Raw genomic sequence first — 72,089 nt, 5'->3', positions numbered from 1 at the left:
ACATAATATTATATTAGTATTTATTTTTTGGCTCTGACGTGTGTGTGTGTGTGTGTGTGTGTGTGTGTGTGTGTGTGTGTGTGTGTGTGTGTGTGTGTGTGTTTGTCTGTGTGTGTGTGTGTGTGTGTGTGTGTGTGTGTGTGTGTGTGTGTGTTTGTCTGTGTGTGTGTGTGTGTGTGTCCGCGTGCATGTGTGTGTGTGTGTGTGTGTGTGTGACATGTTTAATGAAGATTTTGTCTTGTTCTGTGTTATCTTACTTCTACTTTTTTTGGTGACCTGCCAAGAGACTGCAGATGGTACATAGCATCAAATGGAAAATTTTATGTTCAGTATTGTACATGGTCCCTTTCAAATAAATAAAATAACATTTAATTCAAAGGGAAATGTAATCATGTCAATGATGATGCAGTGACAATCAAGCGTAGCGTCAGTTCTGTCACGTTAGTCAAGCTCGCATCAGTGACTCTCAGCTGATCCATGTCTACCTATAGACCCCGTGTAGCTCCGCCCCTTTTCAGCGCTGCACTCGTTGTCTTTTGTCTTCAATCTCTTCAATTTTGTCTTTCGATCTTGCGTATTTATGAATGAACGGCTTGTTTAAAATCTTCCTGGTCAACTGACATTTTTTAAGACATCTGCTTTAAACATTACAATCCTCATGATAACTTTCGTTAACTTTACTTTAAGTAAATCCACTTCAAAAGCGAATTACTCCTGGACAGCAATGCCATAGAGATATACGGATCGACCGCTAAAACGGAAGTTCAAAGACAATATTCTAAAGATGATTGTGTGCTTGTTTCTCTGGCGCATAAGGTCTATAGGAATACGAAGCCTATCACTATAAGCTCCTTCAGTATTTTCAGCAGCTATCGCGTTTCTCAGGAGTGAATAACCCTCCTCCCTCTTCTCGTTTCTCAGGAGCGAATTATCCTCCTCCATCCCCAGCTCCTCTCGTTTCTCAGGAGCGAATTACCCTCCTCCATCCCCAGCTCCTCTCGTTTCTCAGGAGTGTATTACCCTCCTCCCTCCCCAGCTCCTCTCGTTTCTCAGGAGTGTATTACCCTCCTCCTTCCTCCCCAGCTCCTCTTGTTTCTCAGGAGCGAATTACCCTCCTCCCTACCCAGCTCCTCTCGTTTCTCAGGAGCGAATTACCCTCCTCCCTCCCCAGCTCCTCTCGTTTCTCAGGAGTGAATTACCCTCCTCCCTCCCCAACTCCTCTCGTTTCTCAGGAGCGAATTACCCTCCTCCTTCCTCCCCAGCTCCTCTCTTTTCTCAGGAGCGAATTACCCTCCTCCCTCCCCAGCTCCTCTCGTTTCTCAGGAGCGAATTACCCTCCTCCCTCCCCAGCTCCTCTCGTTTCTCAGGAGCGAATTACCCTCCTCCCTCCCCAACTCTTCTCTTTTCTCAGGATCGAATTACCCTCCTCCTCCTGCCCCAGCTCCTCTCTTTTCTCAGGAGCGAATTACCCTCCTCCCTCCTCCCCAGCTCCTCTCGTTTCTCAGGAGCGAATTACCCTCCTCCCTCCCCAACTCTTCTCCTTTCTCAGGAGCGAATTACCCTCCTTCCTCCCCAGCTCCTCTCTTTTCTCAGGAGCGAATTACCCTCCTCCCTACCCAGCTCCTCTCGTTTCTCAGGAGTGAATTACCCTCCTCCATCCCCAGCTCCTCTCGTTTCTCAGGAGTGAATTACCCTCCTCCTTCCTCCCCAGCTCCTCTCTTTTCTCAGGAGCGAATTACCCTCCTCCATCCCCAGCTCCTCTCGTTTCTCAGGAGCGAATTACCCTCCTCCTTCCTCCCCAGCTCCTCTCGTTTCTCAGGAGTGAATTACCCTCCTCCATCCCCAGCTCCTCTCGTTTCTCAGGAGCGAATTACCCTCCTCCTTCCTCCCCAGCTCCTCTCGTTTCTCAGGAGTGAATTACCCTCCTCCTGCCCCAGCTCCTCTCGTTTCTCGGAAGCGAATTACCCTCCTCCATCCCCAGCTCCTCTCGTTTCTCGGGAGCGAATTACCCTCCTCCCTCCCCAGCTCCTCTCGTTTCTCAGGAGCGAATTACCCTCCTCCCTCCCCAGCTCCTCTCGTTTCTCAGGAGCGAATTACCCTCCTCCCTCCCCAGCTCCTCTCGTTTCTCAGGAGCGAATTACCCTCCTCCCTCCCCAACTCTTCTCTTTTCTCAGGATCGAATTACCCTCCTCCTCCTGCCCCAGCTCCTCTCTTTTCTCAGGAGCGAATTACCCTCCTCCCTCCTCCCCAGCTCCTCTCGTTTCTCAGGAGCGAATTACCCTCCTCCCTCCCCAACTCTTCTCCTTTCTCAGGAGCGAATTACCCTCCTTCCTCCCCAGCTCCTCTCTTTTCTCAGGAGCGAATTACCCTCCTCCCTACCCAGCTCCTCTCGTTTCTCGGGAGTGAATTACCCTCCTCCATCCCCAGCTCCTCTCGTTTCTCAGGAGTGAATTACCCTCCTCCTTCCTCCCCAGCTCCTCTCTTTTCTCAGGAGCGAATTACCCTCCTCCATCCCCAGCTCCTCTCGTTTCTCAGGAGCGAATTACCCTCCTCCTTCCTCCCCAGCTCCTCTCGTTTCTCAGGAGTGAATTACCCTCCTCCATCCCCAGCTCCTCTCGTTTCTCAGGAGCGAATTACCCTCCTCCTTCCTCCCCAGCTCCTCTCGTTTCTCAGGAGTGAATTACCCTCCTCCTGCCCCAGCTCCTCTCGTTTCTCGGAAGCGAATTACCCTCCTCCATCCCCAGCTCCTCTCATTTCTCGGGAGCGAATTACCCTCCTCCCTCCCCAGCTCCTCTCGTTTCTCAGGAGCGAATTACCCTCCTCCCTCCCCAGCTCCTCTCGTTTCTCAGGAGCGAATTACCCTCCTCCCTGCCCAGCTCCTCTCGTTTCTCTGGAGTGAATTACCCTCCTCCATCCCCAGCTCCTCTCGTTTCTCAGGAGTGAATTACCCTCTTCCCTCCCCAGCTCCTCTCGTTTCTCAGGAGTGAATTACCCTCCTCCATCCCCAGCTCCTCTCGTTTCTCGGGAGCGAATTACCCTCCTCCATCCCCAGCTCCTCTCGTTTCTCAGGAGCGAATTACCCTCCTCCATCCCCAGCTCCTCTCGTTTCTCAGGAGTGAATTACCCTCCTCCATCCCCAGCTCCTCTCGTTTCTCAGGAGCGAATTACCCTCCTCCTTCCTCTCCAGCTCCTCTCGTTTCTCAGGAGCGAATTACCCTCCTCCATCCCCAGCTCCTCTCTTTTCTCAGGAGTGAATTACCCTCTTCCCTCCCCAGCTCCTCTCGTTTCTCAGGAGTGAATTACCCTCTTCCCTCCCCAGCTCCTCTCGTTTCTCAGAAGCGAATTACCTCCCTCCCTCCCCCCTCCCCAGCTCCTCTCATTTCTCAGGAGCGAATTACCCTCCTCCCTCCCCAGCTCCTCTCGTTTCTCAGGAGTGAATTACCCTCCTCCATCCCCAACTCCTCTCGTTTCTCAGGAGTGAATTACCCTCCTCCCTCCCCAGCTCCTCTCGTTTCTCAGGAGTGTATTACCCTCCTCCTTCCTCCCCAGCTCCTCTCGTTTCTCAGGAGTGAATTACCCTCCTCCATCCCCAGCTTCTCTCTTTTCTCAGGAGTGAATTACCCTCTTCCCTCCCCAGCTCCTCTCTTTTCTCAGGAGTGAATTACCCTCTTCCCTCCCCAGCTCCTCTCGTTTCTCAGGAGTGAATTACCCCCCTCCCTCCCCCCTCCCCAGCTCCTCTCATTTCTCAGGAGCGAATTACCCTCCTCCCTCCCCAGCTCCTCTCGTTTCTCAAGAGCGAATTACCCTCCTCCCTCCCCAGCTCCTCTCGTTTCTCAGGAGTGAATTACCCTCCTCCATCCCCAACTCCTCTTGTTTCTCAGGAGTGAATTACCCTCCTCCCTCCCCAGCTCCTCTCGTTTCTCAGGAGTGTATTACCCTCCTCCTTCCTCCCCAGCTCCTCTCTTTTCTCAGGAGCGAATTACCCTCCTCCCTCCCCAACTCCTCTCGTTTCTCAGGAGTGAATTACCCTCCTCCCTCCCCAGCTCCTCTCGTTTCTCAAGAGCGAATTACCCTCCTCCCTGCCCAGCTCCACCTCTCGTCAGTGGGAATTTGGCGTTCTGATTCCCCTTGAATCAGAATAAATTCTTGAATCATGTAGTACTTTAAAATCTTGAATTAATGATATCTGCATACATTCATGTTGGTTCTGTTCTGTTTGCCTTAAGGGGGTTATTGTTATCAATTATAAAGTCAGAATTGTGGGACATAAACTCGCAATTTTGACTTTTTTTTTTCTTGCAATTGCGAATGTATATTTCATTATTCTGATAATTAGCTGATACCACTTTTTTTTTTAACTAGTCTGATACGATACTTTCAATTTTTGGTACTTGCCGATACGATACCTGTTAATTCATTGCATTTGTAATTTTTAAAAATATTGGGTAGAGAAACCAAAAGAATATAAATCAAATTAGTTGGTTTAATTTGTTAAGCAAATAGATATTTCCTTCAGTTATTTCCATGCCTAATTTTACCTGTTAAAATGTATTATGTGAGCTTCTGTTACTTTCACTGTTCATATTATTGCTCTATCATATTTTATCTTTCATTTAATAGCACAGCACATATTAAGACGGCTCCAGCAGGGCTCAAAGCCAAGGATTAATTTTAATATTTTTATTATATTCTCCCGGTTGGGCCAATAGTAATACATCACAATGTTCAGGTACAGAAATTGAATAAAGTAATCAAATGTAAAATAACTCTGCATAGTCTTCACTGTATAAATTAAACCCTTATCAAAGTTACAGAAGTTTTCAGTCAAGAGCAGGGAGTGATTTTCTTTTCATCTTGTGTTGTTAGATTAACATTGAGGACACAGACAGGAGCAGGTTTATTAGGCTGCTGTCACTTTAAGAGCTGCATGTGTCCAATATACTGTTACACATGTGTTTTCTTTCTCAACTGTTTACATTCACTTAAGACATAACCGACTATGTTTCACAAGGATAATAATTTTGTCCGTTCAAGCGCAAGAAGACATGAAAGAGAACTCAATTGAATAGGCTATTTGCGCACTGTCTGGGCGCGCGCTTCAGATGTTTGCGCAAAGAAAACTTCTTTAAAAGTCATGATGATGTAGGAAACCATTCGTTATACATAAAGGTTACACTTTATTTTACAGTGTCATTGTTACAGAGTAATTATATATTTAAGTACTGAGTAATATTAATTAAGTGCATGCACTTAATCTAGGGTTAGGGTAGGATTAAGGTTTGGTTGAGGGTTAGTTGCATGTAATTATGCATAATTATCTGTTAATACTATTGTAAGTACATGTAACATATGTAACAAGGACACTGTAAAATAAAGTTTATCTACATAAATTATGTGTTTTTAAACGATGTAGTTTTAGCGATCACCAACCAAGAGCATGCAACAGAAATGTCTTTACCGTCAGTTAACATTAGTAATATGTTGCTCGTTTTACTTTCTTTCCTATTGACATATCCGCCCAAACTACAAACTTCCCAAAATCCAGCGATGTCTGTAAAAAAAAAAAAAGGATGCACTCAATCCACTGATCAACTCACACTTTATATACATCTTTTCTGATATCTCCATTTTACTCTCTCTTCGCTCTGTTTTCTGTGTTTCTATGTCTGGACACAAACACTGTCGTACACACTCAGCGTGGTCTCGGTTTTTGATATCGGATCATTTTAATGAGTACTAGCGCATTATTGGGCCCCATCCAGTATCAGTATTGGTGCATCTCTACTCACAGCTGCGAGTTTAAATCACTCAATTCTGACTTTATAACTCGCAATTGCGAGTTTATATCATACAATCTGAGAAAAATTTCAGAATTGTGAAAATAAAAGGACGCAATACCTTTTTTATTTGTATTCAGTGGCTCTTGACACTTTGCATCAGTTGTCTTCTGAAGTTCAGTACCTCTGAAGGAGGAAGAGGAGGAGAAGAAGGACGAGTAACAGGCAGGCGTTTACGCGAGGAAGATCGCTCTGATTAGTCGAGGTCTGTGGGGTTATTTGGCAGAAACCTCATTATCTGTCAGTGTTTGTGTGCGCAGCCTCGGTCTCATCTGAAGCATCGGGCCAAACAAGTCTCAGCGCCCGGTCCCTGTCTCTGAGCGTCTCAGCACTGGGAGAAAAACATGTTGTTAGCTTTCTTTTCTCTCTGATTTATTCTCTTCTGGTCTCGCAGTGCACCAGCTCTGTGCAGTCCAACGCCTGCCAGCATGTCAACACTACACACATCTGTGAAGGTGGGCTGCTGGAAAACACTATCCCAGTATTTCACTCCTTAAAATTTATGCTTTTTATTTTGAAATGAACAGATAAGACGGCCCTCCAGAATTCCCACAGAAGTCCTCAGGTAGAATGTAGTTTGTTTTTTGTTTTTTTTATACATATTGTAATTCATGTTTTTGTACATTTCAGACATTTTCACTTTTAGGATAATTTACTTCAATAATTCAAACTGAATTCACAGTGTAGCTATTATGACATATCTTCACTTAACATATGTGAGTTATGTGTTATGCAGTTAAATGTTTAAATATTCATATTCCCTGTATATAAGTCATTGAATAAATTTAACTTTCAGATTATTATTATTTTATTTTTTTTACTGGGATTCTCCTTTGTCTGTCATCGATTATAAATTTTTTTCAACTAAATTGTCAAAACATAATGTTAAAAAAAAGGTGATTTAATTTACATTAATGGCAGTTTGCAAACATATGTAAATGTTAATGTAAATGGTCATTTACATATTCTGTAAAAGTTTACCTGATGGGGCTTCTTGACAAATACATTAGCACATGCTTCTATTTACTTCCCTTAATAACACAATGGCTTATGCAAAATCATCATGCACGTGCTAAATTGTAAATAGGTTTTTTTTTTTTTTTTTTTTTTGAAGAAGTAAAATCTTCACTCATCTTATATACAGTAGCTTCTACTTTGTTTTCTTAGTTCTTCAAGAAATACTGTGTAGATCTTCGGTATTGTAGCTCCATCCATAAATGGCACATAACAACAGTTCGGTTTGTCACTTTACAAATTTACAAGAAAAACAGTAGATATTCAGTTTATGTGCTGCTGTTGCGCTTAGTGTCAGTTTCAGTTTATGTTCCATAGACTTTTATAGTCTGTATGTTCTCATTTCCTTCCAGTTTGTTGCTGTTTGTAGTTGTGTTGCTCATTATCTCCTGTGTATTTAAGCCCTGTTCTATGCATTCAGTGTGAAGCTGTTGTGTTTCCCCCCTCATATTGGATTGCCTTCTTTGCTTTAGTGGTTTAATGAACGTTTTAATTGCATTGGATCTTCATCTCCTCTTTCTTGCCTGATCTGCCTATTTTCGTGCATGAAAAAAAAAAAAAATTCTGAATCTCTTTCAAAGATTTGTCATCACTAACCAGGCAAAGACAGTCATTAGTTCCTTTTGAACATGTTTTTTGTACTTGTTTAAGCATAAATCTAATGGACTTTATCGAGGTTTGTCCTTAAGACAAGAAAACACAATTGCAACAATGTGACTGGTTTTCATTTTCAGTGAGTAATCATCTAATGTGCATTCTAGATTTCTGCATGATCCGCCAGGATTACATGCAACTCATAGTTTTTGTCAGCGAGTTTTTTTTTTTTTTTGTTTTTTTTTTTATCATTCGGCCCAAGCATCTTCTGAACTCAGTATTGATTGGAAACCATGACCGCAAAGGGTCATGCATGTCATTTGACTAGTCCATAGCCATATAATAATGTTCTTTCTACTGTCCTTATCATATATTCCCTCTAGCCCTTTACGCTGCAAATAAAGAACTTTTATGCCCGCCATTAACACGCTTTTATGTGGACGTTAAGAGATAATTGCTACCTTCGAAATTCCATTCAAAACGTTTGCGTTGATCGAGAGGGTAGAGCAAACGGGCGAGAGAAAAGCCAACAGTGTTGACTTCCCCATTCATCAAAAGCTCTCATTAACAGAGACTAAATCGATCTGCCGTGCCAGAGCTCTACCGCCACTGGGAATCTGCATCAGTGACGTCTCTGCTGGGCAAACAAGTCACACACTCCCACCTCCACTCGCCAACCAGCACACGGCTCTAATGAGAGACCGTGAAACATGCCACATCTAACAAGAGAGAATAGAACGATCCAATGAACCCTGAGAGGAAGAGCAGGAGTCAAAAGACTATTGGCCACATGTGCTTGAGTCCTTGTCTAAAGGTCACATGTCATGTCCCAAAGCTCAGAGCTACTAAAGGGCATTTGTCTGTTAAGAGTGCTGAAGAAACCGGTAACAATTATCTGGCTTCAACATTTTGGCACTATAATGCAAAATGCAAAATGCAAAAAAAAAAGAAAAAAAAAAGAAACTAGGAACTAGAGATTTGTTGACCTTTTAGGTCAGACCCACACTTAGACATGATGCCATGAATGTCACACTCTGCAAAAATGCTTTACTCAGTATTTTTGTCTTGTTTCCAGTCCAAAATATCTAAACATTCTTAAATCAAGATGCATTTAGTAGATGAGTAAAATGCCATAAGATAGAATGTTTTGTTTTCTGGGGAAATTAATCAAAATGAAGTGAGTTTTTGCTTAAAACAAGCAAAATTATCTGCCAATTGGGTTACAAAAAAAAAATCTTAATTCATCTTAATTCAAACGGAAAGATTATTTGTCTTACCCAATTGATATATAATTTTGCTTGTTTTAAAATGGGGATTTATTTCCCCAAAAAACAAGACATAATATAGTTTGAAATTTTACTACTTTAGTTAATGCATCTTAATTTAAGAATCTTTTGATATTTGGACTGGAAATAAGACAAAAATACTAAGTAAGAAAAGCATTTTTTTTTTTTTTTTTTTTTTGCAGTGCATAATGTTGCGATCTGCATGTGCTATTTGTGTCTTTAATGCACTTCACAAGTTCACACTTACATCAGACAGAGTAGATCATGGCATTTGGCGTGCTGTCCGAGGGGGGAGGGATCCGAGCTGGGAATTGTTTGCCCGATCTATAGTTATATAGTTATCTATAGTTTTGAAAACACTAACACTTGAAACAACTAATTGATGTTTTCACTAGTGCACAGTCTGTAAAGATTACAGCATGAAATATGCCAAACATGGTCACGATGAAGGGTAGGTTGTTTTATTTGGTTTAATCACTTTTATTTTGCACCAAATCTTTTTGAGGGTTTCATTTGTGCAAACCTGCCCACCAGATCTGACCCCATGAATGAGTGTCAGTCGTTTGCTCTCATTTTGTTCCTAAACAACAACCTTTACCATGTTAAAAATTTGACTCACACACATCAAACAAGAGTTTTGTTTTGACAGCACGCACTTTTCTGAGCCAAACAAGCAGCGGTCGCGCGCTCAACACGCTGACCCAACAACACATGACCTTGAGGTTATTTTTCCATCGAGTCAGTCTCCCTCCAGCCACGCATCTGGGGAATTTCAGGAGGGAAAACAAGATGGCTGTAGATTTTTAGAATCTTTAAAAGGTCACACATCCAAACAAATGCCAGCAGTGCCAAGTCTTTTCCCCCTAGAGATAGCGACATGGCAAACAAAGAGTCAGACTCCATTTTTATAATGGAAAAGGTTTTAAAATGAGTTTGGCCTTTAATTAAATGCTTTGGATTGATTATTTTGTGAAAGCTGAACAGGAAGAAAGCAGAGAACCGTAGCAAGACAGGACTTACAATTATGAGGAAACCTTTTTGAATGTCTCTCCCAACAATCGCAGGTCTGTAATCTTCCTGTTTGATTTAAAATGTAAATTATCTGGCAATTTAGTAGCAGTACTAGGCAAGTCAGGGCAAGTTTATTTATATAGCACATTTCTTACACTATGGTAGTTCAAAGTGCTTTTTTATAATATTATACTAATTATAATAGTATAATTATACTAAATACTTATAGTAACTGATTTATAGCAGACATGGAGAGAACTGAAATGTCTGTCCTAATTTAAAAAAAAAAAAATCTTTAGATTTATATAGTAACTATTGCAAAAGGGCATCTTTTTGTTTGCCATGGCACATTTGAAGCACTCAACCCTTGACTTCTGGTTGACAGAAAATACTTTAAAAGTTCTCAAGGCGTGACATTTAATACTGAGGTTAGCACAATGTAAAGGTGGCCCTGGCTACTTCAAAGAAAGGTTGACTTCAGCCAAGCATCAAAACCTGCAAACCACTCCATTGCCTTCAGGGTTTCATTTCTTACACCGTGCAAGCATGGCCTTCTGGATTTTAACTCACTCAGCTGTTTTTTGTGTTCATTGATTTATGTCTGATGCATTTTCCTATTGTTTCTGATGTAGTCTCACTAACACATCACATCTGAGATGTGTACTGGGATCTTTGGAGACTGTGTCACAACTGATAATTGATTGACAGTGCATTGGTGATGTTGAAATCAACCTAGGCTCATTAGAAAAACATGACTTTACCTGCATTTTTGAAAAACACCAAAAACACACCTATACATAAAAGTCACTGCAATTTCCAGCTGAAAATAACACTAGAAGCAACAAAACACCAACAACTTTTGTTCCTTTTCACGCAAGTTACGATACTTTGTGGTTTCCTGCACAATATTATTGTCACGATCACAGTGAACAAGGTCCACAGAAGAAGATCAGATGAAGATGAATTCAAAAATAAAAGTATTTAATTTAACAAACTCAGATAATCCACAAGTAACATAACAGCATGTGGAAAAAATAACTGACAATCAAGGCAGAGAAACGAGGAACTTAAATACACACTGATGACAAACTAAAAGACTAACACGTGTGATGATCATTCATAGTAACTAATGATAGCGAGAAACATTAACAAAGACAACATGAAATGATGAGAAACAAAACTAAAAGTTCATGATAATGAAACTAATTGAGCAAATGACTGAATATCCCTGACAATTATAACCTCAAAACACGTTTATCATAGTGCATGATTTGTAAATTAATACATTTTGATATTTGCTCATTGCACATTTTCCAATGAGCCTGGGTTGTATAAGTTTATCAGACTAAATATGACTGTCTGTTTGTCTAGCAACACATTAGCAACCATATAAAACTAGAAAATAGAAACGTCCAAACAACTATTTATGCATATCTGCCCTGGAAAAGTAATAGCAATCTTCTGTACTGAAAGAAAAAATATTAATGTCCATTGCACAAATGGGTTTCAAGCCAAAGGCTGTGCAAATAACATGAGCTGGAGCTGATAGAGTGTCAAAAGAGCTCACAGCAACAGTGGACAGCATAGCCACGGCTGATAACAAACACCAGCAGCCACAAAAGAAGAGCATCGAGTGTGTGAAAGCAGAAGACAACGGAAAACAAGGACAGATCTCCTGCTGAAAGTGGAGCGAAGTACATTATCTACAAGAGGGCCTCATTTATAACCGTTGCGTCGCACAAAACAGGCCCTGACAGAGCCGTACGTCACTTCCGACGCATACGTTGTGATTTATAAAAACAAACTTGACGGTAAACTTTGCGCACCTGCACGCAAACTCTGACCCATGCGTACGAATGTTTTGGAGCAGTTTGGCGACACCGATGGTGAGCTGGAGTTAAATGTCTTTTTGGTCACTTTAGACAGAACATTTTAAGAAAATTATATATATACAGACAGATAATACAAATATAATTGCACTCACCAAGCCTATCACTTGAAGCAAATATCCATCCCTTCTTTAAAGGTCCGTGCCAGCGAGCGAGTTGAGCCGTTTAGTGAAACTGACGCATATACCTAGTTCTCTTACGAGAGTACTCTCGTGTTGCGTACGTTTAGCTTACGCTACGGGAAAACTTATTTTCTCGAGAATACTGAAGCAAAAATTATCCTTAATTTTTAGAATGTAAAACGCATTTGCTGCAGCAGGCAGACATAGGCGAGACAGCTCGCGCACCTATTGGCAGCTCTCCGGCAACTGCTGCAACCTATCAGTGCGTCTTGGCATGACTCCAGCGCCAATGGGAAGCCTTCCCGCGCTGTCGTCATGGCCCGCCAAAAGAGGGTGTGGCTCTAGCCTATAGAACCCCCTTGCACAGGTTGCACAAGTGATTTCGTCTCCTTTCAGCGAAGGACTTCGCTGGATCTTTGGGAAGAAGCTTGAGTCGAGGACACCGGCTGGATTTTCGCCGCCTTCACTCGCCGTACCTGCTGCGCTATCCGGCGCTCATATCCTTTTTCACTGCTCTGTGTGTGTTCGCCGCTGCGACACGCACGTTTTCTTCTAAAAGAGCAAAGGCATTTTTCAATGCCCATCATGTCCTGCGGCTCGTGCCGAGCCGTTCTCAGCGACGGGGACCGCCATGAGTCGCCTCACGAATCAAAGTAGTCTCGACAGATGCTTCCAACGCGGGTTGGGGCACCCTATACGAAGGGAGACCTTCAATGGGCCTGTGGTCAGACGCGGAGAAGCATCTACACATAAACTGTCTAGAGATGAAAGCGGTAGAAAATGCCCTTCAGTTCTTCCTCCCTGCGCTAAGGAACCACCATGTTCTAGTCAGAACGGACAACATGTCGGTGAGCATTTTCAGCAGAGCAGAGGTAGACCTGTTCGCGTCGCAAACCAACGCTCACTGCCCAATGTTCTTTTCGAAAAGAAAGGGATGCGCTGGCCCTAAACTGGCCCAGGCACCCTCTCTATGTGTTTCCCCCGGTCGCCTTGCTACCGCAGGTAATCAAGCGAGTCAGGGAGAGCAAATGCTCGATACTCCTGATAGCTCCGCTATGGGAGAATCAAGTCTGGTTCCCAGAACTGATGGAACTCTGGAACACGGCTCCATGGCCGATCCAGCTGAGGAAGGACCTGTTGTCCCAGGCCCAGGGCGCAGTTTGGCACCCATACCCCGAGCTGTGGGCCCTACATGTGTGGGCGATCAACTAACACCATTGCACCTCCCGGAGGGAGTGCTGAACACGATCACAGAGGCCAGAGCTCCGTCTACTAGACGGCTCTACACGTCCAAATGGTCAGTGTTCGCTGATTGGTGCTCAGCTCATGATTTAAACCCGCTAAGAGGTGAGCTAATGGTGGTTCTTTCTTTCCTACAAGAGCTGTTGGACAGCGGGAGAACCCCTTCCACGCTCAAAGTGTACGTGGCAGCCATAGCAGCGTTCACAAAACCTGTAAATGGCCAGTCACTGGGAAAGAACGACCTCATAATCCGTTTTCTCAGGGGTGCTAGGAGGCTGAATCCTCCTCGGCCACCCTCGGTTCCGGTTTGGGACCTTTCCACGGTCCTTGAGGCCATGAAAGGCGAACCATTTGAACCATTACACGCGGTGGAGCTAAAATACCTGTCATTCAAAACCGCTTTTCTGTTGGCACTATCTTCAGTAAAACGGGTGGGCGACCTGCACGCGCTCTTAGTGAGCGCTACATGCTTGGAATTTGGGCCTAATGACTCTAAGGTCATCCTCAAACCAAGGCACGGTTACGTCCCTAAAGTGCTTGCGACTCCCTTTAGAGCGCAAGTTATCTCCTTTTCGGCCCTCCCTGCGTCTGACAGTGAGGCCGGGGTCGCCTTTAGGCAAACGGAGCAGCTTTTCGTTTCATTCAGTGGCCGCATCAAGGGGCTAGCCATCTCGAAACAGACCCTGTCCAGATGGATAGTGGATGCTATCGCGTCAGCTTACGCATCCAAAGGCCTGAACTGCCCTTTGGGGGTTAGGGCCCACTCGACTAGAGGTATGGCCTCGTCGTGGGCATGGACAAGTGGGGACTCAATCCATGACATTTGTATGGCAGCAGGCTGGGCCTCACTGTCTACATTTGTAAGGTTTTATAACCTGGAAGTACCCGCATTACAGGCCAGACTGCTCTCAGTCTGATTATGCTATTAACATTGTCTACCCAACTCAGTTTGATTAGACTGTTGATATGCTGCAACGTCCTGTGGCTTATGCAGTTTTTAAGGTGGTCATACTGGCTTAACTGTATAGATATATGTGTATGCACCTATCTCATAACACCGAGTCGTCCCGCCCTGTTCTGCCGTTGCGATCACTTCTCTTTACATGAGCCCCGGGCTACTGCCCTTGGGACATAAGTGTTTGAAACTCAGCACGCACGGCACTTTACATAGGGTTCCCGTAGCGTAAGCTAAACTTACGCAACATGAGAGTACTCTCGTAAAAGAACGACACTCGGTTACCAACGTAACCTCGGTTCTCTCTAGAGAGGGAACGAGTGTTGCGTAGCCTGCCGTGCTTGTGCTGCACTTTGGTGTAGCTTCTAGTCGACTGAAATCACTTGTGCAACCTGTGCGAGGGGGTTTTATAGGCTAGAGCCACACCCCCTTTTGGCAGGCCATGACGACAGTGCGGGAAGGCTTCCCATTGGCGCTGGAGTCATGCCAAGACACACTGATAGGTTGCAGCAGTTGCCGCAGAGCAGCCAATAGGCGTGCGAGCTGTCTCGCCTATGTCTGCCTGTTGCAGCAAATGCGTTTTACATTCTAAAAAATAAAGGATAATTTTTGCTTCAGTATTCTCGAGAAAAGGAGTTTTCCCGTAGCGTAAGCTAAACTTACGCAACACTCGTTCCCTCTCTAGAGAAAACCGAGGTTACGTTAGTAACCGAGTGCCGTTATCTAACAGCAGATGAAGGAAAACTGTAAATCTTCATTAATAAGTCCTAATCATAAATACAGTGCATGTTCACAATAACAGTTTAATTAAATTAAATAATAATTTAAACTGTTTTAATTATGATATAAACATTTAAATTATATATGACACTCTCATTAATGGAGTTAAACATTTAAATTACATGAAATCATTACAGAGAAGTTACAACATTTTTATTTTTTTTTTATGTTCAATAAATATAAATATTTGTTGTGGATGCAATGCTTTTGAACACTTTTCCTCTGGCATGCTGTGTTATAATAGGCAGCCTGGATTCCATGGACCAGATTTTCGCCTCAGCGAGGGGACCAATCACAGAACAGGGATGGAGCAGCAAGATGATGACGACATCTATGCGACACACCGAAGCAGTTTGTTTATATCTAAACATACCTTCTACCCTCATGTTTGTCTTGCACAAACGGCAATAGTCGCTGAACGCCATCGTGTACACATAAATCTCTGACACATCGTCTTCTTCCTCGTCGAATTTCTGTCGCTCTACATACGTCATCTAGTATAATTGAAACGATTGGCTATGAGCTATGTACAGGCGCATTTGATAGACAAATACAAATACGCCTCAAATACGAGAAAATGAGCATGTGATTCCCAGACCACTGACGTGTGTCTGACGTGTGCCTGGCTAGTGTTTTAATGTTTTAACTACAGAGATAATTGCTTATCATGGTAATAGCAGATTGTCTGAGAAAATATTTTCGTGCAAATAATGCACAAGTTCTGTCTGTTTTCATTAAAAATATAAATCAATTAAAAATATCATTTGGCCAGTGGAAAAGATTGAGTAAAACTGTATCTGTAATGTATTTTACGCTATTTGATTGATTTATTCAAAAACAAGGCAAGATATAGGCTACTAAATGATTTTTATCAATGTAATGTGACGGCACATCCGTATTTCATATTTTCCTAATGTCTTGTAGGCTACCGTTAAACATGTTATCACATGGATGAATAATCATATGCCAATGATATGCAGATGAGGATATGCATAGTAAAACTAGGCGTTGTAAGCTCATATATGGTTATTTCGGGGAAGAGACGCATGTGCGCACAATCTTCCGCTGACTGGGGTTTATAAAGTGAATTCTGCAGGTTCTGGCGTACAAACGGTTTTATAAGTCTGAATATGTTTTGGCCATTTTAGGCTTTCGGGCGCACGTGCACTTTTAGTAAGGATCCTACACACAGTTTTATAAATGAGACCCCTGATGAGGCTACCGATGATCCGTCCGATGTGTCTAGCAATAATGAGTGTAGTTTTTATTCATATTTTGAATTAACTTTTAATTTTAAACTTTCAGAATTATTTTTATTTTTATTTTTTTTATGTGCTTTTGTCTTTTTCATTAGCTTTATGTTTTTTAATACTATTTAATACTACTATTTAGGTTTGGTTTATTTTCCTTTTATTTTTCTTTCATTTCCATTCACTTTAGTGCCTCAACTTTCAGTCAAAATCTAATCTGTATGCTTCAGTTCACGTTAATAACCCTGTCTTGCAAGCAATATTACTAGACTGTAAAAATTATGTTTCAAAGTTGTAAATAAAACAAACATTATTGGATTATTGTATGTTTTACAAGAGAATACATCAGTCTTTCTACTCAATGCGGTACTTGCCGTTTATTTGTAACAATTTCTGAGTGAACATTGTTTCAAAGGAAATCCTGCACCATTGTTGTTTCAGGGTAGTATTACAAACATGATTACTAATGAAGCGTCTTACCAGAGGCAGCTCATCAGCATAACTGGGAAATATCTGTAGACAAAAGCCAAGGTGAGAGAGAAACCCATGTGTTCAGACAACAAAACAATATACGTTCTAATCAAATTATCATAACAGTGCAATTTTTCTGTCGACATAATGAGAGCTGGTGCAAACATCCGCATCACTGTGATCAGGGGTCTCATTTATATAAAACTGTGTGTAGGATCTTTACTAAAAGTGTACGTGCGCCCGAAAGCCAAAAATGGCGTACGCCCTAAAAATATCCAGACTTATAAAACCGTTGGTATGCCAGAACCTGCGCAGAATTCACCCAAATAACCATAATTGAGCTTACAGCGCCTAGTTTTACTATGCATATCCTCATCTGCATATCATTTGCATATGATTATTCATCCACGCGATAACATGTTTAACGGTACAAGACATTAGGAAAATATGAGATACGGATGTGCCGTCACATTACATTGATAAAAATAATATAGTAGCCTATATCTTACCTTGCTTTTGAATAAATGCATCAAATAGTGTAAAATACATTAGATATACAGTTTTACTCAATATTTTCCACTGGCCAAATAGTATTTTTAATTGATTTATATTTTTACAGATAGACCTTGTTGTGCATATTTTCACTATCAATCTGCTGTTAAGCAATGCATATGATGATAAGCAATTATCTCTGTAGTCAAAACATTATAACACAGCATGCCAGAGGAAAAGTGTTCAAAAGCATCGCATCCACAACAAATATTTATATTTATTGAATATAAAAAAATGTTGTAACTTCTCAGTAATGATTTCATGTAGTTTAAGTGTTTAACTCCATTAATGAGAATGACATATTTAATCTAAATGTTTATATCAGAAGTAAAACATAGTTTAAATCATTCTTTTATTTATCTAAACTGTTATTGTGAACATGCACTGTATATATGATTAGATATGAAGATTTACGGTTTTACTTCATCTGCCGTTAGATAAATATGCGTCAGTTTCACTAAACGGCTCAACTCGCTCGCTGGCGATTTAAGAATGGATGGATGTTTGCTTCAAGTGATAGGCTTGGTGAGTGAAATTATATTTGTATTATCTTTCTGTATAATTTTCTTTAGATTTTCTGTCTAAAAGTGACCAAAAAGACATTTAACTCCAGCTCACCATCGGTGTCGCCAAACTGCTCCGTCTCCAAACCGTTCGTACGCACGGGTCAGAGTTTGCGTGCAGGTGCATAAATGTTCCAGTCAAGTTTGTTTTTATAAATCACAACGTATGCGTCGGAAGTGGCGTACGGCTCTGTCAGGCCCTGTGTTGTGTGGATGCAACGGTTATAAATGAAGCCCCAGATGCTTTCTGAACTGATGTTTTCTCACTACTGTCATTTTTGTTGTGTTTATATTGTTATTAAGAGGAGAGTGCTCACCAGCGTCGCTCTCAGTAGTGTAGATGGCGTCTGAATATAGTTAACAGTATATCGATGCAAAGATTTTTCCATCTTTTTTTATCCCTAAGTGAAGAATGAAAAAGAACTGAGTATATATATGTGTGCATGAGCAATACTGATAAGAATGTAAATGTGTACCTTGAAATACAATGTAAGTCACTTTGGATAAAAGCATCTGCCAAATGCATAAAATGTACATGTAAAATGCAATATGTTTCTGCTGCTGTTCACTTAACAGCCACCGGTGTCGCTAAAAACAAGGATATGAATTCTACATATAACCCCTTTAAACATTTTACTATATGTTGGGATATGGACAAGACTAACAAGGACAAGACTAAAAAATAGAGGTGATCGGGCCTTTTCTATGGAATAGTCTCCCGGTTCATATCAGATCTGCCCCAACTTTATCTTATCTAGTTCGTCGAGACAAACTTTAAGTTGGCTTGAGAAAGTTTGGACCATAAAGTTTGAAAAAGTTTAAAGTAGTTTAAAGTTTAAATTAGTTTAAAGTTTAAAAGTTTAAAATCATTTGAAGTTTAAATTAGTTTAAATAGTTTGAAGTTTAAATTAGTTTGAAGTTTAAATTAGTTTGAAGTAGTTTAAAGTTTAAAATAGTTTAAAGTTTGAAGTAGTTTAAAGTTTAAAAGTTGTTAGGGTGTTTCTAGTGGGTTGCCAAAGTGTCCTGGGTGGTTACTAGGGTATTCTGGGTGGTTGCTATGTTCTGGGCGGTTGCTAGGGTGTTGCTAGGTGGTTGCTAGGGTATTATAGGTGGTTGCTAGGGTGTTGCTAGGCGGTTGCTAGGTTGTTCTGGGTGGTTGCTATGCTGTTGCTATGCGGTTGCTATGGTATTCTGGGGGGTTGCTAGGGTGTTGCTAGGCGGTTGCTAGGGTGTTTTGGTGGTTGCTATTGTGTTGCTAGGCAGTTGCTAGGGTATTCTGGGTGGTTGCTTGGGTGTTGCTAGGTGGTTGCTAGGGTATTCTAGGTGGTTGCTAGGGTGTTGCTAGGCATTTGCTAGGGTGTTTTGGTGGTTGCTATGGTGTTGCTAGGCGGTTACTAAGGTATTCTGGGTGGTTGCTAGGCGGTTGCTAGGGTGTTCTGGGCTGTTGCTATGGTGTTACTAGGTGGTTGGTAGTTGTCACAGATGGTTACTATGGAGTTTTTATAGAATTCTTAGCATGATCTTGGCATGATTTAACACTTGACTAATCGCTATTAGCATGTAGCTATTCACTGCTAGCATGTGTAGCTTGTTGGAAGTGCTGTTTGCTAGCATGAGTCAAAAGAGCCAAACCTCATCTCTATACAATGTTCTGATACAGAGATATAGGTCTTGCAAAACGGTTGCTAGGGTACTCAAGTTTGGTTGCTATGGAGTTACTTGGGAGCTGGGAGCTTTAAATGTAAGAAGTTTGAAGTGGTTTGAAGTTTAAAGTAGTTTACAGTAGTTTGAAGTTTATGACAGATAGATAGATAAATAAGTTAGATAGATACACACACACACACACACACACACACACACACACGCACGCACGCACGCACACACGCACACACACACACACTAACTCGCTCACACACTCACTCAGACATGCACACTCAGAGTTTATGAGTTTAGACTTTATAAGTGTATGAGTTTTTGAGTTTAGAGTTTATAAGTTTAAATGAGTTTAGAGTTTATAAGTTTAAATGAGTTTAAGAGTTCAGAGTTTATTAATTTATGAGTTTAAGAGTTCATAACTTTACTTTAACTTTACTTTTTATTTATATTTTCCGGTATATTAACCGTATATTTTACAGTTTTCGGACCCATCACTCCACCGATAGTGCCCAGTGTGTGTTAACAGAAAACATAAAAGGTCTGCTTGACAAGAGTCCTTGTGTCGGGGCTGTCTTCTTAGATTTGAAGAAAGCCTTTGACTCTGTAAACCATCAGATTTTAATATCCAGGTTGACTCAGTTTAACATCTCTGATCAAGCACTTTTATGGTTTAAATCCTATCTGTCCCACAGGAAACAGTACGTGGTAATAGATGGTGTCAAATCTCCTTGTCTAGATTCTGGAGTTGGTGTCCCACAGGGGTCTATCCTTGGGCCGGTTCTGTTCTCTCTTTTTATTAATAACCTACCAAATTCATGTCCAATCATCTTCTTGCAGATGTATGCGGATGACGCAGTAATTTACACTCAAGCAAAAACCATCCAACAAGCAGCTGCTGATCTCAGAGCTGCTCTATTCTATGTGCAGGACTGGCTCAAGGATTCATGCCTCATGTTGAAGTTGAACACCAGAAAAACTGTATGCATGTACCAGATCAAATGTCTTTCTGAATGGAGTGGAACTTGACCTGGTCTCAGAATTTAAATACATTGGGGTAGTCCTTGATCCAACACTTTGCTTCAAAAGTCATGTAAAAAAAGTAGCACAGGTAGTCAAATTTAATGTTCAAAATTTCCGGCATATTCAAAATAATTTAACCATGGGTGCTGCTAAAACATATTTTTATTCTATGATTATTTCTCATTTTGACTATTGCTTGACTACCTGGTCTCTGGCTTGCCCCACAACACTTCAAACCATAGAAAGTCTCTATAAAAAGGCATTAAAAACACTTGATAAAAAAACGCTATCCCACCACTACTGTCATGTTCTTAAAAAACATAGACTATTGGATTTTCAAAATATGATCAATTTGAAAAGTCTTAAGTGAACATTGTATAAAGGACTTTTGATAATTTATTGATAAACGATGTACTTACTGTAGATGTAAATTTTATTCTGCAATGTTTTGTGACCTGTGTGATCTTAGCCCGTGGGACTACGGATGGAAATTAGCCTTTGGCTACAATCCGGCATGTTTACATGCATGTATTCCATGTTTTGTTCATTAACATGCACTGTCCCAATCAAATAAATAAATAAATCAAATACTAGTCATTGCCATGTTTCATGGTCATCGCATATGTTTATAATGGACACAAACGACATGACACCTTCACACTATTTTCCTCCATTTCCTTACTGTACATTTCCGACATGTCCTTCCTTATTTAAATCTAAGTGATTTGTTTGTGTTCACGTGCCGTTTTGAGCTGCATTGCTTCTGTACATGTTCATGCTGTCTTCAACACTGGCCTGCACAAGCCATAAAAAGATGAATGCGTGCATGTGAGATGGAACAGAATTTCCACTTCCAAGATCTTTTTATGGCCCGTGTTTTGCAGAAGGTAAATGAGGCCTGCAATGCAACATTTCTGAAGTCATAATTCTAGCTCTGGTTGAAGCCTGGAATTAATTCAGGCAAAAAGTCCTGTTGCTTTTCTCCAACTTCATGTTAGTAATAGGCTATTTTGTCAACATAATGCAGCAGCAAATGGAGTGTGGTAATGACTGCATTTGCTGATTGAAATGGAAAATGAAAGGTGGATATAGGGGTTCTTTGCCCAGACCCATTTGAGGTAAGGCCTCCCAGCAAATGGTCTGTGCACTCATTTTTCCCAACACGGATCAAAAGGACCGGACGGAGAGGGCGAGAAGCCATTTCCACTACACTGGGCTTTGTTGCATTGTTTTTTGTCACTGTCTATATCATCATATTTCAATGTTGAACTTGTCAGGGTTTATTAAGAGGGTTTATTGTCTAACTATGCTTATGGAAATGTGTTACTAATCAGTGGAAGGACAGAAGTGAAGTTTGTTTTTAATGACCATAAAAGTTAAGGTATATATCTGACAAAAGTTTAAATTATGATATTTATGGGTTACACTTTATTTTAAGGTGTCATTGTTACAGTGTAATTATATATTTAAGTACTGAGTAATATTAAACAACTACATGTACTTAGTAACTGTTAGGGTAGGATTAGGATTTGATTACTTGCATGTAATTCTGCATAATTTACTGTTATTACTATGGTAAGTACAAGTAACATATGTAACAAGGACACTGTAAAATAAAGTGTTACCTAATTATGAATAATTTTAGCATGTTATTGAATATGGAAATACTAATGTACATGTATTTGGTCTTGGTGGACTAGATCTGTTTGTGGCAAAACCTTTTTACAGTGCTTGTATATTATTGTATTGCATTTTACTGCATTCGATAAATCAATACTCAGAAAGTAGAACTGAAATGACATTCATTACAAGATTAGTAGAATCAGACTATTTTCCTAGTCATGTATCTCGTCGTTGAGGATTTCTGAAAAATACTGTGAAAAAATATAATCTCGCCTCGTTCTTGTGAACTCAATCTCATGTCTCAATATTTAATATACATATATATTTGTATATATATAGTAGTGTATATCTCCACTATATCATTAGCTAAAACCTTCTTTTCCCCACCTAGTCCTACCGTACGTATATTCATTACTTATGATCACAGCAACTCAAATAATGATCTCTTGCAGAAATTCTGTACTGTAAAACACTTTATAACATTGCACATTCTATTTTATAATCATATTAATTAAAGGAAGATTTTAGCAAGAAACTAAATAAGATGACAAGTAAATGTAAAATCATTAAAGGATAATAATGGTGCGAATATGATTATGAGTGAAACCAGGCATGTTTAACTCAAAGTGCTAATTATTCTGTACTACACTTTTTTTTTTTTTTTTTTAGAAATAGTGCATGTATTTACAGTCTTATTCATATTCATAGTCAACATATCTTGCACTATATGAGGGGTGGAGGATATGGATTGGTTTTAATGACTAAATTAATCAATTTAAGCAAACATACCCACACAAATAATTTCCTTGTGTCAGAAATTATCATATCCCAGCAGCACATCACAGCAATCAATTTCAATTTAATACAGTTTCATATATCGCATGCACACAGCATTGCACACTTTCAACCCCCCAAACAACCTCTCAACTCCAGAGTTGTTTGGAAAAGGCAATTTTCAGCTTAAAGTCTTGACAAGCTTTGTGAGGCATGACGCCTCAGCCCTGCCATCAATCAACACCTGTTCAACTGCAGGCCAACACACACACACACACACACACACACACACACACACACACACACACACACACACACTTACACTTATTCCTCAGCCCTGGGTGAAATGTCAGCTCTTATGTCATGCTTTTTTTTTTTCATGATGCTGTTTAGATCAGATCATAGTGTAGATCATAAACAAGCTTAAACAAGCTCTGTGTGTGTGTGTGTGTGTGTGAGAGAGAGAGAGAGAGAGAGAGAGAGAGAGAGAGAGAGAGAGAGAGAGAGAGAGAGAGAGAGAGAGAGAGAGAGAGTGTGTGTGTGTGTGTGTGTGTGTGTGTGTGTGTGTGTGTGTGGAAGGAATCACCTTTTATTGACCATGTTTGACTGACATATGCTGAAATTTTAATCGAATTATGCTTAATAATTTCTAAATAAATAAATTAACAGCATTTTTTTTTTTTTTTTTTTTTTTTTTTTTTTGACTAGCTAATCTGACATAATGTAGAGCTACCCTTTCTGATGACCAGTCAAGCGGGAATATTATTGAGTGATGCATAAAATTGGCCAATTATATTGAGTTATCGGTCTGGCTGATGCACTGCTCTATTACTAGTTTTAACTCTTGAAACTGTGTAAGGATACAGTCATGACCAGAAGAGATGTCTGGCCTAGGAAAATGGACATCTTCACCCTTTATTCAAATGTTACTACAATTTTGTTAAAGATTTTGTAAGTTTTGTTTGTGATAATAACATGCCAGATTGTGCCGACATAATTTTCGTCCAGGCAGTCATACAAAGAAATTATGAACACATTCAAAAACAAGAGAGATCCAACGAAATATGAATGACGTTGTAGTCAGAGCATGCTTTTTTAAAAAAAAATGTTTATTATTATTATTATTATTATTATATTAAAATAAAATAAAAAACCTGTAGATAGTTTGCCTTTTTTTGCCAAATAACGTTGTCAGATAAACACCTTAAAGGGATAGTTCACTTTGAAATTAAATTTTGGTATGTTTTAGCTTACCTCAAGGGCATCCAAGATGTAGGTGTCTTTTTTTCCGCAGTAGTTTCAATTTTGATATTTTTAGGTCAAACCGTTCTTGTCTGTCAGTCCTATAACCTATATGTTTAACAACTGATTGAGAAGCCTGACCCCAGATTATTGCACAATAGGTCATATGTGATAAAATCAAAGTATGCATATACATTTGAGCTGCTTTAAGAGATATACATGGTCTTATCATACGGAAACAGTTCAAATTTGTGCATAGATATATACAATAGATGCCGCCTTGGCTACGGCAGTTCATTGGAACGAGGCAACATCTAGTGTATATATCTATGCACCAGTCTGCGCACACGTCACACACCAGGATGCGCCTGCGCCCTCAGATCACTTGGACGTGGTTGTGTATAAGAGGTAAAAACGATATAAATGCTGTTCGTTTTCTCACACAAACCGCTCGTTTCGTGTCTTAGGCCATCAATGTGTACTTACGATGGGGAATTGTTTAATTTGGACGATGGGGAATTGTTTTAATTTGGACTTTGTGCATGCTCTTTGAGACAGTGACCATAGACCTGCATTATCTGACTGACAGACAAGAACGGTATGACCTAAAAATATCAAAATTGAAACTACTGCGGAAAAAAAGACACCTACATCTTGGATGCCCTTGAGGTAAGCTAAAACATACCAAAATTTAATTTCAAAGTGAACTATTCCTTTAACCAAGTTTAGGGTCTTATTCTTCACTCAGATTTAAAATATTTGAAAACAAGGAAAACAATCAACATGATATATAGTGTTGAACACTGTTTTTGAGCATCTTCACACATGGAGGTTTGCTCTGCAGTCTTCTGGTGAAAACCTTTGCTCAGTAGCATCATTATGGAAATTACAAATGGTGCCTCCAAGTGGGTTTGCACATTTGCGGAGTGTGTTATTTGATTTCAGCTTTATTAGTCCTACAGCAAAATTCATTCTGCCAACAGTAGCATGCCAAATGCTTATTAAGGGTGAAGGTGGTGTTTGTGTGTAAACACATGATTTAGCAATGAAATATAAGCAAGACTGAGCTGAATAATTTATCATTGTATGGCCATATGTGTAAATCTACACACACATCAGTCACGTATTTCAGACACTGCAACACTGTTAGGGTCGTGCATCATTCACAATTGATTTGTGAATGTCTTGTAAATTATAATTCAGTTTTTGAACTGCTATTGAGGTGGGAAACGGTATTGTAAATATGTCTGGTCTTTTTTTCATTTCTGTCTTCTCTTTTTTCCACATATTACATTTTCACTCTGACACCTTGTATGTAATAAAATAGTTTTGAATTACCATTATGCGTGGCCGTTACTGTATACATGTGCTGTCATTCTGGACAGCAGTTCAAAAGTTCAACACTATTACTTTAGCAATAAAAAAAAAAAAAAAAAAAAAAAAAAAAAAAAAAATTAAACACAAATGTGGTTTATCTAAAGTCATTTTTGCTTATTAGTATGGTTTAATCGGATCATCAAAGGTCAGCAGCAACGACATCAGTTAATAAAGTGAGAGTAAATACATAAAGTGCATTTGTGTAATTTTATATTTACAGGTTTGCATAATACTCTTGAGTTTGCATTTGACTGTTTTTGTTGTTTTTGAGGAATACTGTATCTGTAAGAAGATGCATGCTCACATTTAACCTAGAACAACACAATTTTTTTTCAGTCTATGCTTCATCTCAAAAACTCTTGTAGAGAACAGATATAAAACTAATTTAGCCGTGCAAATCCGAGCCTCTCGCTCACTGTGACATCAAGGCCAGATTTAAAACAAGACTGGTCTGAAACCTGCTGTCAAAACAAACAACACTGACCCGCTCGGCTCTCTGCCGGGCCAATTTATCCAGCGTTACATGCAGACATAAGTGGAACGGAGACCCCTGACCCACTCTTATCCCGAAGAACATTGAGTTCCCCGTCCTCGCCTGTCTCCTGCTAAACTGATGCTTATTTGATAAAAGATCTATTTCCTCAATCATGCTGATGTTGATTTAAGACTCACTCGGTAGGGATGATAAATAATGGATTGGGTTCATCATTGTTTACGGTCTGAGAGCAGCGTCTGACCATTATTTATTTCATTTCTTGAACACCTTTGCTGAGTAGAAAATAAGTATTTACTTTTGAACAGTGAATTAAAAAAAAAAAAAAAAAAAGTTGTACCATACCATAACCCCACCGCCACCATGGGCCATTCGATCCACAATGTTGACATCAGCAAAGCACTCACCCACACAACGCCATACACACTGTCTGCTATAAACCGGGATTCATCCGTGAAGACAACACCTCTCCAAAGTGCCAGACGCCATTGGATGTGAGCATTTGCCGACTCAAGTCGGTTACGACAACGAACTGCAGTCAGGCGATGAGGACGACGAGCATGCAGATGAGCTTCCCTGAGACGGTTTCTGACAGTTTGTGCAGAAATTCTTTGGCTATGCAAACTGATTGTTGCAGCAGCTGTCCGGGTGGCTGGTCTCAGACGATCTTGGAGATGAAGATGCTGGATGTGGAGGTCCTGGGCTGGTGTGGTTACACGTGGTCTGCGGTCGTGAGGCCGGTTGGATGTACTGCCAAATTCTCTGAAACGCCTTTGGAGACGGCTTATGGTAGAGAAATGAACATTCAATTCACAGGCAACAGCTCTGGTGGAGATTCCTGCAGTCAGCATGAATGAATTTGTTTGGGATGCTCTGGATCGGCGTATACGACAGCGTGTTCCAGGTCCTGCCGATATCCAGCAACTTCGCACAGCCATTGAAGAGGAGTGGACCAGCATTCCACAGGCCACAATCGACTTTTTCTTTTGGGAGGACCCCACAATACAGTAAAACTGCACATTTCAGAGTGGCCTTTTATTGTGGCCAGCCTAAGGCACACCTGTGCAATAATCACGCTGTCTAATCAGCATCTTGATATGCCACACCTGAGATTTGTGAACAATATTTGAGAGAAATAGGCCTTTTGTGTACATAGAAAAAGTCTTAGATCTTTGAGTTCAGCCCATGAAAAATGGGGACAAAAACAAAAGTGTTGCATTTATAATTTTGTTCAGTATATATAGATAGATAGATAGATAGATAGATAGATAGATAGATAGATAGCATCTATCAGTTTAACCTGTTGGAGTGATAGTACTTTTACTATAAACTCTGCTGGTCATACATGTCACTCACTAATGCTTATAAATTGTACATATTTTGAAATGTCTAAGGGTTTAGCGTCAATATTCACTTGACGCTATATAGTCAATATTCAATATTCAGTCACAAGATGATTCAACAACAGTAATACAGTGTAAGGGGATTTACAGTCAAAGACCCAGAACCAGATATGAGGAATGAAGACCCAGAGTCAGAAGTGCAGTCAATTTAAGACAAGAGTCAGAATTATAATAAATTAAAGAAAAGTTTTACTGAAGATAGTTTGCAGTTTCATCAGCAGAAGTTCAGCTTCAAGACTCACACAGGAGTTTGTAGGGCGCCCCACTTACCACACACACACACACACACACACCCACACACACACACACACACACACACACACACACACACACACACGTCTAAGCTACATCTTTGCTTCAGGTTGAATTATTCTGACTGGCTAAGAAATAGATACACATAGTTATTTTCCACACATAAACAGATAGACTGAGGCATATCTCCATCGATTATGCAGCTGACACTCGGACCCTGAAGTTAGGCACGTCGTGACCTTTCAGGTCGCAGATTTGGGTTACTGGGCGCCAACATGTCCCGAACAACAACTCAGTCAATCTCCAATAATGCCAGTGGTTCCTTAACCTGTAACCTAGCAGACTAACACACACACACCGACACACAGCTTCTTCAAGGTTGGATTTGGCCAGGATCTAACTATAAACAGGAGAGTGCGGGGCACAGCCTAACACGGGGTTAAATGTAACACATACCTTTTACATAGTCAGTCAGAGTCAAGCATTGTTGTGTTTCCGCTCTTTGTCTCTCGCTGCCAGAAGACAGTCTCCGGCGGATTTGTGGAAAGTTTTTATAAGATTTCGTGAAGATTCCGGACAAAGAGTGTTTTGACACCATGCAAGTCAATTTTTTCATCATACGTTTTTTTTTCGGTTTCTGTGTCGGGTGTGTACTTCACCAAATCTAACTTTATTTCTCTCAAGGAGAGGACACTTTAATATAACACAGTAAAGTAAAGCTTTAACAAAGAAATGGTCCCTTAAATTGGTTCCAATGACCCTTTTATGTTTTAACACAAGTTGAAGACCTTTCTCAAACACTAAACAAGACCATATTTCATCTCTGGAAGCCGGGCTAAATGAGCAAGCGCTGTTACTGTATTCCTGGCATTGGCCCAGACCCTCAGTCACCTCTCTGATATATAATACAGACATTAGAGAATACATGAAAAGAACATTTCAGTAATCACACTGGTAACTTCAATAAGTAAAATCTCACAAGCCTAGTCATTCAACTCATTTGATATTTAGAAGGAAAAAAATATTGATTAATACCTTGATTATAATCACTCATTAGATATATATTGAAGCAGCAGTGGATTCCAGAATCCACACTTCAACAGTAATACAAATAGTATGAAAACATGCAAAAATAAAACAAGACTCCATCCCATTGTTATGAAACGGCGATCGCAGGATGAATCCAATCCGGTACACTTGGGTAAATTTATTTCAAGTTAAATGTACCCTTTTATTCAAATATTTGTTTTAAAATGTGTTAAATGTTTTGTGGTTGGAGTTGTTTTATTTGTGATAATAACATGCCAAAATGCCATATATTATTTTTGGCCAGGCTGTCATACAAAGAAATTATGAATGCGTGTAAAAACAAGTTAGAACCAACAAAATATTAATAACCATCATATTGTGGTCAATGCATGCTTTTTCCTTTAAGAATTTTTTTTTATTTTATTTTATTTATTTATTTTTTTAATGTTTTTTAGTATAGTAAAATAAAACCTGTAGCTGTACTTTGCATTTTGTGGCAAATCATTTTGTTAAACAAGTTTTTTTTTTTTTTTTTTCTCTCATATTTTAAACATTTTAAATACATTTAAATTATTTCCCTCTCATTAAGATGGTTTAATTGAACTTGTAGGATAATTATAAACAAAACGGACATCACTTTTGGCCACTGTACTTGCATAAAATACAGATAACCACTATATTAGATAAGAGACACATGACAAATTAAAGCTTGTCACAAATAGTGGAGGTAAATAATAATATAGAAGATGCCTGTGCCATAAACACATCATGACACTCAATAAACATTCATTCTTAAATCAGTTCTGACTTCTGTGTATTCTTTCAAAAGAGAAACAAGTGTAGTTTCAAGGATTCTTAAACTGAAACCACTTTAGTTGGCAAGTCATTCACTGGGTTTTTGTTCAAACATTAAAAGGTTAGCCAAGTTTTTTTGGCTGGGAATGGTAATATCAGCAAGAGTTTCAGAAACTGACCTTGCTGTGCTGACTGGAATTTCTACAGGGTTTCTGCTGGCCAAAAATAAATTAATAAAACCGCTTATTTATGGTCATGTATTTTATATAAACCTCAGTTTGAATTCATGATGCAATGTTAAGTCTCAAATACGTTTGACTAATTACTTCTCTTAACTTTTTCTTTGCCTTGAATGTAAGTAGATCTCAGAATAAAGTTTCAGTTTTCTGAGTTAAATAAGATGGTTAATTAGAGCTACAGATCAAGGTATTTTAAAATAACATACTCAATTAACCGCATAGATATTGTGATGCAAACACATCTTCCAATGCACATATATGAGTGAGTATTAGATGGCAAATAAAATAAGAAACACTCCAGTTTAATGTGTAAAACACAGCTTCTAGTACATAAAAGGGATATCTCACTCTGTCCGACTCACTCAGGTTTACAAATATATATTTTTAGAGACAACTCCAAAGACGAAGAAGAGGAAACTTAATTAATGCCAATTAATGTTATTTTGTTAGTTAATCGATTGTGAGTGAGTAACTGCTCATTTATTCAGTGTTTTCTTGAATCTCACCGCTGAATGCCTGTGGACTGTTTTCCTTGAAACTGTACGAATCCAAATTATGTATGATTTATCATATGTTTACTCCACACATCGACTATGCCACACTTCAGTTCGATATACTGGGCTTATTTGAACCTCATTTTAGGGCTAAAAAATCAAATCAATGTGGCATGTTTCTCCTTCAGACCGATCCACAGGACTTCACGTCTGACTTCATTAGGATTTCATTTAGCAACACAAGATATGTTGTTTATTTTAGACAACGAGGGAGGGCCTTCTTAAGACATTCATTTCCAATTGATTTATTTTCCAAATGATGACAGAACATGGATACATTACAGTGTCCTTGTTACATATTACATTTTATAGCAATAAAAAGAACAGAGCAATTGGAAGCAGCTTGAAGAACATGTTGAATGGTATAGAATATCATATTAATAAATGCTTGATGACTTGTGTTGCTAAATGGTCACTTGACTTGCAGGTAAACATATATATATATATATATATATATATATATATATATATATATATATATATATATATATATATATATATATAATTTTATTTTTTATTTTTTTTATCATTGAATTATTATATGCCCTGCACGAAACCCTGACATGATTTAATGTTTAATGCTCTTCATGTTGCTGATAACAAAGGATGGAATATGTTTTCTTTGTCATTTATATTAGTATAGTACTGTACAAGATTACCATATTCAAATCAATGTGATAAATGAGTGAGATCAAAGGTAATCTAAAAGTAATCAAATCATAATACCTAAAATGTGTAACATAATCGATTACAATATTAACATTTTTGTCATGTAATTTGCATTCAGTTATGGACTACAATTTGTAACCATCTACGCAGCGCTGGAAATATACAGTTGTCCATGTAAATATTCAGTAACACAGTGGTATAATGTGTCATCAAACAATAATATAAAATAAAGTTTCTCATTTATCTCAACCTTATGTGCATAAACTGAAATTCTGAACCAAAACTACCCACTGGTGTTATTATTTTTAGCATTAAGCTCCACAGGCTAATTAATGCACTTGCATCCCATAAACTCTGGTTTGTATTAGTAGGATTTTCTAAACTCTAAATTAATAGCAGTTTCTTTTGGTAATACCTTTGAATTAGTTGCCGTCTGAGCCTTCGCCTCAGGATAGTTTCTCTTTCTCATTTTCCATGAGTGTAATGTGTATTGAGCACCTTTCATAACATCCTCTGTGTGCCTCGGGCCAATTAAAGACGCAGAGATAATGGTCTGCAACTGTTTCACTGTTTTGTCTTTTGCTCTTTGGTGCTGAAAGGCAGTTCTTAACATTAAGAAAAAGAAAAAAAACATTGTTACTGCAATCTAATTTCATTCTGAATGGCTTAACCTCGCAATTTAGCATTTATTCCTGCAAGAAACAACAAAGCAGAATAGACTGTAAGAGAGAGAACTGAAGCGTATGTAGTGTAGACTCTGTTATTAATGTTCAAATTGCAAAAATGAAGCCTACTTTTAGAACCATTATGATTTTTAGTGTTTACACACACACACACGTTTCAACTAATATCTTGAAGAGCAGATCTTAGGTTGTGGCATAAATATTTCATAACTGAAACATAGTGTTAACATTTGCATAACACTGATTCCATACGGAGGGGGAGCTCTGTTTTCAACTAATTTCACAGTATAGTTAATATGGCACATATTCACATGCTTAATATTCCACTGAACATGTGAAAGTTAATTATTTTTGCACAGACAGTAACACTCAGCTCTTGCTCAGTGAAACCACAGTCTTCCTGTAGCCTGTAGTCTATTTCTTGAAGCCCTGTTTGGCTTGTGTTGTTAACTCGCCATGTGTTCTTCTGAATTGTTTTCTTTGTGCATTTGGTCTGGGTCATGTCATGTTGGCATGTCTTTTGTTGTGTTTTCTATCTCAATCTTATCCCCCGCCCCCCTTATTTCTTATTTGTTCATTTTCCACACCTGCTCTCCCATGCCCTATTACGGTAATTCTCCTTGTGTGTTCTGTCCTGTACTGGTTCATTCCCTCCTGTTTGATCAGGCTGTCTGTTGTGATCAGTGCTTGCCTTTTGTTTGCTGTGTATTAGTTGTTGTTTTTTTATTGTGATTATGAAATTCGCCACACTTGTAGTGCTTGTCATGAATAGTAATTGGACCAATTTTGGAGTCTCTAGGACCAACTCTATCTGCGCCACCACCAGTTCGAAAATTCACATATAAAGGTTATAACTTTTGAACCCTTTGTTCTAGAAAAATGAAAATTAATTCACCAGATTCCTCTCTTCGTGTTGACCACAATCAACATCTTACATTAAGACTCCGCTCATTACGGTAGCGGGCGGCCATTTTGAAAAGTACAGTATTCCCTTTTTTTGCTACTCCTTAACAATTTTGCCCAATACTTATGGAAATTGACTCAGATGATCTTTGGACTGAGCCGCACAGACTAAACTGATTTTATGTTTTATCCATCTTTGTTCAAAAGTTATGATGTCTGAAGCACAATGAGGTCGACCCCAAATTGGTTCTGACGCTGAATCTCAGCCAAACTTTGATCAATCGAAATGAAAATTGGTACGCTTTATTGAAACCATGATCTAAGAGTCCATGCCAAATTTAGGAACAGTGCCACCTACAAGTCATGAGATCTGAAACAAAATGCTATTTTTGCCAGTAACTTTTGAACAGTTTGTCAGAAAATTATAATATTGGTGTCTATGGATTCCTTGTGTTATTTTTTGTCTCTCTTGGGTGTTTGTTTACCAGTCCTGTTGGCTGAGTTTGGGATAATTTGTTTTGTTATCTTCCTCATTTTTGTTTATGAAAAGAATCTGTATTATTCGCTTGGGTTTAGTTCGCAAAATGTTAGTTGCACGTTTTTATGCAAAAAAAAAAAAAAAAAAAAAAAAAAGAGTTAAACATGCAAAATGAATCATAACATACACCAATGTCTCACTCCATCCTGACCATGAGATTTCGTCAGCAACACTGTTTCCTCGGCAGCAGTGCTGTCAGGACAGTTGCACCACTGTCCAGTTGTTTAAGTGAAAGGAAAGCTGGTAAGTCGCAGTAACTTTGAGTCGAGAACCAGGACAGCCAGATAACATCATCACAGGCCGCTGTCATCCTCCAGCCCCAGGGAGAACATCACGCCTAGAGACACAGAGCAAGACTGACTATAGGTTCAACAATACTTTTGATAAAATAATGCATTTTGACTGCAGGTTTGTTTCAGTGTTGCTGCACTGTAGCGGGAGTGATTGCTGAGTGTCAATGTGATGCATAAATTAAGTGCAGTTAAAAAATAAAAAGTAGACAGCATTTCACAATATAAAAAGAGCCATTTCGAGCTTAGAAGTACTGAGAGTTTAACAACTGTGAAGGTCAATTCAGGTACCTGCAATTCAGAATTCTACTGTTGATACACAGGAAATAAAGTTCTCTTACTTGCTGATAGTTTCCATGGAAACATCCACCATATTCTTGAAATCTTGAGGCAATAAAGCTCTATTGAGAAATATCATACTTCATCCTTGCTACTGTAGAGTAAACATAGAGAGCAAGACCAATTTGACATGGAGAGCTAACTTATTATGAATGTGCACTAGACAATATTCCAACTTTCTTCATTGTTTTTGGCTTTAAACATTGACATTCACTATTTAATGTCATAATTTTTCCCTAACTCAGAGACCTGCGTGTTCATTATGCGAAAAAACAAAAACAAAAAAGAAAACACCTTTTTAATGAATTTATATTACATCAGTGAACAGATCTTGCTCAAAACACTGCTATTTTACAATTGCAAACACAAACTAGAGCTGTTTTGGACTCTCACTAATGAGACTGATTATGCTTTTAATATTTAATCCGTTCACTGATAATCTTTCTTCTTAGTTTTCAGATCTCATTTTGCACTTCCAAATCGAAACTTTCCTTACAAAAAAAAAAACACTCTCAGAAAATATTGTACAAAAGCTCTCACTGGGGTGGTACCCTTTCAAAACGTACTAGTACATACACTTGAGGTACTAATATGCTGCTGTCAGGGGTAAATAAGGTACAAAGGTGTAGCTTTTGAAAGGGTAGCACCCCAGTGACAGCTTTTTTTACCATTTTTCTTTGAGAGTGTATAATTTCAAAAGGCCTACAGATACAGAACTACTTTTATGCTCCTTATTTGTGTCAACTGAATGATCCTTTGATTCCTTGAAATTACTGCTTTCGTTTTCCTCAGAAAGAAAGTGGATTTTTTAATTTAGTTTTTGGGGAGAGCTACTCCTCTAGTGCTCTAATGCCCGGTACACATTGTATGATTTTGTGCTGTCCCAGATGAAAGATGACCAATCGTGGAGATTTCTGTGGTCGTGGCTCCTAAATGTTGTACTGTGAGAGAGGTCTGCCAAAGACGACCGGACCAAAGAAAGCCTGCAATAATTGGTAACACTTAATTTTACAGTGTCCTTGTTACATGTGTTACATGTACTTACCATAGTAATAACAGTAAATTATGCATAATTACATGCAACTAACCCTCAACCAAAGCCTAATCCTACCCTAACCCTATAGTAAGTACATGTAGTTAATTAATATCACTCAGCACATAAATGTATAATAAGACTGTAACAATGACACCTTAAAATAGTGTAACCCAACAATTTTCTGACAGTGTCATGATCATCTCACAGTGTGTTTGCTTCTACGACCTGCATCTACTGACTATCCAATAAAAATGCAACATGAAATGGCGTATTAATCAGCGCAACATGGCGCTTAAACTTAAAACTACTTACTGTACCTCAAGCTCCATTTACAAAATTGACATGCCAAGTTGGCCTCTTTCACCTCCTTGACCGCATCCATATTCCCCTCTTTCGCTTCCTCCTTTTTTTCAGCGCACGTAAAAAACACAATTGCCAAAGTGCGATTCATCTTGCTCTATTTGTTCACCACTAGCGCATGATGATGATGTTTATTCTTCTATACTAACTTGTGTCACCTACAATTCAATAGGTGTCATCATTATACAGTCTGCATACATGTCATACCCAAGTTTATTATATCCGTGTGATTTTCGAATGAACTTATAGGATTGCCAAAATCACAGGTATAACTCATTAAATCTCTGTCTTAAACCTTCACATCCAGCTATCTGCCAGTCTTCATCCCATCTTGGTTCACCAACCCAATCAGAACATCCTGGACAGACTCCTATTTAGGCCTGGATGCACATCACAGGAGTGTCGTGTCCCGTCGAGGAGCCCTGGAGAAGCGTTGACGTCTCTCACACCACCAGTGTTTGTGTTCAGAGGTGTGAAACTGATGTTTATGGTCTGCCATGGAGGCCGAGCCAAGTGGGACACTCCGGGGATCACAGACGGGAGACCTAGGGCAGCTGTCAGCCTGATGACAGGAGGACAGTGTTTAAAGATCACCCCCTGTTCCTCTCCTGCGATTCTGGCCACCCTTTCAAGTGCTCTCTCTCCCTACATCCCATAGATAGCTGCATTTCCTAAGTACACGGCTGGAAGACCTGGCTCTCCTGAGCCGAGATTACATAGCCTACATTCCCATTGATGCACGGACACAGTCCATGTGCCTGGCCTTCGTATAGAGAGAGAAGCTCCATACCTCATCAAAGTGAAATCCCAAGATGTCTTCAAAGCAGCCCAGACTCTGCAGGCTGTGTGGGAAAAGGTCACGGATTCAAAAGCACAGGATTGCTGCATGAGTTATGTTCGGCAAGACTGCTTTCACATCAAGAGCTAAATGTGATTCATTATGGAAGTGAATCAAAACTTCATTAAGAATGTGTCATTGTACTAATAGCACAGAGACCCATTTTAATACAAAATACTTGCAAGTGATTGTTAATTGAACATTCTCTGAGCACCTTTTTTTTTTTCCTATTGTAGACTTTCCATATGTCAAGATCAGACGTGTAGTGGTTTGGGGCAGTGGAAGCAAATGTTGTGTTTCCTCATTACCATGCAACCACTGAATTGCATTAAAATGGGAGCTTTAAGCAATAGTTCGCCCATAATTAACTAGGTCACTTTCCTTTCAAACACTATATTTAGCCATGTCTATTAGATCAAATAATATTGGTTCTTGTGTGTCATTGATATCAAACCCAGTGTGGCACATCTTGATGTGTGTGAACAAGAATAAGAGTTAAAGCAGAAGGAAATTTACAATGAGCAAAAATCCAATCTATTCCTCACACAAAGCCATTGCTTCAGAAGACTTGGAATACAGTATAAATCAAATTGTTTGAGCTTGACAGCATCCAACCCCATTGCACAATGTAGACAATCTTGTGTCTTCTTTATAAAAAAATCAAGTGAAGCCCATGCCAATCGGTTTGTTTTTATTGTTTTGTGACTGAACACATTTGCCATTGGACAAAAACATTTTCACATGAGTCAGAATGTATAGAATAAAAAGGTCTTGTAGGCGAAGAGAGTGTTTGTGAAAACGCAGAACGTCACTGTGATGTTTGACATTTTAAAGGCTATTATTCAAACAATGTGAACGATACATATCAGGGAAGTAAAATTATAAATAGTTTTCTTGTGTGTCATTGATATCAAAGCTAGTGTGGGACATCTTGATCGGCCACGTGTTAATTTGTGTGAACAAGAATGAAGAGTTACAGCAAATATTCAATTTCCATCAATTCCTCACACAAAGCCATTGCTTCAGGAGACTTGGAATACAGTATAAATCACCTTTTTTGGGCTTGACAGCATCCAACCCCATTGCACAATGTAGACAATCTTGTGCCTTCTTTTTTTTTTTTTTAATCCATGTCAGTCTGTTTGTTTCTATTGTATAACCCATATGCCATCATATTCACATGAGACAGAATGTATAGAAAAAAAAAGTAGGCGAAGATGGTGTTTGTGAAAACGCAATGTTTGACATTTTAAAGGCTATTATTCAAACAATGTGAACGATACATTTCAGGGAAATAAAATTATAAATAGTTTTCTTGTGTGCTTTTGATATCAAAGCTAGTGTGGCACATATTGATCGGCCACATGTTAATTTGTGTGAACAAGAATGAAGAGTTTATAAAAAAATCCATGTCATTCTGTTTGTTTTTATTGTATAACACATATGCCATCATATTCACATGAGTCAGAATGTATAGAAAAAAAAAAAAGGCAAAGAGAGTGTTTGTGAAAACGCAATGCTATTATTCAAACAATGTGAACGATACATTTCAGGGAAATGAAATTATAAATAGTTTTCTTATTTCACCCACGCTGATTATTTACCCACACCATCCATTCAGTCCAATGCAGTTCAACCTGACAGGATGTGTTTGACAAATGAAGAGTAATTGATGCAGCCGTTGGCGTCCTCTTGTCCGGCCATCAGTCGATCCACCTCATCCTCGGTCATCCGCTCTCCCAGCGTGGCCAGAACGTGCCGAAGCTCGGCCCCCATGATGGTCCCATTGCCCTCCTTGTCAAAAACTCTCAGTCCTTCCACAAAATCCTCAAAGTTGCCCTGATCCTTCGAGCGGGAGATATGCTGCAGCATCGGCAAGAAGGTCTCAAAGTCCACCAGCTTGGCGTTCATTTCCTCCGGTCTGGGTTTTCCCAGGACCTTCAGCACATCTGCGTTGGTCGGGTTCTGGCCCAAAGCTCGCATCACGTCCCCGCACTGGGCGTATGTAATCTTCATTTCTCCTTTCGGCGTGCGGTCGAACAGTTGAAATGCCTCCTTGAACTCTTCGATCTGGTCCGCGCTGTACTCCAGCGTGATGGACTTGGGATCGAACGCGGGCTCAATGGGAACTTCGGGCTCTGGCGGAGGAGCCGGTTTGGGGGTCGTTGGAGCCGGAGCGGCTTCTTTCTTGGGTTCAGCCTTCTTGGGTTCTGGCTTCTTGGGCTCGACTTTCTTGGGAGCCATGTTGCTGATGTGAGGAGTCTCCTGGATGAGTCAGAACAGCAGAATGGATGGCAGGGAGCAGCTCAGGGCAGATTGTCGGTTAAAGCTTTTATATCATTTGACCCCAGGGAGGAGAGATCAGCCTGACAAGCAGGTCCTATAACACACTATAAAAGGAAGAAATCCAAAATAGACCTGAGCGTCAACAATGAGCTATTGTTCCCAGCTGCCACTGGTAGTGACAGAGAGACTCCTTTCAAAGCCCTGGGTTTACACAGACTGAACATCTCATTCATGAGCAATGCCTGTATTAACAACCAACCATCCAAGCATTCTCAATACTGAACCCGTTCTCCTGAAACATCGGATGCGTGTCAGAATATGTTCACATATGTAGATATTATCACTGTCGGTCTGTACTCCTGCAAAATAACGCTAGCTATATGGCTTTTTTTTTATTTTATTTTTTTTATGTGTATCTACTACCAAACAAGTAATTTGTCGTTTTAAATGTTAACTTTACTTAACAATTTCAAGCATATTGTTACCAGTGTCTTATTTAATCCGAGGATCGATTCTAGGCCAAATATAACAACAGTTAGTATTTTGAGGGAGTGTGTGACAGCTGGACTTTACAACAAGCTGTTTAAGGCCTGAGATATAAGGAGGAATGTGTTTGGTTTGGCCATCTGAGTGTATACAAGCAGCAAATGTCCTTACTGGATTGGTTTGTAACACTGAATTTTGTCATCAATCCACTTACAGTAGTCAAATGTGACAATCAAGTCAATTCCTCAATACACATTGTTTCAAAGCAGCTCTACAGAAAATCATGATGTTCATGTTTACATATGCATTCCTTATAGTTGCGTTTAGCAGATAATATAGTTCACAATTTTAGATGATATAAACAATCAAGCAGTTAACATGAGTGTACTGTATGCATGCGAATAAAGTTGGATATATACAGTTCTATATCTAGTTTACATTTTGTGTTAATATAAACAATCAAGCAGTTTTGCTTTATAGTGTATATCCCTCTACTTGTGTATGATGTATGTTTATACAATATATCCAACTTTAAATAGAGCTGTGTGATAGATTTGCAATATAGTATATAATGTGTGTTTGCAGGTGAATTTGAATGATATTGACATTGCAACTGCAACTGAAGCAAACTTTGATATTATATACATAATACCAGGACATCCTGCACCTTTTTTCACAGAAAGAACACTTTCTTGATTGCATGCATTTGTTGAGTAACACAGATAGTGTGTGACCCAGCAGTGAGTTAAATCACTCAACTCCAAGAGCTGTTCAGATGAGATCACATCACGCTGCGTTCTGTCCTCTGAGCAAACACCTCAAGCAATCAAATACGTTTCAATATAAAACCATGACGGAGTGCAGAGGCCAGATGGATGTCTCGAAGGTGTGTCGAAATCAGAGTCATTGCTACAGATATTTACGTATTCCTTGAAGGCACATTTCACTCAAAGCGTATGGATGAATATGCCATCAAACACCATACGACACGAGAGTGTGAAAATCCTTCCAGTGCATTTTCTCAAGAAATATGAGCATATTTAGAAAGATGGAGTATCACATTTAAATGCCATATGTTCTATCATATGCATTACTGCAAAACCGCATTAAAAGAGATTGCCTGAAAGAGCAGCACTGCATATTAAACGGATGGTTCATCCAAAAATTATTTATTTTTATTTTTTGATTGCTATACTGATATTCTTACCATGACAAAACAAAAGGCGACAAAAGTAAAGAAAAGCACTTATTAAAGTCTGTGCGACTCATGCACCTTTTATATTTCATCAGTCATCTGTTGTTGCATGGAAAAGAGCTGCATGAAGGTTCTTCCTTTTATGTTCCATAAAAAAAAAATGATGATAATAATAGCATCATTCAGCTTGCAGCAACATGAAGATGAGTGCAAATAATGATGGAACTGAAATACTCTTTTAAGAGCATCCAGCACCTGCTCATCTGCACCTAGCAATCTATATTCTTCTCAACAAAGTCACCTCTAATATCAGATAATGCCGGCACACATTTGCTTTCATCAAAATGCAAAACCGCATTCAGATGTACAACAACGACAACGGCGAGAGTGCTGATAGTGGCCAAATGTGTGTTATGTAACCGGGTAGACTTTCCCCTGTGCTCTTCAACTTAAAGGCTTCATAAATATTTATTTGCTGATGAGGGACCTGCACTTCTTTGTTCACATGGAAATGATTCAGTGCGCCTCTAGAATGAGATGACAAAGCTTGATGGAAATGCATCGAGAGCCACTGAGTGTCCTTCTGAATCTTCTCTTCATCGGGCGAAGGTTAATCAGTGTGCAGTGGAGCTCGTCTACTGTGGAGAGCAATGAAAGGGAAAATGTGCTGCGACGAGGAAATCTTTCTAATCAACGTACACTGCGACGCAAAGATCTGAGGGTTTCTTTTGGAAACTCTTTCTGCTGGATGCGATATCTGAGCTGTTTAATCACACCTGATAACAGGTGAATATGCACACAAACATACAAGACACAAATGTTTCACAATCACTGCTGCATTTCACAACAACGTATTGTACTGATCATATGTGAATATTCATCACAGAATGAGCTATTTGAACATTAAATGTTATTAAGGATGTTTGGTGGGCATATATTGGCTGTTAAATGGCTCTCAAAATTGCATTCAATCATAATTTAGGGTTTAACACTACTTTTAGATTATAAGGGTTTATACTCTATTTTTATTTTCTACTATTTAGGCCAAATTGTAAGATTTATTGAATTGCGTATAAAACTTCAATTCATTTGGATTGCACAGTTTTAACAAATAAACTGGTCAGACTTCTGTAATAAAACACTGAATGTGTTCTAAATACACAATAACCAGTTATTTATCATCAAAAAATCATTTTTTTTTTTTTATCTCATACATTTTAACTAATTTAATATTGCTTTAATTCACCGAATTTTACAAAATATATTGATTTTTGTTAACAGTTAGCATGAGACAAAATTGCACATATCATATACAATTGTAGTCATAATGTCCATCCTTAATACATACATACTAAAAGTCATAATGTCATTATGATTTTGCAGGATTGGTGTTTTCTCTCGTCACAAATGAAGAAATTATCTCACTCGAAAGTCGTCAAATAACCAGATCAAATGACATAAATTGGTGTGTCAAGATAACACACACACACACGACAGTAAACGTATACAAGGATTAGTTCACCAAAAGTGTTTGAATAGACTTTGAATGGAGTGACAGAAATCTCTCAGACTTCATTAACAATATCTTCATTTGTGTTTCCAAAGATGAACGAAAGTCTTATGTGTTTGGAATGACAAGAGGTTGAGTAAATGATGACAGAATTTTCATTTTAGGTGAACTAACCCATAAACTTGTTTGTTTGTCACATTTCCAAAATTCCCATTTCATTGCAGTGGATTTGCACAAACAGTGTTGCATAAACAGCTTAGACCAGTCTTAAAAGAGAGTCATCTAAAGTTTTTCATCAAGACTGACTTTAACTTTTTAAAGTCAGTTACATAACATGGTAGATTGGTCTAATTCGAATAGAGAAAGTAAACACGGTTTGAAATCAAACACCCTGTAACCAATCAGATCAACGTGTGATCGTCAACGAGTGGATCTCTGAGCTGAGTGAGTGAGTGGAGGCGGGGCTCATTTGCATATCCATAGAACCACGTATACTAAATGAGGCAAGGGTGTTGAGTTACAGTCAAGCGAAATTTAAGGCATGAAGACATTTTTTTCAAAGAAAAATGATTTAAATATGTCATTTTGGTGATCAAGGGTGAGTTTTAAGGGATAAAATGATTTACTACAGGGGGACTTTAAGACACAGTCTTAACATAGTGTCTAAGATTATGCAACGGGCCCCAAGTCTCGATTTCATCTGAAGTCAATACACTACAGGACCGGATTGGAGAAACCCTGGAATCGAGACCGCTGTGCGAAGTTTGATGTTTTTATGGATGTTGTCAGATCAATGCGACCTTTTGACAGGAATGCCCCAGATCAATGACCTCTGACCCTTCATGCTGTCACTTATAACAGTGCCTTCATCTTTACTGATGGACTACACATTAATGGTTACAAGGTCATGACCTCTGCTTTCTTCTCATACATTCGTTTCTCCGTAATCCAATTGGCAAATGATGAATTAATGAACCTGATCTATTTCATCTGTAAGAGCGAGGGCATATGAGGATGAGACCGATTTGAAGTGCTAATCTATTGCAGCGACTATCATTTTTTGCACACCATGCAATTCATCATTTCTGACGGAGGCAGTCAAACCGTTGTCTCGCATAATTGCGTTATTCATTTACCTCCGCCTTTATTGATCACGCTGGTCCGTCTCAATCTCTTACCCGGAGAAACTGGATGTCTGAGCTCAAGGGTTAAGAGCGTAATGTTATCTTCGAGGTCAGCAGAGGCGGCGTGGCTCGACAGCTTGTCTATGCTTGTTAAACTGGGGCTTTGTGTGAATGTTGAGTGTGAGTTAGTGGAGACCGCTGTTTGGAAATCTAGCGAGATGCTTCGCTATCATTAGCCGCGTTTCTACTGTCACTTCCGGGGCTTCCTCGGGCCAACAGTCAGGGTTTTGTGGTCCAAAGAGGGCCAGTTCGGGCTTGAGGAGTGGTCATGAATGATTTCATATACCAGCTAACATCAGCATTAACGACTTTTAAAATCATTTTCGCTCAAATCTGACTTTCAGACATCAGCGAGTGTTTGAAATAACTTCTGTTTGTGATCTGATGTCGATTCGGATCAGAAATATTTATATCCGATGCAAAAGACTATGCGCACTAATCATTACCATAGTAAACATGGTAAATACGACCGCTTGAAGAAATCAGACAAATCATAAAGGCTATCATCACAATCGTGTATTTATTTTATCTGTCAGTACGACTCATCTCTTTATACCGGACTGTCTGATATCCATATTTAGCTCTGCATATGACATAAAATAAAGCAACTCTGGTTTTCCGGGAGCTTCCTCTGTTTCTCTAACTGAATATATCTGTATTGGGACTGTCACTGGAGAGAGTGCTAAAGCTCCTCAGGTCGTATTTTTGATGGAAAATGTGTAGAAATGATCCTTTTTCCTAAATATGATATAAACACTGTACTGTGACTACAAATAAACAGAAACTGACGCGACTGAATAAGTGTCCTCTTTCTTTTGTGAAATAACGGTAAATAGAAACATTATTTCTGTGTGTTGCAGATTTGACACAAATTAATTAATTATGATCAATGTATCACTTAATATTGTAAAACTGTGGTGAAATATAGATGCTCGGGTTTTAAATCTTTAAGTAAACATCAAAAATATCAACAAATGCCACTTTAATCATGTTTGTTTTGTGATCTTGCTAGTTTCCAGTGATTTCTTTCTGATTAGTTTTTTCTGATAAAACTTGTTGGTGAAATGATGGGTTTGTGTGACGTTGATACTTTGTTTTGCCCAAATTCAGCAAAGACGTTTGCATATCCTATAATACATTGACAATGTTGTCCAGATTGGATGTAGTTATTGTAAACTTATTGTGTATTGTCACCATCTTAACAACAAGCTCATATCAGAGTCTATTCAACTGTGCTTCAAGACTTTTATGAACATGAATCAATTAAAGGCTCTTTATTTTATTTATTTTTTATTCAGGTTTTACAAAATGCCTTAATAATCCTTTTAATTGCATAACAAAAGCTGGAGAGCACAGGGAAAATGGCTTTTTTCAGCTTTCTACCAAGTTTGTTTCCATTGTTCAGAAGTGCATTTCCCAAAAGCCTTGTTAGCGAACTATGGTCGCAAGTTCCGTTAACGGCGGACTTCGGGTGTCACGAATCAATGGATGCAATGATGCACACGACGAACGGAGTAGAAGACAAAACCATCTTTAATAAATCCAAAACAGAAAGCTCAGGAGATCATTGGAGAAACTGGTAACGCAACCACATGTATAACACCATACCATGAACAAAGGTAAACTCAAGGCTTATATCCATGTGGAGCAATCAGGGAGAACAGAAAGAGGTGTGATGAACACGAACTAATTAACAACCTAAGAGTCTAACTAGGGAACTATGGAACTAGGAAAACAGAAACAGAAACTCGCTCGCTCGCTCACTCACTCAGAGTTTCCACAGTTTTCACAGTTATATGTGGGTGTTTTGTCCATCCAGACACATAGCTCTTAAGCCCAGAGATAAGGTTATATGTGTGTGTGAGTCCCCGGCGGGCTCTGGATCTGAGACGTGTGGAGAGCAGCTGAGGGTTCAGGAGATCTCAGCGCAGAAGAACATCACTGATGTTCATGCTGACATTTCAGCAGGACGCCGAGGAGCTCTAATAAAAGAGCAGCTGATCCCAAGACTCAGACACACACACACCACACACACACACACACACGAGATCTCGGTCACACTGGGGCCAGACCACTGACAGCTGGCCCACACACAACCCCAGTGCTGGAAACACTCACAGGGAAGATACTTTGAGTTCGTCAAGCTACAAGAATTCAATGTGGTTCCCAACACTCTATTTAACCCTATATTATATTGTATACACATATTTCTAAAGCCTTTAAATGATCCGCATGCTGAAAGTTATGAAGTTATACATGAATTTTGAATTCTCGTCTTAGGACAACTTTTATGAACTTTTTTGATCCACTTCAAATATTGACTACTGTAGTTTAGTTAGAATTTAGTTTAGATCTAAGTTTCAAGTTGTTTAACCCTATAAAGCCTGCTGTGTTATATTTAATACACACATTTCTACATACAACTTTGATTAACTTTTTTTCATTATATTTTTTTTCAAACTATAGAGCTTTGATCATAAAAAAACATTAAAATATCATGTTACTAATACATATTATTGGCAGATATTGATATGCATTTTATGCTGGTATATTCTAGAATGTTTAAAATATCTCATTGTTATACATTACAAGCATCAGAATTGCATCTTACTTTCTGGCCATATACATATCAGCGACTTATTTCTTTGAGCCTGTTACTCTTGACTCTCTGACTAGGATTGTCTCAGTTTTGAAACCTACCAGCTGCTTTCAGGATGTGATTCCTACTAGATTTTGTAAGCAAGTATTTTGTGCTATTGGTCCAGACTTGTTGTCTATTATCAACAAATGTCTTTATACTGGGGTTGTTCCAAACAGCCTGAAACATGCTTCAGTTCTGCCCAAACTTAAGGGGTCTAAATTGGACTCGTCAATCCTGAGTAACTATCGCCCTATTTCAAATCTGCCCTTTATCTCGAAAATTCTGGAAAAAGTGGTTCTGAGTCAACTCCAGTCTTTTTTAACTGATAGTCAGATTTATGAGAAATTTCAGTCCGGTTTTAAATCACGTCATAGTACTGAATCTGCACTTTTAAAGGAGACATATCATGCTTTTAAATCGTTCCTTTTTACATATAAATAATACATTTGTAGTCTATATAAAGGGGAACTGCAATGTTTGGGTCTGAATTCCTCATCATTATAGCTCCACAGGCCCCTTTTCTGATGTGCGTCTGAGAGCAACTCGTTTTGGTGCGGTCTCTTTAAATACAATTGAGACACTTCAAACCCCGCCCCCTCTCCAGGATGCAGAGGTGACACTCGGTTCAACTCCACCCCGTTCGGCCATTTTTGTAGTTTGATAGCAGAGATACGATTATCTAGCGGCACAGAAACTTTTTATTCACACGTTATTAACAAAATGTCAACAACGGAAGACTTGTCCAGCCAGCCTTACATGTTCGAGCCAGAGTCGGAGCCGGAGCGAGATGAAAATGAAGACGACGAACCTGCAGAACAACGTCTTCATATGGATGTATCGCAATGGTGTGTTACTGTATTTACACATGAAACTTTGGTCTTCCGACCTTTTACCACCGTGTCGATTTATTTTGATTAATATGTGCGAGGGAGAGAGAGCACGACAGCGTCTAGTTTGGAGACGGTGTCTTGTTTACAGTTCCGCCTGGCTCCGAAGAGAGAGAGAGTGCGTGCGCGCGACCAGGTCTCTCTCTCTCTGCTCGTTCTTTCAGTTAAACATGCGCACTGTCACAAGCGCGGCAGTTCATCTACATTAGACGGTGTAATGAAGCGTGTGGGTTACTACATCCAACAACCGAACATTTTAACTTACCCTCTCGTAACTTCTGCATCTTTTAGCTTGGACTACAAAATCACAGCGAGAAATAAAGATGGAGGATTGCTCGAAGTGTTGGGCTGGAAGTCAATGTCCTTATTTGGCAGTTCCGCTGCAAATACTGTGACGTAATAGTTCACAAAACGTCATAGATAACAGAAAAATCGGAACAGGTTGAAAAATAAGGCCAAAACAGAAAATAAAGATATCAACGAAGCACCTGAAGAGAATAATTTAAACTTTTCTGTACTTCTAAACACTCCAAATATACAACAAAATGCATTTAAGGGCTAAAAAAGTGGATTTAGCATGATATGTCCCCTTTAAGAGTCGTGAACGATATAATGCTCTCCACTGATACTGGGCAATCTGTGGCTTTGGTCTTGTTAGATCTCAGCTCTGCATTTGATTTGGTTGATCATAATATCTTAATCTCTCGTCTCGAAGCGTCCACGGGTTTTCGGGGTACTGTTTTAAATTGGTTCCGCTCATATTTGTCTAATAGAAGCTTCTCTGTTCACATCGGGCAACAGTGTTCATCCAAAATGAAACTGGGGTCCGGTGTTCCGCAGGGTTCTATTCTTGGCCCGGAATTGTTTAATCTGTATATGCTACCTCTGGGCTCCATTTTGTCTAGACACGGAGTTTCCTTCCATTTGTATGCTGACGACACTCAAATTTACCTGCCTCTGAAGCATGACGACAAGTTTGCTTTAAAACCTCTAATTAGGGTGACCAGACGTCCCGAAAAATTCGGGACAGTCCCGAAATCTAAGCTGTTGTCCCGAATCCCGAATCCGGCCCTAATTGTCCCGAAAATTATACTAAAGCAAATTCTTGAGTAGTTATTGTCTGATAAAACATTAAAAACTGTCCGTGGAGGTTGAGTCGTCCTGCAGCCAGCCCCCGCCGGCTGCTCATTGGCTGCAGCATCTTCTTTTTTTTCTTTTTTTGAAGTTCTACAAAGATACCGTAGGCGCAAATTAAAATGCATTGATAAGCGAGCGCGAGTTGTCGCAGCCGCGAGTACAGAGAATGTGCAGGCAGCCAGTAAAGGAGTGATTGATTGGTCGCGGCACTGTGTGCAAAAAAAACTTCGGCCTAATGTCTGATGTTGGGTTACACAAAGCAAATCATCTACACAATTAGTTTTCTTATTTAAAGGTGCATAGCGCAGGTCTCTGAGTTTTTGCAGAACTATGCCCCCCTCTGGCGACAAATGAAACTGCAACACTGCAACTGAACGCGCATGACGTCACGCCCAGTCTCAAATTCGGCCCGAATCCCTCTTATTTATTTAACTGTACAGGATTATAGAGGCAATCGCAGTGATCAGAGAAGGGCTCATTCAGCCCATCAGGCAATTGTTTAAGCATGTATGGGTTAGAAAAACGAGTATTTTTAACATGAAAAGTTGCATAATGCACCTTTAATGACCGACAATTTCGTCATAATAATAATTTTGGCATAAGGCTTATTAGCGTTAGACTATAGCCTGAAATGTCTGATTTACGCACTGTTACAACAGTCTTTTTTTTTTTTTTTTTTTTTAATGATTTTAATGTTGTTTTTTTGTGGCAGACTAAATATTAATGACAGACTGTTGATCTTTGAATAAAAATATGTTTGGTTCAGGTTTGAAAATGAATTTTATTATAGGCTATGTAGTCTAATATCATAGTAGGACTACCCCAAAACCTCCCCAAACAACACTCCCCCCTCCGTCACTAAGGTCGGGGGATTCAAACTCTCTGTCTGTCCCACGAACCAGACTAAAAAATAGGGGTGATCGTGCTTTTGCAGCGTATGGATCCAAGCTATGGAATAGCTTACCGCCGCATATTAGATCTGCACAAACTTTGTCACTTTTTAAATCTTCCTTAAAAACGCTTTTATTTTCATTAGCTTTTAAAATATCTTGATATGTGTATTTTCTGTGGGTATCTCTTGTGTACTATGTTGATATTGTGCTTGTTTTATATCTCTTTTGCCTTGTTAAGCACTTTGGTCAACGCTAGTTGTTTTTAAATGTGCTATACAAATAAAATTGTATTGTATTGTATTGTATTATCTTTGTTCCCCTGAATAGTTTTTTGTTTCCTCCTCCAGTATGAGCTCCATACTCTCAATATATCAAACAATATGAGACTTAAACACAATACATTGTGTGTCATGATTTGTTTCTCCAGCATTTATCTGCCAATAGAAATTATACAGATATCCATTATCTAAACTTAAAGAGATAAATTTACCCTGAATGCACTAAAATGAATCACACTTTAAATGAGAGAGAGGCTATGTTAGGACAGTTTGATTATTGCCTCAGTTTATTAGTTTCAAGTACAATGCAATGCAATGTGACAAAACCCAGCGGTGTGATGTTGTGTTGGGCTACATGGCTTCTCGTGGGATAAAGTAGCTTGTTACTGGAAAATGTACACCGTTTTAAAAGGAGCTGAGCTTCTAAAAATGTAGTAGAGTTAGTTCATAATGTAACTCTGACAGCAGCTTACTGTTCACTTTAATGTGCAAAGTTGCACAGCATGATTGCAGACACTTTAATAAAATTAGTTCATTTTATTTTTCTAACAAGGAACTATGGGGTGAATTTCACTATCATACTCTAAAAAATGCTGGGTTGTTTTAACCCGAATTTAGGTCAAATATGGACAAACCCGAACATTGGGTTAAAAATGTCATTTAAAAATGTAACCCTAAGGCTGGGTTTGTCCATATTTGACCCGAAGTTGGATTAAAACAAACCAGCATTTTTTAGAGTGCAAGAACATGTCCAGGTCAGATTCCACACCATTATCAGAATAAATGTAATGTTTAAAGTTGAGAGAAGTTTAAGAAAACTGAAAAGATATGTATTTGCCTTGTGACGTTTTAGTTACAATAATAAAAGGTGCACTGGTCAGTATATCAGATTCACTGAAAAAAATGACTTTTGCATTAATAACTTTTCACAACAAAATTTTGTGTTAGAACAACTTTTCCGTATTGTTAACTTGTTGGCTAAACAAAGTTTATTTTTGATTTTTACAATGATTAGTCGTACACCCATTTCACACTCGAAGTCTTAACAGTGTTTTTTTGTTTTGTTTTTTAACAGGTTCACACTGCACACCATTGTTTTCACTTCATTTTGATGTCAACTAGCAGTCAATATAGTATTAGTAGACTGTCTGCTTAATGTCTTCTAACACTTTATTTTGATGCTCCTAGACAGACATTCTACAGACTATAAGTAACATGTCAAATTATTCTACTAACCCGAACCCTACCAGTCTACTAATACTCTAATGAGTCCACCGACTGCCTTTGATGATTTCAAACAGAATATAAGCTCTAATTCTAGGATTTCTATTCACTAAAGCCAGTGATTCAGCCGAGGTTTGGGAGATGCCGATGCGCTTATACCTCTGACTCTTCAGTGTCAGTTTAAACATGCTTTCAACTTAGAAATCATCTGGAAAATCAGCCAGTGTGACAACGGCATTAGCAGTCGGCGACGATTCATGTATCTGTCGAGTGAAAGTGTTTGAGAACAGGCAGGGTCCTGAGATAAAGCGAGCAGTGTTTGGATGCTCATATTTTTGCTCCCGTGAAGCAACCCACTTCATGTAAAATAAAACAGTTTTTATATGTACATAATTTCCCAAATATTATTCAAAAGTGCTATGTGTAAAATGTTATTAATGGGCCTATATAGTGCACCTTTAAAGCCATTCCCCTGACATACTCCAAATTCTCATTAATGTAACACAACAACAACAACAAAATCTTATTCTCATTACGGTAATGTATCTGTGAATCCATTTGACACACTATTTCTCAACATATATGAAGACATCTCAGGCTCCAGTACAGTGTTTTTCAGTACAGTGTCCAGCGGTTCACTTCCTATAATGCAGTAAGGCATTTATGTAGCTATACAAATAGAGCAAGGTGCAAATCATTCCTAAATATTGTTCCCATGCCGGGAATCGATCCCATTGAAACAAAAATGAACTTTATGGAAGGGTCTGCCAAATACATAAACACATTATTTTCCAATAAATGCATACGCTTTTCTTATGGCACAGCAGACCGTTAATAATAACATTATTATTATATACATTTCAGAATTGTGTCCTTAACAATCCAGGTACACTGCAACTCAGTGATCCATGTAAAATGCTTACTTCTCTCACTTTCACAAAGAAAAGCTTGGATTACATTTCAATTTAACAATGACTGAGGAAACAATACCATTTCAGTGCAGCTTTACCAATCAAGAAAACATAATCATTACCATGTAGAGGATGATGGCCTTTCATTGCACCAATACAGAATTAAATGCACGCTCATTTCAAAACGAGAAAATGTACAAAACCTTTTTTTGTTTCTCTCATTGCACCAGACGGAAGGACTCGTATCATCATGTCATAATGAACAAATGAGCATAGCTTGAACTGTTTCACGGACATCTACAAACAATGTAATTAAGCGTGTAAATGATCAATTGGAGCCTCTTTCCTGCATTAATACTTTACTTTCTTAATTTCGCATGTGAACATTGTGCTGCTCATTTGCATTTTTTGCCATTCCTGTCTCTTTCCTTCATCCTGATTGGAATAATAGAATTTGAAAAATTACAGAAATGAAAGTGCATTTCACAGTCTACTGAAGCAAGACAAGCCATTTGAAATTAATCAAAGCATAATGCAGTTTACAATGTGGTAAAGCGTCGCTGTGGGTTGAAATGAGGCGGACTTCTTCCACACCGCATCTCAAGCTTCTGTCTCTATCTCTGAATCCTGATCCAGGCCACTCTAAAGGCCAATGTAATTCTGGGATGTTGGTAAGTGGAAGCTTCCTCATGTCATGGTTTATAGTTCTGTCGGGGTTGAGAGAGCGGCGTGTTCGGAGCATTTCGGAAAAGCACAAATTTCCGTCTGGTATTGAGCCATTGAGCTGGAGTGGATCTTTAAAAGTTGATCGTGTCCCAGAGGTTCTCGTCACACTTTACAAACCTCTCTGACTGTTGCCACAAACCGTAAGTCTGCAGCAAGCTTTATTTAGGGATGGGTACAACATCAACATGTTGGTGCATGAATTTCAGGTCACACACACACACACACACACATATATATATAGGCTCATTGGAAAAATCTACCTATACTGTACTTGTACATACAATATCACTGCATTTTTGAGCTGAACTGAACATCTAGTGGCAGTAAAACGGTAACACTTTATAACAACTGCACGCTATTAATCATTAGTTAAGCATTAGTAAACAGTTCATTCATCATTTATAAAGCATTAACAGACATTAATAAACAGTTTATAAATGCAGCTATAAATGCTTTATTCTTGATTTATAAGCATATCTATTATGTGTTTAATAATTGTATTTTCATACTTTATTAATGATCAATTTATCATTTCTAAATTAAGTATTGCATTATTTACAAACCGGTTATTTAGGAGTTGTCAGTGGTTCATAAGATCATTTAGAAAGTGTAAGTAAATGATTAATAAACTGTTTAAATACATATTATTATTCAGACATATAGTAATAGTTACTTAGTGTGTTAATAAATGCTTTATTAACATGTATTTCTACTGTAATTCAGGGTTAATTCAGGTAGTTATAAAGCATTTAGTAGTGGTCAGTTAACTATTTTTGTGAGCTCATCTAAAGTGAGGACTAGTTATGCTTTGTAAAGCATTTATAAAGGAGATTTAAAGACTGTTAAATATTTATATGCTCTGTATCACTGCGTTGTTTGTTTCCTTTTTCTGTTTAGAAGATAAATGAGTCTTTAAATCTCCTTTGTAAATGCTTTACAAAGCATAACTAGTCCTCACTTTAGATGAGCTCACAAAAATAGTGAACTGACCACTACTAAATGCTTTATAACTCCCTGAATCTACTACATTTACTTACACTTTCTAAGTGAATCATATTAATCAATGCCAACACTTAGTTTGTAAATAATGGTAAATAATGTAACTGGTTTGTAAATAATGCTGTACTTCATTTAGAAATTTAAAAATTGATCATTAAAAAAGTATGAAAATACAATTATTAAACACATTATAGATATGCTTATAAATCAAGAATAAAGCATTTATAGCTGTATTTATGAACTGCTTATTAATGTCTATTAATGCTTTATAAATGATGAATTAACTGTTTAGTAATGCTTAACTAATGATTAATAGCGTGCAGTTATTATAAAGTGTTACCCGCACGGGAGATCAAAACACTTTTATCATAGTGGATGATTTGTAAACTAATACATTTTGAGGTTTGCATCAGATAATCAGTCTTTTCTGCTGTAGTAAACTTGCTCTGAAGCTCACCTGACACTGCACTGTGATGTGAAGCACTCGGGTACGAGTCTGTGATTGGTCACAACCAATTCGTATGTATTTTACGAGGTGGCAAATTTGTACGAATTCATACGATTTGTCTAAACCCCAGTGTTGGGCAGGTATAGGGGCGGGGTCAGAGGTAGGTCATTCGTACAAATCCATACGAATTGGGCAACTCGTAAAATACGTACGAATCAGCAAAAATCGTACAAATTCGTACAAAATAGTCACCTCGTAAAATAAGTATGCATTGCCGTGAGATCGGGTTGGACAATCACATTCCTGTGATGCACAGCCTGTAAGCGATTGGTGAATGGAAACGCCTCTATAGTACGCATTGTATTTATCGTGCAATTATTTATACGCAAAAATGAGTTTTTACGTGCATATGATACGCACTGTACACCTCTTGGGTAGGATAAGTGGTGTGGGGGACGCACGTATGATACGCACGTAAAAACTCATTTTCGCGTATAAATTCAATGCGTGCTAGAGACGCATTTCATGAGATCAGGCTAGTTATGCAAAAAAGGTGTATTAAACGTACTAATAAACTGCATATTTGCATATTGATGTTGCTGCAGTGCTATAACAACTTGCTTTCCCATGCACATCATGCCTAAGAACACCCAAGGCTCTAATCTATGGATGTTACGCTTTGTGCTGAACAAAACAGGAGGGTTTCATGACTCTATAAGTAACCTTACACCTACATGTCTACTAACTCGCATTAGAGTGATAGTAGAGCATTAGTAGACTGGGTTAGGGTTAAGAATAAGTTGACGTGTAGTTGCAAAGTTACTTATAGTCAACAGAATATTCAAAAGGGACCATCAAAATAAAGCAACCAACAGGAGTCATGTGTAACAGAAGCCAGGCCACAAACACACACTGTAATCTTGCACTGCGCTTTTTTTATCCCAAATATAATTGAAAGAAAAACTTGAGTTGAGAAACAGTAAATCACTTTGATTGCAAAAAGATCTGCTTCCATAACGCCTGTCATCACTCCATCCCAGCAGTGCTCAGACGCTCTCGACATCCCACTGAAAAGAGCCTCTTATTTCCTCGCTCCCATCAATCTCATTTTAAGACCCAGCACTCTATAAATACTGCGGTCTGTTGAGTCTCTGTTCGCCCAGAGGTGCGTGTGTCCGCTGACAGCCAGAGAATGCCGGGGAATAAACCCCTCTGCCCTCGACTCGCACCCCCCAGCTAAGAATAAGAATGATGTCCACGTTCCCCTCGCCAAACTGGGAATCCAGAGTGGGAGATTAGTGGAGTCTGCGTGCTATTCCAGACATCTCTCATCCGCTCTCCGTTCTGCTCGGCTGGTCTATTTCTGCAGCCTGACTGCTTTGCGATCGTGGCCGTGAATCCGCCGTACCTGTTTATCCCACCGCGGCTTACATGGGGGTTTGTGCACAGCTTATAGGAGCTTTTTTGTCCCGCAGGCTGGATTGGGGATGTTTACTCCGTCCTGTTAATCCATGCAACACTAGAACCCGGCGTTTCTCCGGGACGAGCTCGTGCTGGGCAGCTCGGAGACTCCCAGCGAGAGGATGACCTCACCTCGGATCGGCTTGGTTGTGTCTTCGGGTCAGGCTGACGCTGTCTGTGAGCGGGGTACAAAACAGGGCCTTTTTTTCTCAACAAGAGCGCGGTGAAAGGAGGAAGAACACTGGATTGTTAACCTAAGGTGGTCAAACTATTAAACTTGTATAATGTTTATCTTTGTTTTGGTTTCCAGTAAACATCTTTAAACCATTTTTTTTTAAAAAAAGAATAACTTGCACAACAGCATTTGAAGGTTTGTTTTCAGAAAATCTATCTTTGTCATTTTTGAAACATGAAAAACATTGGATTGTCAACCTCAGGAAGTCAAACTATTAAACTAGTAAAATTAAAATATGAACTGTTTTGTGCTTTATTTATTTTACAAGAGGCTTGCAATTGTCTGCAACCCTACAACTTTGCTTTATAATATGTATCTTTGTTTTGGTTTCCAGTAACCATTTTTTAAAAAGAATAACTTGCACAACAGCATTTGAAGGCTTGTTTTCAGAAAATCTATCTTTGTCATTTTTGAAACATGAAAACATTGGATTGTCAAACTCAGGAGGTCAAACTATTAAACTAGTGAAAATATTTGAACTGTTTTTTGGTTTTAATCATTTACTGGAGGCTTGCACTTTTCTGCCACAATACAACTTTGCTTTGTATAATTTGTATCTTTGTTTTGTTTTCCAGTAAACATCTTTAAAACCATTTTTAAAAATCACTTGCATTACTGCATTTGAAGGCTTGTTTTCAGAAAATCTATCTTTGTCATTTTTGAAACATGAAAAACATTGGATTGTCAACCTCAGGAGGTCGAACTATTAGTAAAAATGAACTGTTTTGTGTTTTATTTATTCTACAAGAGGCTTGCAATTTTCTGTAACCCTACAATTTTGCTTTATAATATTTATCTTTGTTTTGTTTTCATCTTGAAAACCATTTTTAAAAAAAATGACTTGCACAACTGCATTTGAAGGCTTGTTTTCCGAAAATCTTCCTTGATTATTTGTGGCAGACTTGTCATTTTTGAAACATTGACATTTTATAAAAGTGAACAAAATTTCCCAAACTCGTCTTTACACCTTGGATGGGGCTTAGTTTTGTCTCCGGGCCAGGCTGTCGGTCTAGACTTTGCCAAATTTCTCATCTGACTCTGTTTGTGAGCAGGGAACGAAATAGGGCCTTGAAAAAATACTTTTTTTTTTCCTCTCTCAACAAGTGCTCGGTGAAAAGAGGGAAAACATTGGATTATCAGCCTCAGGAGGTCACATTATTAAACTTGTAAAAGAAAACTGTTTTGTGTTTTATTCATTTTACTGGAGGCTGGCACTTTTCTGCAACCCTATAACTTTGCTTAGTGAGTTTATCTTTCTTTTGTTATCCAGTAAACATCATTAAAAATGCATTTGAAGGCTTGGTTTCAGAAACTAAACTCATCTTTTACTCAGGTTGGGACCAAATGTTGTTTTATAGTTACTGATACATGTATGTTCTTCCCATTAAGTGAAGCAAAGTATTTGTTTGAGTTTTTTATTTTCTTACAATAACTGTTGTGTCAGGGATGAATGAAACAAGTTGTGCTCTGCAGAAAGAATAGAGATGATGTCACTTCCTGGGTGTCGCCAACTAAATAAATGTTACATTGTTAGTATTGAAGGGAACCCTTGTGAAAGACAAGTACACTATGGCAGATTTTTAAAAAGAGTATTATATAAAAGTAGATACTTGAGTGTGAACTGCTCATTATAACTGATAACTTCATGGTATTTGTTTCAGGCACTTAATTGCATGTTAGCTGCAAATGTATTATAGTTTACTTTTATATTTAATGCAGTTAGCTGAACTTTTAGAGAGTTTATTTTGAGTATGACTTCAGTATATCTTTATATGTAATTTCATAATTACTTCTATTGTCTTTGAAATAGGTTTAAAGTGTCCTTCTGAATGTGCTATATTTAAATGACACTATAGTTTAAACTAATCAGGCACTGCATGTGCTTTATTATGTTAGTGAACACATCAAAATAAGTGCACTTCTTTTAAGAAAAATAGTTGTGTATTATCTTTAAAGACGCTTAAGTGGATTTTATTTCATTAACATAACATTTTCTGCAGCTACATTTTTTATATAACTAGACTAGACTTGAAGTACACATTCAGTCAGGTTAAGCGCACATTCAAGGGAAATCATGCAGTTACAACACAAAATGTTGGACACAATTACTGATGAACTGAATATCAATTTAACAGATGTCATCATTTTAGTGATGGGAAACCCAATTATACTTTATTTGTGGAAAGTGTCATCTGCAGCTGAATATTTTAAGCTTATATATTTTTTTTTTTTTTCGCTGTCTACCCAGTCAAGTAGCTTCCGATATCTCTTTTTTTCCCCAGCATTTGTCTCATATTGATTCCTGTTTGATGTGCATCCATGCTAAAGCTGAAATCAGCATGCGTTTGACGCAGTGCTGCCGTTGCTCAGACAGAACTGAGTGAAGCTAAATCAAACCTCATTATGGCTCAGTACTGCTTATTAGCTCATTCATCTTTGACTGTTATTTCCCAAAGTCATCGAGTTTTCTAATTATAAATAAATAATAAACTAAATGGGAACCTGTTTTATTCAATCTGCGCGCATTTTCACGTGATGTACAGTGATTTTGTATAAGCCAATGAGAAATGGCATAATGCAGCACGCAGCGTGCGGCGGCGTAATTGGTATTATTCATAAACACATTTTAGTTGTATTTCGTTTGTCTGATTCATTCTGTGTATATACAGCCTGCAAATGAGTGTCTCAAACAGCAAAAATAGCTTAAATGTCCTAAATACAATATAGCCGTGATACTGTTGGCATTAGCAGGAAACATGAATGCAACTGAAGAGTGTTTTCTTAATCCAGTCCTCAGGCTGTGTAATCTGCATGCCTGTTATCCATGCCAATCACTCGCTTAACTAAGGGTTCCTGCAATGACATCATCAGAATGTGACATCATTTTGGAGGGAAAACAGCATAACTAACATCAGCTAGGGTGAATTCTGTGCTGCAAATATGGAGTAACGCAGTATGTGGACCGCTGATTTACTGAAAGCACAAGTAATGTAGAAAGTTCTGAAACACTTTACCTAAAGCCTTTAATTACATTATAAAGCTGTTCATGGTGTATGTCATAATGCATTATAGCTTTTCATTAATAATTGTAACCAAAGTTAAATGCATTATGCCTTCTAAAGGTGTAACAATGAATAAGTATTATGATATATTACAACTCTGGATGCATTTATTCATGAGAACATACAATGCATTATAAGGTGTGTTAAAAGGCATAATCATTGCATTAATAATACTTATATAATGCATTATGCCAGTGTTTCTCAACTGGTAGATCGCGGCGTGTGTAGTCAACAACATGCAACAACACACATGCATATATATTTAAGAAAAATGTGTTATGTAAGGGATAATGTATAGAGAGGCGGTTGTTATAGCGAATAACAAGCCCGACAGGCTGAACGAGACCCCGACGCGAAGCGGAGGGATCTTGAATCAGCCTGAAGGGCTTGTTATTCGCTATAACGACCGCCTCTCTATACATTATCCCGCTTATTACATGGCTACCTACAAAATAAATAAATAATTTGACACGAATTATTGATTTAAAAAGGAGTTTATTGATTTAAAAACGATTGTATTGCTTCCGCCAAAGAAAATAGTCCGTTCCGCGTCCATAGCAACGCGCTGTTTTTCATGGCAACGGTCTGTTATACTCCGCAGCGGTCTGATATAAAGAAATAACAGACCGCATTCTACATTGGAATTCAGCCAAGCCATGTAATAAATATACATAATGTAGTCAACAACAACAACAAACGTAATTTCACTGATGCAAGACATGTTTTGAAAAACGTGCATTAAAGCTGTTGAATCTTTTGTAAGACGCAGTTTAAATAAAGAATTATGTTGTCAATTAGTAAGTCATGAAATTACTAAAAAGTACCAATAAATTACATAACTGGCACTTTGTGTGTTAGCTGGGAAGGATTTGCATGCTGTTCATTATATTAAGTAAAGTGAGATGGTACTTGTATGTGTTTACCATTTTACTTGGTTTTTGCTGCTGATATATATATATATATAATTCCTTAAAATGACCCACTGTAAAAAGTGATCAGTTGACTTAGCAAAAAAGTGTGGAAACCTGTTGCCTTAATAATTTTAAGTAAATAAATCATGCATAATAAAAAATAAAAAAATAATAATGTGAACTTGGCAATTGCTCATAACTTATTTTTTTTCAATTTAGCATGAAGTTTATTTACTGAAATATTTTAAGGTAGCCTAACAGGTTTCCTCACTTCTTTTTTTTAAGTTAAGTCAACTGATCACTTTTTACAGTGTGGGAAAATGTGGGTCCCTTGCCAAAGTTGAAAACCACTGCATTATACAAATGTCTCGGTTAAAAAGATTTGAAATGACAAACGTTGTTAAATGAATACAGTTATTTGCACATGGTGACAGATGATGTAAAGGGTATCTCCACAGATCCTGAGCTCATGGCAGCGCTGAAGGTTGATGCACAATGACAGACCTACTGCGACAGCTGCGATCAAGAATGGATTCCCGCTCTCATCCCCCATTAAGGTCCACAGTTGTACTGTAGTAAACATCATGTATGGGCTGAGCAGCTGGATGTGATACATCACACAGAACGAGGGCATTATTAAAAGTCGAGGGATGCTGATGAAAGACACGTTCCCCGCTGGATGTTTGGCTTCCCTCTGGAGATCAGGGGAAAGACAGCATCTCACGCTGATCTCTCTGCTGGTTCCCAAACTCCGCCTGGAGCAGCTGCTGGGTGACGTGTTGAGCTCTGCTTTCAATTGCTTCTTTCTGGCTGCATCCAATATCGAATACTTCATACAGTATGTGCATACGATGGAAACTTTACTATCTTACACTCTAAAAAAAATGTGGGGTTGTTTTAACCCAAATTTGCGTCAAATATGGACAAACCCAGCCATTGGGGTACATTTGTTTAAATTAAATTTTTACCCCAACTGTTGGGTTTGTCCATATTTGACCCAAATTTGGGTTAAAACAACCCCAAATTTTTTTGTATAAGGCCACGAAAGAGGATTTATGAATGGCAGAAGCGACACAACTGACGCTGGTAGGTCACATGACAGTAACGGCATAATGTATGTACTAAAGCTGCTTTAAGGCAAGCCTCCAATGTTAGGAAAACAACAGTGTAACACTGCGTTACGCTGGGAAGGAGCAGACGTCAACGGACGAGAGGCTTCACTACGCTGAATAAACTGCTTTTGTGGAAAACAGCTTAGTGTTTAATGAATCGATAGCCTCTACATGTTTGCTCAGAAACATTTTGTATTGATCAGAGTTTACACTGGAAAAAAAACCTTTTTTTTTTTTATAAGAGAAGTCAGGGACTATTTTTCTGACGGTTTTCAGTTTATGGCACTTCTCATTCATTTCTATGGTCTCCGCAAACAGCGATTGGCTGTCGCACAACTCTGACAGGAATTCAATGACGTCATGGCTGTAATGTGATTGGTTAACATGGCACATGTGGGCTTTATACCTGTATGATATTACACTGTTCCCACATTGGATGGATGGATGGATGGATGGATGGATGGATGGATGGATGGATGGATGGATGGATGGAATTTATTTGGCACGACCCTCACAGTGCATTATGGGTATTCTCTTGCCGTTGAGCGTGCATCAGTTGTACACTCATTATTGCAGTGCATTATGGGATTGAATTAGTGTACTCGATAATGTCCACTATGGTTTCGGACACCACTATCAGGGTTTCCACAAAAATATGAAGCAGCACAACTGTTCTCAACACTGATAATAATCATAAATGTTTCTTGAGCAGCAAATCATCATATTAGAATGATTTCTGAAGGATCATGTGACACTGAAGACTGGAGTAATGATGCTGAAAATTCAGAAATTAATCAAACTCGTATACTCAAAAGCTCTCGTTTTAAAGTTATTTGCAAGTTTACTCTCCACATATGCATTGAAATAACGTGTTAAATGCTTTTTAGTTTTCCAAAACAGAATGAAGGAATACATTACACTTTTGGGCTGCATGGTAATCTGCTTAGACTGTTGAACAGAAATAGCTGCTGTGCCCAGAACGCGCTGTCTGCGGATTATGCAAAAACAGCAAACTGCTGCACAGACACCTTTACTGCTCAGACCCATGCGGCATCGCACGAGCTTCCCGACAATAAGAAAACAAAGTGTTCGGCGGTGCGAAATGGTGTTTTGGAGGTGTTGTCTGTTCCCACATCCGCTTTGATGAATTCATCCAGAGCCTGATGTTCCTCACAGATGCAACAGCAGTAAAGTACAACGATAAATCAGTGAGCATATGGTCCCACTGCTATTAGAGTCACAAGATGAATTTAATAATGTTTTAATGAAAGAAATGTTCTCCAAAAACCTCCCACCTTTTAAATAACAAATGGAATCGGGGATATTATACAGACTGTAAAGGGACAGGTGATTATAATGTGCTGGGCTGCACAGTAAATTATTATGTTTGGCTGTTGTGTTTCTGTTTTCATTGTTTTTGGGGTGTTTGGTTTAGGTTTGTAAAGAAATGGTGTAAATAAGTGTTTAAGTAATTATGAGCATTGAAATTAGGGGTGGGAAGTAATAAGCTTTGGCTTTCTCCTGCTCCTTTTCGAACACATTAGTTATTTATTCAAATATTGTGGATAAATACTTTGTTTGTTTTGTTTTGTTTTGTTTTGTTGCTTTGTTTACAACTTATATATGTTAGATTGTATTTTCTTTGTCTATTTGTAATATGTTCGAAACAAAAAAAAAAAAAAAAAAAAAAAAAAAAATCCTGGTCATTTTATGAAAAGATAAACTCTCCATAAAGGCCCGTTCACATGTCTAATATGTCAGAAACGCAAAACATTTCTTGTCTCACCACAGTCAGTTATGAATTACATGCATCATGCAAATGATAGCATATTTTCAATTCTAAATGGCAAAAGTAGTGTGCATCATTGCATGTTATTATCAGTAGCCGAACATTTCTATTGAAAAACAGTTGTCAAATATTAAATGTTTAGCTACTTACATCTCTTTCACTGCTAAAACCAAAGCGTTGGGATTTGCACTCGTCTTCAGTGAACAGTGAGGCCCGCCTTCTTTGATTTGATTGGCCTTCTCAATCATTTGGACTTTAGACATTGAGGCAGAGCAGCCTAAAAAATATAACTTTTCAAACGTGTTGTCATGGTAGACAATTTGGCCATTTCTAATTATCCCACTCTAATCCCCCTCATTAATTGTGTTTCTATTACAGATTTGCAATCCCAGCCACCGCACTAGTCATTATTTTTAATCGAAGGAGACGTTTGCATTTTATCCAAGCATTAATGGCAAGGAAAGCCCCTTATACTTGTGAGTGGCCGCGTATGAGGTGTTGCTGGGTGTTTCTCCCTCATATCTGCTTCGAGTTCTTAATTGTGGCATTTCTTTGTGGTTTAGAATCCAGTATTCTCGTAATTATTTTGTCTTTTATGAATTTAATAAAAAGCGTTGTCTCCTCTTCTTTCCACACCTACCGCGGCATGCACATCAGGTTCAGGTGACTTAAAAATGCGCAAAGACTGTTTCCATTGCAGTTTTGCGAAATATTCCTTTTTCAAATTGCCTGAAAAACCACCTCATGCAAGCACAATTTTTTTTCAGCAATAAATGGGAGTTTTTGCGGAATTGACGTGTTTCCATTGCCTGTATTTTCAATTAAAAATTTAAATGTGCACAATTTGAAGGGTAATGGAAACGCAGCTATTGCCTTGGTGGTTACAGCCCTGGTTTATGAATTCACAGAAAAAGACTTCTTACAGACTTAATTGTAAAGATGTAAACCTCCACACTGACTCCCGGCACACAATGAATCATCCTGGTGGTGTAACAGTAGTGTGTGTAATCCTACATCAACTCTCTCTGAGGTTGTGATAGAATAACTGAATCTCAGACCAAGTGTTTCACATGAGAGATGAGAAAACTCTCTGTTCAGGTGACTCTCAGAAGATTGAATACCCAGTGCTGGCCAAAGACAGCAGTGTTGATGTGTTTGCAGAATATCAATCTCCTGATTGCATTTATATTCATGCAATTGGAATATGCATTTATCCAAAGCGACTCTCATTGCTTTCAAGGTAATCATTTTATCAGTTCATGAAGCCATGGCCCAGTGCTTGCATCATGCTTTACGGTTTGAGCTACAGACAATGTTTTTTTTCAAACTTGTAAGTATTGTATCTCAAAAATGCAAGTTTACAGTTTACTTTGTGTCATTAATGTAAGATTCTAAATCAAACGTTCTGCATAGGGTTGAATTCAGGTTGATTTGAACACTTTTCCCCATTGAGATGGCAGGGAAATACAGTAGTGTCCCAATCAACCTGAATTCACCCTGTAATTTTTGACATTTTAGTTGATAGTTGAATAATGACAAATCAAATAACAATCCCAGTCAAAGAGATATATCTGAAAGTTGAACCTATTTTATGAATAATGTACAGGCCTATTTTTAAATAAAAGTGAGGCTATAATTAATATATTTAAATAGACTGTTGTAACGATTCGGTGTGGCTTAACAACACACACTGCACAAAGAGATTCAAGGAAGTAGTATTTAATAAACTCAAAAACCGCTTCAGGAAAACCACAGGAGATATAATAAGTCTAACCTTAAACATACTGTCACGTTTCTGTTTGTGTTTGGACTGTTTTTGTGATTTGTATTCAGTTCATCATTAATTCATCTGTCTCACCTGTGCCCTGTTAATCACCTCATCTAGTAAGCTCGTTTGTTTTTGCCCCAGCTGTGTCATATTTCCCTGATCTGTTTCCTTGTGTATTTTAGCCCTGTGTGTTCCTTCAGTCTTTGTCTGTCGTTGTAGTGTCAAGGTCAGTATTGAATATCCTTGTATTCCTGAGTTTCTGAAGTTCCTGAGTATTCCTGTAATCTGAGTTTGTGAATAAACCAGATGTATTGAAATCCTGTCTCCTCGTCTTCAACCTGCAAAACCCTGACACATACTGTATGTAAACATGCCAAACACTGAACAGAAAGTACTCAGAGCTTAAATGCACGTGGAGAGTTAATCAACTGAACAGAAACAGGTGCGCAGAATTAATTAACAACCAAGGAAACTAACTAGGGCACAAAGAACACAGGCAAAACGGGAACAAATTACTGACTGACATCGAAACCAAACACAGTGAAACTAAACAGAACTAAACATAACCCTGACAACTGTGAATTTAGATTAAATAATTACATTTATCCCTTAAAACTCATATTTGATCACCAAAATTACATATGTAAAAGTTTTTTTTTTCCTTAGAAAAAAATATTCATGCCTTCAAATAGCTTGAATGTAACTCGAAGCCCTTGCCTTATTTATTATGCGCGGTTCTATGAATATGCAAATGAGCCCCGCCTCCACTCACTCACTCAGCTCAGAGATCCACTGGTTGACGATCACACGTTGATCTGATTGGTTACAAGGTAGTTTGTGACGTCAGAAACACCAGCGATTTCAAAGCGTGTTTTTGAGACTGTCTTTGGTTCACTGCAGTTTTAAGGAGGAAATACTCAGCAATGCTGTCGACTTATGAACTTACACATGGTTTGTCTTAAAGCATAATAAAAACACCACATAGACCAGGGATTAGGGTTGAAGCTAAACTCTGTAGGACAGTGGCCCTGCAGGACCGAAGTTGCCCATCCCTGACATAGACATTTAAACAACATTAAAAGTTTTTCACCACAGGGGGACTTACATTGAAGGAGAGACCTGAGCCATATTTAGAGACCAGAATAACAGACTCGAGGGTGACGGACTCTGACTTGAGCCAGCAAGTTTTGCACAAACAAGCACCATTCACATTTCCATCAGAAAATGTAAAAATTTAGTTATTAAACACAGCAGATATGCATGGAGTGAAGAGGGGGAAAGTGAATTTCTGCCTATTTGCTGATGATCTGATGGGTCGTAATGAGAGAAAGGAGGCGGAAATGTCTAAGAAAGACAGACAGATAAAGAAATGATAAAGACACAAAGTGTGCAGAGTATATGAGTAGTGTGACAGCTCTCCAAATAAAACTATTCTAGTCGACCAATTACACTGGTATCCCACATAGTACAACATGCCTAAAAATACCCAAAGCAAAGCCACGACAGGACACATAGCGTAGTTCTGCCGTCAAGTCAGGGTAAAAATGAATTCCATGCTGTGCAGAAACAATTTCATGCCACCTTGCCACAGACTAAAGCAAAAACCAAGACAGACCCGTAACATAGTTAAACGAATGTAAAAACTTTTGTGTGTGTGTGTGTGTGAGGCATAAAGGACCTTTCTGTCAAACTCAAGTCGTGTCTGTCCCAGATAGAAAATGAGGCTTTTGAGATGCTGTAGATATTATCTGACCCATTCGCCATTTACATATACTGCAACTGTAAGGACCACCCATTGGCCCAACTACGGAATCCAACGGTGGGTGAAGGTATAATGTGTGTATGTCTTTTCAGCGCTCCAGTGAAGTTCACTTAATTTAGTGGAATTTAGTTTCAATATTACTTTAGCTCTACGCTTAATCTGACTCCAATTTCAAATGATAATCAAATTTAGATTGTGTTTCTGATTAGAAAATAGTCATAAATATTGATTGTGCATTAATTTAGATATTTGATTATTCTGAGTATCCCATACTTTCAATTATTAATTCATCAAGGGACCCGATGCCGCACAGAGTCACACGCCCCGGGTTATGTGGATTTCACGGACACAGCCTCGCCAGTCTGATCTTGGTCAGAGGGTGCAGGGTTTGCTAATACCTCTTAAGTCGGTTGCCTACTGTTCACTCATACAAAAAAGTGTAGTTTATTTAACCACTTCCGTACAACTTGCCAAGTCAGTGATAGACAGGAATCAAAAGGTCTTCAGATGGCGTGCCTACTGCTCCGTTCATATGCGCCTTTAGTTTGACCTATCCTGGACACAGAGCTGTGAACCATAGTCTACTAAAATAATGATTTCAGAAAACTTCAGAATAACTCAAGATGTAACATTTATTTGTCAGGTAAAAATGTATCATTACACAAGTAAATGATTAAAAGCCAATTCAGAAATAAGAAATACATGACATCATTCACTCAAAGATAACTCTAAAAGTAAGCATTGCGTTCCTGACAGAGACACACAGTGGTGTGTCAGTGCTTTCCAACAGGAAAACACTGAAGCCACACTGAATGGGGGATGATCCTGGTAAAGGGTCCCAAAGACTGCTCTATCACCTTAAATACCCAGACCAGAACAAAAGGGTTATACAAGTATTGTTTAGAATTGTTTGGGTCAATTCATGTACCCCAGGGGGTAGCACCTGGTTTCGGGAGATATCTTGAAGAGACATCACCCAGAAAGGAGAACAGGATTCTCCTAAGTTCTCAATCTTTCTCATTAAACCAATAACTGCAATGAAATTTTACCAATCGCACTGAGACACTTAAAATGATACCAAACATGAAAAGGAAAAACAATAGAGTCACAATATACATCATATGTGATATATGGACATTCTTAGTGAACTTTTGGTGACTTGACTCACGAGAAGAGGAAGGGAGGAGGGAGAGGGAGATGCAGTGATAAGGAAGAAGAAAAGTTTGGACAGGCTAAGTCACACTCAATAATGCAGGTCTGCCCTGTGCTCTGTCTTTGCTATCTTTTGTCAAGGGTGCGTTTTATGGCTTTATTGCAGGGTGAGTTTGGTCTTAGCTGGAAAATCAGTCCTTACACAACCTTTGATTGTTTGCTCAACTTAACTTTTTGAGTTATATCTTTGCTTTGACTCAGTTAAGTTGAATTTACTTAATATTTCAACTTTTAAGTTTTGTTGAGATAATTGACCCAACTAACGTGGAGACTTACAACGTTTAGTTGAAATATCGTTATAAACGTAAGGTGAACTTACTTTTTTTAAGTAGCCTGTGCTAAAATTAAAGTACATTTAACTTGTGGCTCATTCTCCTAACAAGTTTAACCCAACAAATAAAAGCATATTTTTCCACGTAAAGGACTTTATTGTCAACTATTTCCCGTACAAATAAACAAATGTAAAGGACAAAACATGTTTTAAAACCTTCAGAGCTTCAACAGCCAGTGTTTCTTTGTACTCTTCAAATAACAAAATGTCAAAACATGAATGTTTGTGAAAAAAAGAGTAAATATATACATATATAGTTTTACTCTTTTTTTTTTTTCACAAACATTCATATGTCTTAGAAAAAACAACAACAACAAAAACAAAAAAACAAAAAAAAAACAATGGCACTGGCATATTTTAAGATATTATTGCGAGTTGCTTTCAGTTCAAACAGCTTAAACATCCATTTTATTCTGGGACTAGTTTAAGGTTATTACATACAAATAATTTCTCAAAATAAACAACAACAAAACAATCTGCAGAAATATCTGTGCCTAATAAAATGACATTTCAATTGCCCAGTGTTTAATATACGCCCTTGATGGAAGGAAAGTGAATTAACATTAAAACACGTGAACACATGAACATTTTGCTTAATAAAATTACATTTCAGTTGCTCAGTTTTAAAAGTGACAACACTTAAAACAACGAAAAAAGGTGAAAACAATGGAGGCCATGCTTCCATGCATAGAAACTGTAAAAACATTTTAACTCAAAATGCACATGACACAACTAACACATGGAATCTCTGTGCAGAACCCGTCTCTATTTTAGCAACTGATATCCTAGACAGCAACATAGTGTCGGCCCAGATCCGGCCCACATCTGGTAGGCTACATGTGGATTCCAGACATACCAGATGTGGGCCGGTGTGGTGAACAAATGAGTCCTATTGAAGAGATGAGTCCGAGCTTAGGACCCCATTAGTATGCCAGTAGTATGCCTGATCTAAATCTGTTCTCGCGACAACTTGTAGCTGACGTGAGCTGTTTTAGTGTTATTATGTGGCAGCTTTATGTAGAATGCTAAATCCCGCCGCTATATGCAAGGTAAGATTAAATTAAATTGTATATTGTATATGTAAATTGTATATATTCTATAGCTAATATTTAAAATCTCAAGTTGCGTCAATAGCAGAGGAGAATGTAAAAATACTACTGTTATTGTGTCACGAAATGTAGTTTTAAGAGTTTCTCAGACAAGAATGTAGTTGTTTGAAGCTCAAATATGTTGTTTATTTATTAAAAAAAAAAAAAAAAAAAAAAAACACACTAACAACGAGAAATGTTTAATTTCACAATCTATAGCTTCGGTTAAATACTAGTATATGAAACATATAAGTTAAAATACATTAATGACTTGAGTACAAACGTCTTCTATAATAAAGTGATTTTGTATGATTTGTAACCAGGCACTAAAGCGATTACCCATAAAACGTGCTTTGAACCAATGAGATTGCTTGGGTCCTAAGCTCGGACTCATCTCTTCAGTAGGACTCATTTGTTCACCACACCGGATCTGGGCCGACTCTATGTTGCTGTCTGGGATTCAGTGTGTACTGAGTGTCCAAGTGTCCATGAACAGCCCATCAGTGACCTCAAACAAGTACGTATTTGAGGTTTTTGTGGTAGCTTATGCCAAGCGCATGAAGCAATTCAAACAAGCTGACAAGTGCATTTGGTAACTCACCAAAACTTTGTTGAATCACAATTGCTTCAAAGGTCACATGGAACAGGGTTCACCATTATAAAAGGTTTTGGAAGGAGGTATTTATCGCCCCTTGAGCTCTTGTTCAGATGAATGTGGAGAGAAATGCTGAATGTGGCGGTGTCTCCGTTCATTGTGTTTATTGTGTAATGTCTGGCTGATCATCCTGCCCACCTCTCATGCTCACAAACTGTTCGTACTCCGGCGTGAATGCCTGGGACTGGATGCAAATGGATAGACTAATTACAGAGTAAATAACCCACCCACTCAGACATCACTTTCCAAATTAAATTGAAACATGAATTTAGCAGCTCTTAACTCAGTTAAATTTGCCGTTAGAAAGCCTGTGGCCATCATGACACCTGAAGTAGAGGATCTGATGACTAATGATCCATAGAGAAGGCTGGACAGGTCATATAAGCATATTCATATTAGTTCAGTCACAGAAAGATGAGCTGTGTAGGAGTGAGCTGGGTTTGAAGTCCACTACTCGAAGGCTGAAACTGTGGTTTTATTATTCAAGTGCTGTTCGAGTGGACTTTGCTAATTTAAGAGATCAATGTTTCTGCACGGAATTATTTATTTATTTTTATTTTTTGTTGCTTTTAGTCCATGCCTGTTAGCATCACTTTAGGTAATAATATGCACCTTTAAGCAACCGAAATGCACCCTTTAGGGGTAAATGAGATAAAAAGTATACCTTTTAAAAAGACTGACAACTTTTGTACCTTTTCCTTTTGATAGTGTAGATGATCAACTTTAACATTATCAGAATCATGCATTCAAAAAAGAAATAATGACTCATATTGCAGTGTAGGAATGCAGTCAATAGCAGTTGAATATAATAGTTTGGTTTCAGTCTGTAATTTTAATCTCTAATATTACAATGTATAACTGAGATGGTTCCCTGAAGCATTAACTGGGAATTATGCTTTTTTATCGGTTATTGGGTATTGGTATCGGCGGTGAAATTCAGTACCATGCATCTCTACTGTCTAGAAAGATAACGTTCCTACTGTTGATTTACAATATACTTCTGCTCACATGTGTGACCCTGGATCACGTCACCAGTCTCGAGTCGCACGGGTTTATTTGTGGCAATATCCAACAATACAGTGTATGGGTCAAAATTATTGATTTTTCTTTTAAGCCAAAAATCATGAGGATGTTAAGTAAAGATCATGATCCATGAGGATATTTTGTAAATTTCCTACCGTAAATATATAAAACATGTATTTTTGTGAGTGAATGCAGCACAATCGTGAATATAAATGGACAACTTTAAAGGAGATATTCTCAATGTTTTGATTTTTTTTTTGCACCCTCAGATTCCAGAAGTTCAATAGTTGTATCTCGACCAAATATTGTCCTATCCTATCAAACCAAACATCAATGGAAAGCTCTTTTAGTTTTTTAAATCTTAATTTTAAAAACTTGACCCATGTGACCCAGGTTTTGTGGTTCAAGGTCTCACATTTCGACTTTCTTTTTACCACTGAGCGAAGAACCAGAATGGACTTCGCTGTGAGTATATCGGGCCATTTAAGAATAAACCAGGCCTGATGAAACTGACTGACAGTGCTGTCACTTTAGTTTTACAATCTCATACTTAAATAATGAAGTTCTCCGACCTCTTTCAGTGACTGGTGTTCACAAGCAGTTGTGTGTGACACTCTAATTAGGTCAAGTGGTTTCGCTAGACTCGTACCTGAGCCGTCCTGTACGCTGACCCCGTGGTGACCCCGTCCTGAGTGCCAGTCGTCACTCACAGGTACAGCCGGGTTTCGAGTGACCTACCCTGACCTCTCTGTCCCGTCGACACATTGACACGCTGACAAACACACGGCCTCAGTGCCTGTGTCACACTCCCACGCTCTGCAGTCGGGCATGCTGGGTTATGACAAATCCATTACTCACAAATGCTTGATGGCCATTCATGTTGCATATGATAAATAACAGGGGGATGAATCATGTCAAACATGCAGAGGTGAAATTGAGGCATAGAGGTTATATAAAGAGCAGATACAGAGGCCTCTTTATTTATTTTTTTAACATTGCAAAATAATGCATGAATAACAGCTTGTTTGAACAAAGCTTATCTTTCAGACAATGATGTATCAGATTTTTTATTGTCAGAAATTGAAGAGGCCACAAACTTATCATTTTACATGCAAGCATGATTGTTTAACGCTTAATCCGAAAACCAGGCGAACAAAGCCGGGTAATGCCGCTTTTGCAAATACAATGAGGCCAACCAATCATTTTGTAGGAAAGTAAAAAGCATCAAATTGCACACACATTTTTATTTTTTTTATCTAAATTGTAACAGTTGAGTCATCATGAATTAACATGAACAAACAGTTGTATTTTTTTATGAATTAACATTAAGAAAGGTTAATAAATACTGTAGCTTTATATCATAGTACATGTTAACTAATGTATTAAAATATGGTACTTTGAATATTTGGCTTCACTTTATTTTAAGGTGTCATTGTTACAATGTAATTATATATTTATGTACTGTGTAATAATATTGAACTACAGTACATGTACTTACTCTAGGGTTAGGGTAGGATTAGGTGTTGTTTGAGGGTTAGTTGCATGTAATTATGCATAATTTACTGTTATTACTATGGTAAGTACATGTAACATATGTAACAAGGACACTAAAATAAAGTGTTACCAAAAAAGAGTTCTCACAAAAAGTATAATTTGGTCAACATCTACTCACCCTCATGCAGTTGCCAACTATTTTCAATGGAAAGTAGCAATAGCCTTCTCGAAAAGTAGCTAAATGTCGCTAAATGATGTAATGCATCAACTGTCTGCACTTCACATCTGTTTTTACAGCTACAGTGTAAAGCTGAATGTACAATAAAGCAGTTCTCATTTACATATTCTCTGCCAGACAAAAAAAAAAAATATATATATATATATATATATATATGAAATAGTGACTGACTACAAGCCAATCCAAAAAGTCACCAGATGTGCTGCTGGAGTCAGTGGTAAGGTGAGGAGAAAAGACAGTCCTCACCAAACTTTTGAATATCGCAATTCCAGTCGGATTTTCCCTGCAAAGGGAACGCCAGCTCTGAAACCCAACATGCTCTCTTCAGGAGCAGGTCTGGATGAATATGAATATGATTTTAGTCTTCCTCTCTGCCGGTTGCACCTTGAGTTCTGTGGAGGATTATTCTCATTTGAGAAGCAAGGTGTGTGTTTGTTTCTCAACTATAATCCCTGCCACAATCCCTTACCAAAAACATACATTTTGAATAGTTTGATTTGTAACACTGGCCAGTATTTATTTAGTCCAGCAGAATCTTCCACTGGTTTTGTTGGTGGATCTCTCATCTACTGTATTTAACAGGTGAAATTTTACTCTGGATGTTTGTTAACAGACTTTGAGTCAAGCATGACATGACCAAACTGGAAAATGTTTCTCATTTCATTTGTTTGTCGAAGAAGGCGATACCAGCAGTATAACCTGACACTGACAGCAACATATGAAGCTAACTAATCTGCTTACTTTGGTAATGCTTTTTATTCATTCTCTTTTATTCAACTGTAATATCTGAATGTTATCAAGAAGAAGAAAACGATAAAGTACCAGAAGTAGGATAATCCTAACAGTGATTTGCAATGTTTAGCTTCTGAAAACATCAGTGCCATATTCATATGCAGAGATGTGTTTCCCAAAAGCATCGTAACTTACGTGGATTGTAGAGACCATTGATGCACATGGTGTCCTGAACTGAAACTGTTTCACAGAATACATGTGTTGTGTCTGTTGAGCTTCTGTCTTCCACAACAAAAGTATAAAAGGAAATTTATAACACAAAGCTATAGTCCATACAACTCATGCACTATATTTCTGAAATCAGGTACAGGCCTATATTTAATGCATTAGAGCTCTCAAATCTCTTTTGCACTTGTTCAGTTTAGTAAATTGCACCCCTGGATGCATCGCATGTTGGCCCGGTTTGACCAAACTGCATTGGTTTGTGCATTTTAAAACACATGCAAATGAGATTTGAGGGCAGAGGGGAAGATTATCCATGAATGGATTTGTTCCTCATTCAAAGCTATATGAGCTAAATCGCCATTCACTTTTGTTGCATAGAAACACTTTCGTGACTGTTGCAAAGATTATTCAGCTATTCACCTGTTTCCCTGCTTGGGAAAAACACGGATATGCTTGTTTAGTTGGTGACAAACTCAAATGTGTGTGACTGTGCAGCATAAGTCCGAT

General features: G+C 38.5%; 1 protein-coding gene across 1 annotated transcript; it reads right to left on the bottom strand.

Annotated features, from left to right (window-relative positions):
• Nucleotides 1-37,087: 37,087 nt before the first annotated feature.
• Nucleotides 37,088-37,981, bottom strand: LOC307158990 (myosin light polypeptide 6). The gene has a single exon (XM_079872062.1). It carries the CDS (start codon nt 37,921-37,923, stop codon nt 37,312-37,314), a length of 612 nt encoding a protein of 203 aa, XP_079728188.1. The 5' UTR covers nt 37,924-37,981; the 3' UTR covers nt 37,088-37,311.
• Nucleotides 37,982-72,089: the final 34,108 nt, after the last annotated feature.

Source organism: Squalius cephalus, assembly GCF_949319135.1.
Source record: "Squalius cephalus genome assembly, chromosome: 5".
In the NCBI taxonomy this organism is placed as follows: Eukaryota; Metazoa; Chordata; class Actinopteri; order Cypriniformes; family Leuciscidae; genus Squalius; species Squalius cephalus.
Note: the sequence above shows the minus strand (reverse complement) of the source record. Positions and strands in the feature narration are given on the sequence as shown.

Excerpts from the sequence above, each read along its gene's own strand:
- LOC307158990 (XM_079872062.1), bottom strand. The coding sequence starts at position 37,923 with ATGGCTCCCAAGAAAGTCGAGCCCAAGAAGCCAGAACCCAAGAAGGCT.